Consider the following 72,089-nt stretch of genomic DNA (forward strand, 5'->3'; position numbering starts at 1 on the left):
GAGTCCGATCACAGAAAACATGTTAGGGCAGTTCTTGAGAAATTGCGCCAGCACAGACTATTTGCAAAGCTCGAAAAATGCGTTTTTCATACCACAGAAGTTGAGTTTCTCGGATTCATCCTGACACCTCAAGGAGTCCGAATGGATTCGCGAAAGGTGGACGCCATCCTCAAATGGCCATCTCCTAGCTCGGTGAAGGGAGTTCAGAGCATGCTCGGCTTTGCCAATTTCTATCGAAGATTCATCCCGGAATTTTCCCGAACAGTCCAACCCATCACAGCTCTCCTAAAGAAAAACAAACGCTTTGAATGTACTCTTGAGGCCGAACAAGCCTTTCAGGACCTGAAAACCAAATTCACCTCTGCACCTGTATTGAAGCATCCGTACCCAGATCTCACTTACATTGTGGAAACCGACGCATCCAGTTCGGCCATGGGAGCTGTCCTGTCGCAAAGAGACCCAGAAACAAACCAACTACACCCTGTGGCCTTTTGGTCCAGGAAATTTTCTCCTCCTGAAATCAACTACGCAATTACCGACAAAGAGTTACTGGCTATTAAATCTGCTTTCAAGGCTTGGCGTCACTACCTTCTCGGGGCAAGACACACCATCACCGTAATTACGGACCACAGAAATTTACAGTATTTAAAGACGGCCAAAGCTCAATCTTCACGACAACTCCGATGGGCTCTATTCTTTGCGGAATTTGATTTTGTAATTACCTATCGCCCTGGCTGCAAGAATGGTAAAGCGGACGCCTTATCCCGGATTGGCATGGAAGAACCCAATTCGAGTTTAGAACCTGTGCCAATCATACCTGAACAAAGAATCTTAGGCCTAACTTCATCGCAAACTATTGAGGACATCCAAACGCAAGTAAAATAACTTCTAGACTCCTCAGCCTTACTGGAATGTAGTCAAAAGGGTCCTCATTACACCGTTAAGGATGATTTACCCTACTTCCAGGAGCGGTTGTTTCTGCCAAGCAAAGAATTGCAAGAACTTGTTATTGCCCATCATCATGAATCATTAATGGAAGGACACCCTGGTATCGCTAAAACGGAGGAAAAAATCAAACGCCACTTCTGGTGGCCTTCTTGGAGAAAAGACATAAAGTCTTTTGTATTGTCTTGCGGAATTTGCGCCCAAAACAAGGGTCAAAAGAAAAGGCCAGCCGGCCTACTTCAACCCTTGGATATTCCACCTGCACCATGGCACACCTTGTCAATGGACTTTATAACTGACCTGCCTCCTTGTGCTGGTTACAACACTATCCTTGTAATTGTGGATCTATTCTCCAAAATGGCCCACTTTATCCCTTTAAAAGGCTTGCCTTCAGCTTCCACCTTGGCCAAGGAATTTCTGGAGAATATAGTTCGCATACATGGTTTCCCTTCCATATTAGTCTCTGATCGTGGAAGTCAATTTATCTCCCATTTTTGGAAGAAGTGTTGCCAACTAGCACAAATAGATGTGCGGTTATCCACTAGTCACCACCCCCAGACCGACGGACAAACCGAGAGAACCAATCAGACTCTCGAGCAATATCTTCGGTGCATGCTACACCAATCCGAGTTAAATTGGAAAGACATCCTTTGGATCGCAGAATATGCATACAACAATTCAGTGCATTCTGGAACCGGACAAACTCCTTTTTATACTTTGTATGGTCACCATCCTCGGACCTCTGACCTAGATCCACCTCTGACCCTGGAAATGCCCGCAGTAAATCATCTGCATTCCACAATATCCCAAGCCTTCAAAGAAGCTGCAACTCATTTACAGCAAGCCAAGAAAAAGTTTAAAGAAAACGCTGATTTGCACCGAAGTAAAACTCCTCCTTACCAAGTAGGAGACCTGGTATGGCTAGCAACGAAACATTTACCCCTCAAGGGCCCGCGAACCTTGAATCCCAGATTCATAGGACCTTATCCCATCAAGGCTATAATCAATCCCATGGCCTTTAAACTGGATTTACCGTCTAACATGCGTATTCATCCAGTTTTTCATGCATCACTTTTGAAGCCAGTACAACCAGGGACCCAACTGTCCAAGCCTCCAGACCCAGTTCAAATTGAAGGGAAATTAGAATTCGAAGTTAAAGACATTTTAGACTCCAAGGTGTTAAAGTCAAAACTCTTCTATCTTGTTGACTGGAAGGGAAATGGACCTCAGGAGAGATCGTGGGAGCCTAGTAACTATGTTCACGCACCTCGATTAATACAAAGGTTCCACCGGAGATTTCCGAACAAGGCAAAACCCCCGGATGGAACAACCTTGGGAGGGGCCTTGAGGGGGGGGTACTGTCATGATGCCTACCTCCAAGGAGCCAGGTCCGACCCAGCAACCCCAGAGGCAGGCATCATTCCCCACAGGGAAGTGCCAGCGGGCCCAAGCTGGGGCCCTTTGGACACAGTCCTGGCGCCTAAATCCTGGCGCCTTAGGCGCCAGGCTCATAAAGCTAGACATGTGTTCAAGTGTTTTAATGTGCACTTACCTGATGCAGACCATGCGGCTACATCCAGGCCCTCTTGAGGCCTGAATGGAACTACTTTACCTGTAGGACTACTTTCCATCTGGGTGTGGTCAGGGAAGGATACATACCTGATCGGTGGAAGGATACATACCTGGAACTTCTTCCAAAGCTATTTAAACCACGCCCGATCAGCAACTCACGCTTCGCGTTGTTCTGCTCCTCGCAGCTGGACGTTCACCGTGTCAGCTCCTGCATCTGGACTTCAGCCACGCCTATCAGCATCCTGGGTCTCCTGCAAAGGGAGATAAGAGAGAATTGGGGAGAAAGAAGACCTTACCAGCTAAAGCTGCATCACGGAGACATCACACCGACGATCCTGAAAGGGAAGACATCATTTTAAAAGCATTTCGCTTCGATCGCTGCAGCGCTGCATTTCACTCACCTTTCCTGAGCGCCTCCATCTTCAGCAGCGATCATCCGGATCCGCACCCACTTCTCTGAGCCTAGAGAAAAAGACAAGAAGACAAGGTGAGAGAAGGAAGGGAATAGGAAAGGCTCAGTTTCCTTCTAAGACTTACCTGTTGGGTCATTCCCATTTCATTTCGGGTCCTGCCGCTTCCTGGCATTCCGGACCCCGGCCCCTATGGCGAAGAAAGACAAAGACATTGAGTGAGCGAATGCAAAGACATTACCTTAACGCTCATCCAAAACTTACCTGTCATTTACTGGAACTGCACGTTTCATTTCGGGTCGGCGCCATATCTCTGGCATTCCCAACCCCGGCCCCAAAGGGGAAAAAGACATAAGCATTAGCGCTTGCTGCAATAAGACAATGAACATTATTATTAAGCTTGAACTTTTGAACTTGCAACAGAACTCTTACAGCGCCTCACCTGAATAGTCAAGCTTATTTTGAACTCCCATCAAACCTCAATCCAGTGAAGTAACTGGTTTTCTACGCGCCCCTGCATCAGAAGCAGGATGGAGAACTCATCCTTCCAGACCCTAAGGTAAGACTTCACGGGAAATCGTGGAAGGGTATCGTGGAGGGTTGGAAGGGAGTGGGAGGCTTGAGCATTATTCCGTCAGTAGGTAATACTCCCTTTTCACGCACAGGGAAATATTCCTGCGAGCCAGAAAAGCCAGAGTAGAAGGGCCCTTCCTGTCCATCTTCTGAGTCCTGCGCTTCACCATTGAAGAAGCATCAGCACTCGTAGCCAGACCTGCGCCTCCGTGGGAATCAGGTGAGCGTGACAGTAACTTCTTACTAAGTATACATTGTTTTACTCCCTGTAAATGTGTTATATTCTCCATCCAGGTTCCCGTTCTTTACCTTTATTCTTCAGATGGTTCCTGGGCTCTACCCTCACTGGTTTCTTCACTCAGTCGCAAGTTCTGTTTAGGATGACCTCTTTTCAACTGATTGCTATGAACCCATTTCTCTTCCATCTTTTCTCCTTTAGGGATGCAGATCTTATAGGCGACAGGTGTGATTTTTTTCGACAATATCAAAAGCACCAAGCCAGGTGGGGAGGAAATTCTGCTCTTTGGTCTGGTTCCTTTCTAAATTTTGCTGAGCGTAAGCAAAAGCGTGCTGAAGGTGATGGATTCTGAACATTGTGGAAAACTTCATCAACACCCGGAGATCCTCTTTCCCGATATAATCGGATTCGGTCTAAGCAAAATTCACGGGGTCTTCAATATGTTGATTACATTTCCCAATAATCAGGTCCTCTATTTGTGCCGTAAGCAAATCAGCATCTGGGATTTATTTACTCCAATGGGCAGTTGAGAGTTCATTTTAGGCATGTGTTTGGGACCTGGTGACAGCAGCGACCTCAATTTCCCCCGACTAGGATTCGGTTTCTGTGAGATCCCAGTGGATGGCTCTGGTTTTGGCCAACTGGTCAGCCAAGTAATTTCCAGTTTTGTCTGGTCCCTTTTTTCTGGCATGACCTCTGATCCTTTCCCAATAGATGGTGATCTCATTAGAGGTGACCAGATCATCAATTGCTTGGATTAATTTCCCATGCTTGAGCAGTAGGATATTCGCACACAGCATGCCTCCATTTTTCCATTTAATCAAGTGCTCCACAAACCCATTCCTGTCATAATCTGAATCAGTGATTATGACCAGTTCTTTTAGTGGGTGTTGCACGGCAGTGAAGATGGCTTGATTTACCGCCATCAACTCTGCCACCTGACTACTTTTTGTACCCAGCAGAGGACCCTGGAGCATCATTCACCCAGGCATTCCCGGTGCCAGCCACTAGTTCTTATTCCCTGTCATTATCAACCTGGTAGGAACACCCATCCACATAAACTGTGGGAATCCCCTGGCACATGTCTTCCTCATAGACTTTGGGCGGGGAAGTAAGGTCCGCCTCCATATTGCCTTTGGTCTTTAGACTTTTGTCCTCAAGACAGTTTTCTTGAGCACAGTCATGCAAGTCAGCCAAACCTTGCACTAGGGGACTCTTCTTGTTTTGCCCATATCTGACCTCCACAGGAAAGCCTTGCATGGACAGAATCCAGGAGGTAATTCTGGAATTACTCAGGTTCCCTGTTCGGATTCGGTCGGTTTCGAGATATTGCAAGGGCTGGTGAGGAGTCTCAACATTAATGTGTTCCCCTGAAATGAAAGGGCGGTAATTCTTCAACGCTCACACCATTGCCAGGAGTGCTTTTATGCAATCGTTGAATTTTTCCTCCACAGAGGACAAAGTCTTGCTCGCGTACAAGATTACTTTGTTGAGCTTGTCATGCTTTTGGTATACTACTGCTGTGAAGCAAGTATTTGAAAACCCAGTCTACAAGAAGAATTCCTTGTTCTTTATGGGAAAGGCTTCCCTTTAGTCGTTTTACTGCCTTGGATTGTGCTGGACCCCACTCCCACTTGACCCCCACCTTTAATAAATGGACCAATGGTCATGTGACCTCTGCGTAGTCTTCGATGAACTTTATACTATTATTCTTGAGTCCAAGAAGGCTTTGTAGTCCTTGCAGAGTAGCAGGGTCTTTTAATTTCAATAACGCTTCCACTTTTTAGGCCTGGAGACTGAGAACCTCAGGGGTGTTTTCATGCCCTAAGAAGTTCACACGGGTCTTACACCATTGTGCCTATGAAAGGACAGTTTGCTCCGGCTTTCTGCAACTGGATAAGAACATAGCCTATTTCAGCTATGTGTTCCAAAACAGTGTAGCTCTTGATTAAGACATCATCTACATAGTCTAGGTTTCCCCTTTCGCCCAAGTTGGGCATGGCCTTATGTAGGAAGATGTTAAATTAATTGCCAGACTTTATGCATCCAATGGGGGTTCATTTCCACATGTATTGGTGCCCCCCAAACGTAAAGGCAAGCTTGTACTGGTCTTCCCAACTCACAGGTGCTAATATATTCAGCGACTCTAGAAGTATCATCTTCGGGGCAGACACCTGTATTGGAATGGCGGTTGATGGCCACCTTTATTCTATTGACTTAGGTAATGAGATTGTCGGACCAATTCCAAATGACTGTTACAATTTTGACACCCCAAATTTCACCTTGGACCACAACTACTACTGGGTATGTGTTATTATGATTTACTTATTGTTGAAATTCACAAAATGATGGTCAATGGGTATTAAATTGTATAATTGCGTAACTATGTGGAATTATGGAATCAATAATAATAAGTAATTGACAGTGTCAATAGCCCTGACGATGGACGGAAGTCTGAAATGCATTGGCGAATAATGATGTGACACTGAGGAGTCAGGAATAAAGAATAATACTTGAAAAATCATGTATAGAATTGTCAATCCATGATTAAACAATAAAATATTGGAACAAAGTAAACCAATTGATTGAAACACCAGATAAACCCCGGAAAGGATTTTTTGAGCGAGCACACTCAGGAACGGAAGCTGTCCGGTCCTAAAACTCACATCTTGACATGTGGACCTGTTTATTTAACCCCCTAAGGTCTGCGCAAAGTCTCCATTGGCCATTGGGTTTAAGTATCCCCAGTACCAGGTTATTAAACGTACTATGGACTGGACGAATTATTTTAATAATTTTAATAATTTCGGTGAGTGAGCCCATAGATGCGAGAGGCAACCGGTATTGCTTCACAAATACGGGAGCCATCTCAGGGTCCGTAGGTATGGAGGTTGAATGTATCTCTATGCGCCCACAGTCGTACAAATCCATGGCAAAGATATCCAGAAAATCAAAAACACATGTTTCAGCTTCTGCTTTTGCTCCTCAGTCTCACAGGCATCAGCAAGATTGATTTGTTCTTCAACCATCTGCCTAAAGCCTGGAAATACCTCAGATTTGGCCATTTCGGCAGTATCCTCCAGTTGGGTGGAAAAATCTCTTCTTATGGTGTTGGCCTGGACATGAGGTTTCAAGGATGGGAGGTAGTCACTGTTGACTTGAAATACCACCTTATCCTGATGTCACAGGTCACCTCTTACCCACCATAAGGGCAGGAGGAGTACACCAAGAAATTCCCCCTTGCCGGGTAATAATCTTTTCCGGATGGGATTTCAGTGTCAAAATTGTAACAGTCATTTGGAATTGGTCCGACAATCTCAAGTCAATAGAATAAAGTTGGCCATCAACCGCCATTCCAATACAGGTGTCTACAACCAAGGTGATACTTCTAGAATCGCTGTTATCCACCAATATTCAAATGGTGTCATGTTCTAGGTCAAATAGGGGTGTTGGATGTAAATACAAAACTTGCTGTTGGAGGTGATAATTCAAATTTATATACCTAACCTTGTTTTTGAGGTTCTGTCCTCGCTTAATTTTTAGGGGAAGTGTAAAATGTCGTACCTGACCTGGGATGGTGACCTCTTCTCCCATTTGACCTTCAACCACATACGGCAGCAATTGAGCTGACTGAAATGTTTTCACAGTGTTGTCAAAGCCCATGGGGTTACCACCGAGTCAGGGCCAGGCTTTGTAGTTAATTAGGTCCAAATTAATTGTGAATCGATTGAGAATGTCACTGCCTAAGTAAAAGGTGGAGGGGACATCTCGCACAACCCAACAATTATGTTATGTGCTTTTCTTGCCAATGGAAATTGTTAGCAAGCACCTGTTAGGCAGGAGATGTTTGGAATTGGAGTTTCCAGGCTCATTTCCGACTTATCAATCAGCTTAAACGTGGGATGATCTGATCTTTTGGGAATTTCCTGAATAATGCTTTCCTGATGAAGCTTCTTCCGTTATACAGGCATACTCTGGCGAGAACAGCCCCCCTCCCTCATTTACCTGGATGGGGGAAAACAGCTGTTCACCCTTTCTCTGGATGTCAGTCAAACTTTGAGCTGGTCTTTCATCATCTTTTAGCATGGGATTTGGGTTTTCTTCAAATTGTGGATTGGTATAACATTTCACAGTATTTCCTTCCAGTGTGGAATGCCACTTAAAACTGGGAGGAAGGTTAATTTTCAAACATGGAGAAGAGTTCCCATCACCAGTTTGTTCTCCTACAGAGATGACAGTGATGTCTGGTACTTGATTGTTCCTAAAGAGAAATTTTACTTGGTTGGACCGTTGTTCAATCATGTGGCATGTGCCATTTAAGCTCACATAATTTGTACTTTGTTTTAATTTGATTGGCCAGTTAGTCTGAGTTCAGAGGACCTTTTTCACGTAGTCAATCAGGGGTGATAACCTCCAAATGAAGTCATTCCCCAGTAGACAAGGTGTGCCCTCTGGAGTGAAGACTATCACCGGGTGTTTCACCCTATGTCGCCCAATTTTGATCTCCAGATCCACAGTCCCTTCGATGGAAATATAATTTCTATCGAAGTTTTGGAGTTGTCCAGGAAGAGGTGTAATGGGTTTTTGGTGACTCTCCCACCTTCCTGAATTCATTTGGTCAAAGCCCTTTTTGTACTCTAGGGTGGCTTGGGATCCAGTATCCACCCACGCTGATAATGCACATTGACCCTGTACCCTGACAGGGGCATATAATTGTTGTTCTCTCTCTTCAAGGGGACAAAGAAAATGTGCATTTTGTGGCAGTTTGGCAATTTTTTTATTTTGAACTCCAACACTGTGTGATCATGGACATTTTTCTGTGTCGGAGTCCAGGAATCTGTAAAGAAAAGTTTGCACCCAGCCACAAACGGCCTGGAGAAGTCCCCTTTTTCCCTTGATTCTTTGTTGTCCCACTTTTCCTGGAGACAGTTGCCCAAACCTGTTTGGGGAAGGATCCTTCATTGCTTTCAGGGTCATCTGGGTGACATTGTTGGGGTTTAAGAATGTGTTGCTCTGGGTCAGTCTCCGTGCTTACCCAGTCTTAAACATGGTCTTTTGGGAACAATTTGTCCTTGGGAACGGTCGCTCCATCCCTGAAAGAGTTAATTTTCTCCAGGGATTCTTCCCCTTCAAAATGGATGATGCAGTCTTCCTCCACAAAATGGGTTCTCTTTGACTCTTGATTTCTCTGACGTACCCTCTGTTCCTTAGGTTCCAGCTTTTTGGGGGTAGAAGATTTGTGTACAGGTTCTGAGGTGTCCTGGTGTCTTGCTCTGGTGAGAAAGGAAGCTTCCTCTAGGGCTTTGCATTTCCCTTCCCCCAGGTGGCCCTACTCTGGAACCTGTTGGTTGTCGGGGGATTCTTCCTGTCATTGCTCCGGGGCACTAGATCAGGGTGTTGAGCTGTTCTGGGTAGCAATGTCCATTTGACATTGCTACCCAGAACTTGTGCTGAGCCCTAAGCATGCGACCCAGGACTTGTGTCAAATTTTGGACCTGGCGCTCCAGTTGAGACATCCTTTCTGGTTGGTAGAGGGCTCTAGATTCATACCTTTGCTGCTCCCGGAAAGGGTAGCTGCTCCTTCTACCAGAGTAGCTTGGGAATTGAGAGTTACCCTGAAAACCCTGCATCCTTGAGCTCTCTATCTATTTGGGAATCTATTGTCCTGAAAGCGGGGAGAGAGAGAGGATTGTTCGGGAAACTGGGTTTTGAAGGGCATCTGGGAAAGAAACTTTGTTTGGGGGTAAAGTATTTCTTCCCTCCTGAGGGAAGTTTTGTGGGAGGTTCCCTGGGAAAGTACTTACCTGATTGGACCCCCCTTGTGCCGGGGGAGTCCATATATACCCCAAGATGGGTCTGTTACCCTTGTATCTAGATCTTTTATAGGTGGCAGGGTCAGAGGGAGAGTTGGTCAGATAACCTGCCTGGCTACCACTCAATTGTGTTGGATCAGAGAGTCTCCTCTGCCTCTCATTCTGCTTCTTAGTATTAGCGTGAGGAGTATTTTTAGCCCCCCCATTTCCAAGTCCAACAGGGGGGTAAGTTTCACCTGCGCCACATTTGCAGCAGCAGGGTGTTTGATGGTTTGTAGTTTTTAGGGTTATTTTTGTTCTCCGAGGGCTTTTGTACTTCATGCATCTGGGTGCCCTGTTCTATCACCCAATCCAGAGTCCTATGCTCATGGAAGTCCCTTACCAGTTGGGTCATAATGTATTTCGGGAGTGCATTGAAATAAGTATTAATGAACTTCCGACTTTTTGTGTTCACCCGCCTAGAGGTTTGGGCAAATGCCTGATTCAGCTCTTGCACAAACTCTCTAGGTGCTTGTTCTTCTCCACACTGCAGACAGCCTTGCGGGGCCTCCTGGGGGTTCCTGTGAACATAGAAATGCCTTAAAACAGCCAACTTATGGGTGGACCATCTCTGGTAATCTTGATCCTCCAGCCCTGCAAAGAAACTGGAGTATTCCGGGGAGAAGGTCCATTTGATGAACTGCATGGAATTTTGTTCATTCTTGATACCAAATTAAGTCATCATCTGTCCATACAATTCTAGATGCTCCCATACTGAGTATTTGGCATTCTTGTGGCAGGGAGTCAAAAAGCTCTTTATGGCCTTTATTTGCCAAACTGGGTCTTTCAAAAAAAACTCTTCTGTTTGGCAGCCTTCCTTTTCTGCTGCACTAGAGTCCACTCAGCCTCTGACTCAGAGCTACTACTATTGGTGGTCCACACCCTGTCCTTTAGATGCTTCCTACCTCTATGAGACTGTGAATCCCTCTCAGAATGACAGGGTCTGGTCTCTTTTCCCCTGTGGTACTGTGGGCTCTCAGGGTCACTTCCCTTGTACTCCCCTTATCCCACAGGCAGGGAGTACTTATCTTCCTCATCCCTTCTTCCAGGTATGGTGGAGAATTCCCCCCACCTCTCTGAAAGTGTGAAGCTTTGTAAAATACTCTTGAGGCTTGGACTCTAGTTAATTTCTGTCTGCAAAGCGGACAAGGTGGTCTCTATGTAATTTTAGTTTATACCAGTCAAACTCCCTGATCTTCTCATCATAGGAGCCCTCCTGGTCAGAGATACGTGCTACTGTATTTTTAAATCTGGGTAGAGATGCATTCCCGTCAATGTTGGATAAGGACTGGCATTCCGGCTCAGTTGGACGAGGTCTGGTTGAGTCCAGCTGCCTCATGTTTCTCTGTTTTTGCAAACTGGCAGTCATGAAGATAGCAGCACCCCTTGCATATAATGTGGTGAGTTTGCTTGAGGTCCCTGGTGAGGAGGTCATCACTCGGTGATCGGAGGGTACCTTTCCATACTCTAACTGGTCGGGGTGCCTCAAAGCCTGTTTGTATTTGGCTATTTCCTTCTCCAATCTCTCAGATTTGTTTTTCTCAGCCCCTCTCTTCGCGATATACAGAGGCCTGACCGTTCAACTCTGGTGCTTGAGTAGCTTTGAATACTTTGTTTTTTGCCACTAATCGGTCACTGAATCCCTTGTTCTCCTCACAAAGGAACTTATGTTGCTTATGTGAGGACCGTATTGTCTGCGCATATTCAGAACTCTTCTTTTGAAGAAGACTAATCTCCTTCCTTTGTGCACTTTTGCCTGTGTTGCCTGCTTTACATCAACCTCTGCTTGCCTCACATGTTCCCTTAATTTTTCATTTACTATCCTCATGTCAGTCAGTTCCTGAGAATATAACTCACTTTTCTCCATGTCCGTCCTTAACTGACACACGGCACATTTTTCCTGAAACAATTTGCTAGTCTCTTCCTAGAGGTGTTCTCTGTTGTTTCAGAGCGTTCAGATTTTGGCGCATCTGATTGAATTCCGCCTGGGAATTGACATCCCTAGTGATCGAGTGGCTATTCTCATCTTTCAGTTACATTTGAAATGCAAAAATGTCCTCTATGCAGGCTCTATTGTGCACAACCTGCTCACTTAATTTTTGTTGCCTCGCTCTCAGATTTTCAACACCTTCTTCATACTTCTCTTTAAGTGCAGAAAATTGAGACTCACACTCTAAATTTGTTTGCTGCTGCATCACTACCTCCTCCTTTAGCTGCAGAATATTGTCTTTTAATTTCAACTCTGAATTTTGGCTATGTTGCAGTTTTTCCTCGAATTGTTTCAATCCTCTCTGTGCATGATCCAAAAGCTCAGATTGGTTTTGCACAGAGGCTACACTCTCCTGGTAGCGTTCGTCCATGATCATCATATGGAAGTACATGCATGCTATGAGCTGAGCCATTTTAATGTGATCATCTCTGGTGGTCTGTGTCATATAAAAGTCTGTCAGGGCCTGATGTAACAGCCCATTATCCTGCCACATATCCACATTCACAGAGGTAACCTCCCGAATCATTCTTGCTTGCCACAGTTCATGCTCCTGTTCCACCCATTCACCTTTAACAAACAATTTGGATAGAAGGTGCTTAGTGGCCATATTAATTTCTACGGTGCTCAATCTGAAATGTGTTCTTCACCTAATGTGCTCTGTATGCAAGGGCCAGATCTCAGCCCTGTTTCTGCTTAGTTTGTACTTACAATGACAATCAATGAATACTTGTATCTACACACACCGCCCTGAAACCCAGGGTACAGGTCTGAATGGCGCCTTCACAATGTAACACACCACCTAAATGAATAGGCTGCTGCTACTGCACTGTCAGGAGTGAAAACTCAATACCAATCTCGGCAGGAGCCCCCAGTTTTGTCACAGTTTATTACGCAATCACACTCAACTCATGGGAGTTCCTTTCCCCCAATGAATATGGCGCACAACAAATCACTATTAGTTTGTTACGGTTCACTTTGGTAAGGCCTCCAACCTGTCTCGCTCCTAACCCAAACAAGTACTCTGTGCCACAAAGGACTTGGAACCAGGCAGGTGTGTATTTAGAATATGGATATTTATTAATTTATTTAAAACAAATTTGACAAATAGGCATCAGCCACCAATGCTGTGGCAACACAAGAACAAAAATTACTTCCGTAAAGGCACCAACACAGAGATAATACTGAGATTTGCAATCACAATGGAATTTCAAAACACCCACTAATACAGAAAAAGAATAATTCAAGATAAACAGTGATTGCAGATTTGGGTTATAATACCTTTCTCCCAGCAACCCCCATCCTCCAAACCTCAATTAACTTGGCCCCTCTGAATTGAAGGTCAGTGGCAGAGAGGGGCAACACAATGGGAAAATCGTTTCAGGGTTTTGATAAAATGTACACTTTGGAAAAAGGGGATTCAAAGCGCAAAATCATTTTTCTTTCTACTTGTTACCACAGATGGAATATGAGGGACAGAAAAGCAATGGGAATTTTGTTTTGCCACACCTAAAAAGAACAGGCAGGGCTTTGTGATTGTGGCCAGAGCACAATGGGAACAAGGGGGCAATTTCGTTTTGCACCCTGCACATGCAAAGGCGTTACCATGCTTCACACTTCTGATTTAAAATGAAGGGGATCAATGGGGAATTTCGTTTTTACACCCTGCACACTCACATGGAAACTGGGTTTTGGGATTCATTCTTTTGGCAAATCTTTATGTCAAAACACCGGCTCAAAACACACTGGGAAGAGCTTGTTGGTTTAAAATGCCCACAAGACCCACCCCGTGATTTCTATAGGGGAATTAATTGATTTACTTTAATTAAATATGCTAAGGATATTTTGTTATGGGGAAATAAACAATACTTGAAAAATGCAGGGCCTATACAATCTATGGCTTTGGGGTAGTTTTACTTACAGGAGAGGCCTTGAAACGGGCAAAAGGGAACAGCAGGGCACCGCTAGGGCAGCAAGGGGGTCAGTCAAGGATATCCTCTGAATCCTCCAAGGAGTGCCAGTCAGCTTCTATGCCTCCTGGTTCCTGTCTCCAGTGCAAGATTTAGGCCTTTCTGCTGGGATGTTTCTCGCAAGAGTTCAGCAGGTTTTGGAGGTTAAGAAATGGCCGGCTCATGTACCCTGCAAATAAATGGCTTTTAAACACACCCAATTGCATTATACATGACATCTTATAAGGCTTTCAAAGTTTCAAAATACATGAGTATCACTTCTGGATTGTACATATGTATAGGGCAGTGATATGAGAAATCCATGTTCAAACTTTGAAAGTATAGTAAGCATTTTCTCTGCATAGTGTCATTTGGATGAGGGAAAAAACGAACAGGAACATCTTTTATTTCTTTTACATGCAAGGAGCTCTGTTTCACCTTAGCTGCTTGGAGCACACTCTGGTATTCCACTGAAGATACTGTACGCACTGCTGTATCTTTATGTGTGAGTGCAGCTCTCTATTGATTTGTCAGCCACATGTCTTTCTTTTCCTTCCTGAAAGGCATTGTGCATATCTTCACACTTTTGATTTTAGGCCCACTTTCTTTCCTTTAGATTTAGGTTCAAAAAGCCTTATGTCTGACATCATTCCTGTGTTGGCCTTATATTTCAGTGAGCATTCACAAATGATGCTGGACTCTTTATTTCTGGCCTTAAGTGGCTATTTTCCACCCCACAGCCAGGGTGAGGCCAGTAACTGTGAGGCACGCTATGAGGTAAGGCCTGCATCCTGAGCTCTCTGACTGGCTGAGAGGCCAATTCATGTCACCTGCCAGATCATAACACTTAATATTTAGGTTTGAACAAGGACAATACCTGAAAACATCCTATGGAGGAGTGTCTTGAGAATAGAAGTGTAATCTTTGGAAAATCTAGTTTGGGTGGTCATTTCTTGATCCATAAGTACATTTCAATTCACTAGCCCAAGACATCAACTTGTATGGCTCGGCCTGCCCATGGAACATATGCTCTTGCGCTCTAACTTTAGTCTTGCACTTTAGTCTGACAAAGGATATTCTGACTCCAGAAGAGACGGAGATGGGTCCACAGGGATGCATGTAGAAGAGGGAATGCATGGTTCATCCTCCATTAAAAGGGATGGGTGAGATGAACATTTCCCACAAAATGGATTTTGAATCCTACAGCAGACCCCACCAATCTTCCATTCTGCTACCTAAACGCCAAGAGGCCTTGCCAATGCTTGAAGCTGAGCAAATAATGTACATAACATAACCCCACCAAAGGCTTTGGAAACCTGAAATAGACCCCAGACAACGTTGTGGATTCATGGAACAAACTCAGAGAAAGGAGATGGATTTGTCGAAGACTTCCAAGCAGGCATTATGGACCCTTGAAAATGCTCTAGGTGGTGGATGAACAGGGGAGGAATATGGCGGCAACAACATGAAGCTTTGTTTGGGCTAAACATTTCTTACCGGAGCTGTGAGGAAATCGACCCTCCCTTCGGGGGCGTGTGCTTGCCTGGGCTTTTTTGATTTTTGAAATTAAAATGTATGATGGAATCAGCCTCTGAAAATGTGTGGGACCATTCCGCACACATTTTCCCTGCTCAAATCACAACAAACGCATAGTCGAGTGTACTCCGAGAGGGGACAGCCTACAGGTGCCGTCCTCCCCTGTCATGTTCAGCTGGAATGTGACAGCCACGGGTACATCAAAGCTTCTCAAGAAGGGGGAAGGCGACACCTTCCTCCGGCCATGGGCAGCCTAATTAAAATAGCAAAGGTTCCATGGATCCACTTCCTATTGTCTAAACTGCTGGGGGAGCGCATACTAATAGGAGTTAATTGGAACAGGCCTGCGTCAGGCTTGATTGCAGAATGGACAAGAGGAAGGCAGGACTAACACCTCTTGGACATGCAATGTGTCAACCTGAAGCTAGTTCCCACCCCTATGTATGAAGGACAGTAAATGGCATGTCTGGGTCCACTATTTACTGTAGGCAGCCCCTGCACAGACCCCTTTCAGAGGAACAAAGTATGTGATTTGAGGGAGACAAAAAACTCTCTCCTCAGCTATGGGCTGTCTGCCTTAAAGGACTACACAAGCCCTGCGAAGAAGCTAGGAGGAGTGCCACAACAAGCATCAACCAGCATCCATCTTTTAAGGACATTGTTGAAGCAGTTGAGCCCTGGAACCACGACCAGCTGCGCCACTGACTATTGTCACGCTGCAGTCACTAAAGCCAGCCGAGACCAGCGTTCCGGATCGACCAACCAGCACAGGGACACTTCTTGACCCCGAGCCACTGTGTAGGCCTGTCTGCAGCTGTCTGTCCAGCCTCGCTTGCCGAACTGCCTGCCGCCTGATACCCGCAGCTGTTTCCCATCTTGAACTCTGTCGCAGGAGCTGCAAAGCGTCCTGGAACTGACTTGATGCTGTCGAGCATCAAGATCATCTCAACCACCAGGTAGATTGTGGTTCTGTCCCCCTGGTCCTTCTCTGAAGGCCCAGAGTGACATTTATAACCCCTTGCTCCCTTGGTGACGAAGGCAAATAACCTTCAACAGTTAAGACGGATTGCTTTACCGACTACCTCCTGTCAGTATCCAGAGTGCATCCCTTTCCTTCGTGAACATGCCATTTACTGTCCTTCCTACAGAGGGGTGGGAACTAGCTTCAGTTCTCTGTGTTCCTTTACAGGTGGGTTGTATTTTTTAGTGTGGTAGAACTGTCTGTTGTAATAATAATAGAGTAGATTTGTGCACACAACCTTGACTAGACAGTCCCTTTTATCATTGGGTAATAATCGTATTTTCGCTGTGCTGCAACTAACCAATGCTCCACGAGCTTGCAGAGATAAGCCTCCAGTTCCATCCATGCTACCAAATTTGGACAAGGAGGTTTATAATTTGCTTGTGTTTCCAATCTCTTCAGATCCCTTCTAGTCTACTAGAAGTGTGGGGCTGATTGATGGTTTAGAAACGGATATTCATCCCTGGACCACTGGTGCCCCGGAAGTTGATTTGTCACAGGAGCACCGATCCGTGTAGAAACAAGACCCCACACACCCTAAATTGAGGAAGATCTCTGCCCCCGAATTCCGTGAATCACCTTAACGGTGTGTCTGTTGAGTCTACTGAACACTGTGTCTGTTCAGTAAATGGCTGCCTGCTTTGGGGCAGCAACTTCCTCAATTTGAGGTGGAGGAGTTTACAGCGCTTGTTGCATATCACTGCTCAGTTGCACTGCATAGAGAAAGTCATTTACTCAAGTGCCCAAACTTGACCAATGAAACCACTCAACTGCCTATGCTAAAACAGTGAAACCGTCCAAAGCTGTTTAAATGTTTCATGCTTTGAACACACATTTACTGTCAGGGTGACTATTTTGAAGATGAAATGAGCACCATACCAAGTGGGCATATCATGCTCAGAAAGAATGCACGTTTGAACTACTAACACAGACATGTTTGATAAATTGGTAGTCATTCTTATGTTCCCAAAATGCACTTTGTTTTTATGCAAAGCAGCCATGATCCTATATTCAGGGCAAGCACATCAGACACTTAGCCCCACCCCCAGCCCCGTCCACACCAGTGACAACTCCCTCTACCCACTAGCAGGAAGTGGGTGGGAATTGCACAGTACATGTTGGCCATTTCCAGCATGTTGGACGAATAAAACAGCCGTCTGCTCAGGGATGTCATTTCACCAAAATGCCAGGGGTAGCGGAAGTGACATCACATGACCCTTGACCCCCCTGATGACATCACAGGAAGTGATGTAATTTGACCCCTACCCGAAGTGATATCGCGGAAAGCTATGGAACACGACCTTTCACCCGTTGACAAAACAGGAAGTGGCATTACATAGCATTGTACACTACAAAAATATGGTACGATATCACTATAATGTGATGTACATTTCATACACGAATGGATTTCCATATGTATCATTAAGATCAGTGTGTATAGGCCCATATTACCAAGTTACTGTAAATGCAAGCAGACATCCAAGGCCAAATGATAATTATGTGTTACTATATAGCACTTATGCTTAAGCGCTTTATATAGAAAAAATATACACCTAATATCACCCAACCTGTGTTGGTACTCATTTATTGACTTCACAAGGATGAAAGGCTGAGTTGAGGTGTTTAAGAACAGACTAAATCAGTGATTCACCCCCTAAAGTGTGCCTGAAATAAACATTTAATGAGTCTAGCAATTATTGTATAGACTTCCAGAAAGACACATTATTTGGTATTCCTATTCTTTCTTATTTAGGGTCAGTGCTAAAAGTGTTAGACTTGTGGCACTCCTGTTCTTATTTTTCTTATTTTTTTTAGGGTCCTGAACAAGAAAGCCAGCCACTCATGTAAAGAGCCACATGGTGCAGGCCATAGCCCAGGAGTTTTTTTTTTCATAATTTTTTTAGAGGTCGCAAGGGAGATCACAGAGGTCGCAAGGGAGATCTCAGGGGTCGCAGTTGCAACGTCTGGCGACCCCTAAATGACGTCCCTGCATCTGCTGAGCGTGAATAGGCAATAGTCAGAACTGGTTATTGACAATGGACCTATAAAGGAGCCCCTAGCGGAGTTGCTGTGTTGATTAAACACCTCTAATTGCAGGTGGCGGATCCATGAGGCAGCTTCCAGCAGTGGCTCTATCGCCATGGTGCAGGCCCTGGAATAATCGGTGGATGCATTAAACAGACCAGAGCAAAGGCGTTGGATGCATGAGATAGTAAATTAACTGCAGTATAAATGGTATCATATGAATCAGTATCTGTAGTGTCTTTACTTCTATATATAGTAGTATACGCTAGGTTTACTGTCATTTCTGCTGTATTGGCCATTCTGCATGCCACTGCAGTATACGTTGTCCTACAAATTATAGTGCATTACCTACAGTATATTGGGGTAGTCCCACTCAGGAAGTAAATTGTATATCTGCCCCATCCCAAACCCCTCCCCCGCCCGCCCCCCCGCTCGTTTTTCTACTCCCCCGAACATTCCAGAATATGGGTGTGGAAGGACGCATGCATCAGCCTCCGTTAGAGGGGTGGCTTCATGCAGTCTGCAAGTTGCAGCTGTCCGTAGACTTGGGGGTTTCAGAACAGCATTCAGCTGGGAAGTCACATGAATTTGCTTTTGTAGTGAGTAGGCGGGACTAGAACCACCATCCCCTGTTTCTACAGCATCCTGTCTTCTCTGCTCCCTCGGCTTTTTTTTTTTACCTGCGTAGCTGAGGTGTATCCACCTCGTGTTCCCGTTACAGGGCGCTATTATTTAGACATACGCCTCTGACGCTCTCAGGAAAGCCCCTGCCAACACGAACGCCGCCAGCCCACCCCGCGCGCCATCACCACATTTTCGACGTATCGTCCCCGTCGCGAGGACCACTGGAATTGATGCGGCGGCCAGATGTCCAGGTTGACACTGTGCTGACGCCGGCGCTTGACTGACGTCGATCCAGGTCCCGCGGTGCCCGGGGACTCGGGAAAGGAACCTAGGCCTGAGGCGAGTGTGCTATATGAAACGTGTCCCGGGCGCGCGCCTGTGGAGATTTGCATGTGCGGAGGCTTTTAAATGGCCTCCATCTGTCGCCCAGCGTTGTTCCCGCCATTACAAAGCGTGAGCAAAATCTCTGATCCAGGCGCGCCGGCGTGGAGGGCAAGAGGCGGAATCGTCTGGGGGAACGAAGGGATTTGGGGGGCAGTAAGGGATGTTCTTTTGTTTGCAGGTATTGGGGTGAATTACCTTGAATGAAATGTGGAGAGCAGTGCTATTTCTTATGTACATTATACAACGTGTATTCCAATACAAGGGCTTCTGCTCACTATGTGTTATGTTAAAGGATCTTATACCGCGCAGTGTCACCACCTGCATGCTCCCTTGGGCCTCTGGCGGATCTGTAAAGCAAGAGGGTAAAGGGGGGTAAGTTTGTAGGCCTGAACGGGAGAAAAAAGCACGAGAGCTGTGATGTGCTGTTGGCAGCTTCAGTTCGGTTTACACCATTTGCAGCTTCAGTGTGATATTCGATTGGTAGCTGTCATGTGATCAACCACATTATATATTGATGTGTTCGTTTATGGATTTCTGGTATTTCGATAGCACACACCAAGGTGCAAAAGGAGGTGAAGCGTGTAACAACATATTCAACGTTTGCACAGCTTTTGGGGGTAACCCAGGGAGTCATGAATTGGTGGCATGGTACCAAATGTACGTTATATCGTGTGTGCTGGGTGGCACCATTTTTTGGAAAGCATGGGCAAAGAGAACGAGGGTATTGAGTAATGAGCTACTGCGAAGGGTGAAATGATATTTTCACAAGCCTTGATCTGCAGATTCATATACGTCCCAACATGTAGGGATGGAGCCAGCCGTAGCATTTTGTTGGGGAGGTTGTGGGCTGGAGGACAGTTTCAAAATGTGGGACAGGTTTTGGGCCACAAGTGATCGATCACCCAATACTCATTGTCCCTCTTAGTGCCTGCATACTCACTCTCAAGTTTGCTTTTGTTTTGTGCCCTCTAGCCTGAGTAACCCTCAGGCCTTAGTAACTCTCAGGCATAATCTGCCCCTTTGCTTCCAACTGGCCTGAAAAAACGTGAAGCAAAGGAGTCACTGCCGATTAGTCACTTGCGCTAGGGATCAAACAGTGAACTTGTGTGAGGTGACTGCAGGACTCAGCATGATAGGTCGCTTGTGCTAGGCATCAAACAGGGAACTTGTGTGAGGGTTCTGCAGGCCTCGGCATAGTAAGTAAATATGTATTAGTATCTCACCAGGAAATAGCTGTGTAGCATCCGGGTTACACGTAGAGCACGGCATTATGTGCATTAACTCGTCGGTTGTCCCCTTCATCCGAGACCAGGAAGCTGAAACTCTATAACACTATCCTTTGGCCCATAAGATTCATCTTTCACCCCAATTCTGAGGATATTTAGTTTCTCAGAGATGCTAATTACTGAAATTGTGAGCCATCTTAAAGCTGAGCAGCAGTTAAGTCTTTGTCTTCCATCATCACAAAGGGTATATTAATACCAACGGGGCAGTCTTACTCTGCCACTGTACATTTGTTGCTGCTGCCTGTTAATGATTGCTTAAACCTCAACACTCTGCCCTCAAAGGTGATAGTTTTGACAGGCGCCTACTGTAGAGCCACCCCTACCCTCCTCCCAGGCTGTGCATCACTGAAACATGCTACCTTCTGCCTGCAAATCTCTCAATTTGGAATTTCTTAAATTCTGCATTTATAATGGGGCACTCCAAGACTACAAGTCCCAGATGCAAAAGAAACAAATGCAGGACTAGACTACTATCTCCTAAATGGAATGTGCCATGTTGTCATATGAGGATTCACATGGGGTGGCCTTCCTACACATGTACTCTGAGGACAGGATAAGCAAAGAGATCATGAATGCCTCAATGGAGTATTGTGAATAGGTTGGGGGTGGGGGGGTATTGAGTCCAAGCCTAATGTTTATAAGCAATTGATTATACCAGGAATAATGTATGTCTTGGAGGTACTCCCGGAGAGATGAGTGTGCTGGTTGGAACAGTTGGAGGCAAAAATACTTTGCTCTTTGCTGGGCCTACCCTGTTCGGTTCCAGTTCAGGCAATAAGGCTTGAACTTGGATTACAGTCACTGAACTCACTGTGGAAGCTTGCTGTCTGTAGGTTGTGGGCTAAGATTACCTTGGAAGCCTCTCATGGGCCAAGTCTCCTGAACCTCACAGTGGGACACTCACAGAGGGTCACTAGGAGTACTTGGTTTAGTGAGATGGAAAAAACAGCACTGCTACATTTCTCGGACATTGGACTAAGTGAAGTCCCTAAGTCGGTGATCGAATTCCAACTAGCCAAAATAGAGGAAAAACGCAATATCAAGACTGTGCTTTGTCCACTGATCAATTGGCCCTACGACGAAGCTATGTGCAATATACCCATCAAGGTCTGCCTGGGGACAATTTTCGTAGTTACCTTACCAAATTGCGTTCTCCTGTGCTGATCCACGTTATACTCTACCCAAGGTTTGATATCCTTCCTGTCTTGGCTCACACCGGAGTTTGGGTAGGAATGCCTTGAGAGATGAGAATCTGTAGGCTAGGTGGAGAAGCAAATGAGACTGCATGACACATCTTAACCCAATGCACTAGATTACAATGTCTGTACGACAAGGGATATGTAAAGTTCAGAAATGTGAATTCAAACCAATTTTGGAGCCTACTCTACGGGAATATTTGCAACAGGCTCCCTTATCCACTGCTGCTGCTGAAAGAGAAATCCGGCCCCTCAAAAAAACCCACCACCCTCTCAAAGGCTCTCTCTGGTCCATCCGAGGCATCAACATGTGAAAGGGATACAGTTCACCCCCAGCTCCGCGGTATTTACGTTACTGAGTCAGAACATCATATTGTGGTCCCCTGAGCAGCTGTGGAAACCCAGGTGGCCTTTAAGGTATTTGACCCCTTCTTTAGCGAGAAACCAGTCGCAGGGAGGAATCACTAACTTGAAGCATATGGAGGGGGAAACATAAACCTGAAGCACCAAGATGGATCAATCTAAAATGACCTAGAGAGAACTATTAATGAATCAGAGGCCACAAATGGCCCACACAAAGACTGCTCCCAGGTGAGAGATAACCATTCAGATGCAAGGCAAAACCCGACCCAGGCGGCTCATCTAATTAAGGACATTGCACATTTGGCATTGCGCCTATGCAAGGAAATGAGCCCAAAGAGGGCAAAGCATCATAATGTGCAAACTAGAGAAGACTCAAACTGGGCAGACCTAATTCCAGCCAAAAACTACAGATTTATTGAGGTTGAGACTTCGCTAGGTGCATCAACGCCCTTTGAGTATAACACTCAACGAAGATCCACTACTTCCACCTGGAGTGGCAACAATGACACGCATGATCCTCCAGCGACGAATCGTCCTCGGACACAGAATTGCTAGGAGAACTCTCCCTTTATCGAGAGATCAGAGAGCGTACCTCTAAGAAACTATAGCTAAATTTAAAAAACTAGGGGCGTGCAAAGGAGGATGAAGGCTGTCTGCCTTCCTTGGCTGCTAATTTGCAATCCACCATTCTTTCAGCAGTTACAATCACCCTGCTGGCCCCCTACCTGAAACTGTACGAGAATCTGAGTGAAAACTATAAAGACCAAACTACCTACTCGCTCTGATGAACTCCAAACTGGTCTATGTCGAATTCTTCATAGACTCCATAAGGGGGAAAAGAGCGAAGGAAAAAGAAATGGAGGGGGAAATCCTCAAATCACTGATTGACCTGCTGCAAGATTCCAAGACAGACAAGCGGATTTTCCTGGATGGGGTCTGGGAAATTTCTTCTTAGTCTATAACCCAAAAGCAAAACGGGATTCACAACAAGCACCCCCAGAGGGTACTAAAAAGAGGGTTGAAGCATGTGCTAAAGGACCAATCCAACCTTCCACCCACCTCCATGTACTGGCGGGAGAGCTCCAGGGAGCATCTTGCACAGCAGACCCAACGCAAAAGACCCCGGAGCTCCAACAAGATTTGGCCCCTCCCCCTGGAGAACCACTTGGTATACCCATGTCCACAGGAGTAGATCTGATGAAGGAACAAACCCGGGGCGAACCTGTGAAAACTACAGTAGGGGGGGGGGCGGCCGCAAACAGTCTTCCTGTCTGACAGATCTGAAATACTCTACACTAGGAGAAACCCCTTCTCCATTTTTGAACAACAAAAAACCAATGGAGAAGACTCGACCCTAGCAAACAAAGGGGAACGAGTTAAGAAAACATGAGGAAACCAAAGATAATGAAACCCTGTGGGTTGCAAAGTTTTCTGAGAAATCTCAAGAATGTGTCCCCAAACTCCCTGAATAACACCGAGAAAGCAAGGGAGAAAACAGGTACCCCACAATCTAATTCTAGTGGTGACGGAGCTCAGCTGCAGAATATCCCTAAAGCTCCATCATTATCTAAAGACCCTCTGGAAATTGAGGAATGCAAGGCTCCCCTGCTGAATTTGTCAGTGTACGAGAACACAAATGTTTTGGTGGAGGCGATTAACTCGGCCCTGGCCATAAACGATCAAAGAGACCCTGATATGAGTAATTACCATCTTACAGAAACTGGTTCCTCTCCACCTTTTTGAACCCTGGCAGATAGACGATCCAAAGTAAGAAAAGAGAATGAACAGGCTTCTCTTGTTAGGGAGACTTCTCCAGAATGGCTAATTTCCCTTACCTGCTGAGTCCCTCAGCAGCTTTGCTGGATTTCTAGGATTTATTTTTTTCACCTGGTAAGAGTTTGAGCATTTTTTCCCACTCTTACATGTGTTTTGCTGTGTGTTGTACATGTTGTGATCATGTACTATGGAGTCTCAATCACCCACATAGGCATCATCCTTTTACTGTGTGTCACACATCACCTTTAGTGCAGTGACACAGGGTTGTCTTTTTAGACTTCCCACTTCAAACTCCATTTTCTGGGACAGACTACTGTTTCCCAGAACATGTAAAGTTGTGATTGACTTTATTAGTCTTTTTAAATGTACAGACCCAGTACAAACTATCTTCCATAGAGTACTGGAAGGGTCAATAGTTATGCTTTTTTGTCTGTTCTTATGGAACATTATTTTGTTCCCCTTTCTTTAAGATTTGGCTGGTGGCAGTGGTATCTACAATTTAGTATTCTACCGCAAGCTAGGAAAATAGCCTTGGTACTATTAGAGGCAATGGTGGTAGCCTCAAACTCTAACCCGCCTGACCCCACTGATTTTATTTTGGTTCTGGGGGTTTATTCGCCATTTCTTTTTGTAAAGGTATTTCTCATGTTTTACTCTGCGTGCCAAACCAGGTTTGGTTCCTTTGTTCGCCGTCCTTTATCGGGCTTCTGCACAGAAGTCCTCCTTAGGCGCCTGAGTGTCTGGGTGGACAGGATGTGAGGGAGGGGTTTTAGGCCCCCTGCACAGGGTCTCCTTAGAGACCCAAGTCACACTCTAGTTTGATTGGCTAGGTGCCTGTCCTGTCAGGACAGCCACCCTGCTGTGTGATTGACAGCCAGGCTGTGTGAATGGGGGAAAACTGCTTAAATGCAGGTCTCTGGGACTTGGAAGGCAAAGTCGCTACTGGAGTGAGAGAACCAATGGGGAGCTGAAGGAAGACGACTGCTGCAACTACTGGACATCCCAGTGAAGCCCTGCTGCAGGTCTGAATCGCCCGAAACTCTGACGACAGAGGAGATCCGCAAGGAGTCTTCTCCCCTTAACCCTGGTGGGACCAACCAGCTCACAAAGCCCCTGGATCTTCTCTTCAGCCTGGTCAAATTTGCTGTGCTACAGGAAACCGGATAGCTAGTGAGAGAGAGTCAATTTGTGCTTTTAAGGAGTACACCTTTTATTTGACGCTTTGCTCTGCTGCTGGCTTTTTCCCTGGGCAGTGCAGGACCCTCCAGTCTTCCTCCTTCTTGTCCCCACGACAGTCGCTTCAGGAACCGCGGGCCTGCAGGAAATGCCATGAACAACCGCCTCAGCTACAGCATACTTCTTCTGTTAAGGTACTGTTCAATCCAGTCGTTCGTTCCGTCCGACCGCGGTGAAAGTGTTTGAAATCTTTCGCCTCTCCGAAGGCTTTTCCTTCTTCTCTTTTGAATAACTTTTCCTCCGACCAACTTCGTTTTGAACTCTTGCCAAAGACTTAACCGCAAACTACTCTGAACTGTGTGATCCTCTGCAAAGACTCTGAACCATTAACATTGGCACAGGCCTATTGATTTGAATCCAAGTTTTAGTAAGCCTTTTCTAGATTGCTCTGCCTATCACTTGTTGGTGTTGTTGATGTTGGATAACCTTGTCTTTTCCTCCCTTTTAAATTGCTGGAGTGCCATTTTGCTCACACTTCATTTTGAGCCTAACTTGTCCAGAATTGATTGGGGGTTATTGTAGTGTATTAAGATTGTTATTTTCTGCTGCTTTATATTAGTGAACTGTTTTATAACTGATGGTGTAAATAAATGTATATTCTTTTACTCAGAAACCTTGAATCAATGTTTGCTTGAACCATAGTAATTGCTGTCCTTTGAGTAACTTCTGATACTGCTCACTTTACTCTTGAGATAAGTCTGGCTGCTCAGCCATTGCTACCACTTTACTCTGTAGTACAGGCTTGTACCAAAGGTGAATTTGTACTGTCACTTGTAGTCTTAATTGTGTGTGGTGTTCCCAAAGGGTACGGCATTTGATTCTGCCTAACACCTCTCCAGAGTCGGTCAACTGTGGGAGTGAGGGAACTTCATAGGGTTGTAGGAGCTTGAAGCCAGTCTGTGCATTGGAAGGTTATTGGTGCTCCTCTGCCTCCGGTTAAAGGGAGTTTTCACCACAGAGAAATGGAGGGAAAGGATCCAAAGAGACCTTACCCCAGTGGAGAGGGTTCTTGATGGACACACAGAGACGAAGGGTCTCATCACGCCACTCTATAGAGCCTTGCTAGAAACATCGGGGAGTGCAGTGGAGGATCCCCTGACAGCGGTGGGAATGAGACATAGGACTGGAATTGAACAACCACCTTTGGCAGTTTGTTTAGGAGGGCCTTCAAAACATCAATATCCTGTCAATACAAATGCCACGGCTTGAAGCTACTACACCGATGGCAATATGATCTGGTGTGGCTGTCTAAGATGTTCCCTACAGGGAACCCTCTGTGATGGCATGACTGTGGGGACATAGCTGACAACTGGCACATGTGGTGGAGTTGCACAAAGGTCCAGGTGTATTGGGCGGAGGTCTTGAGGTGGATCAAAGATTTTGGAGGGAGGGAATGGGTGATGTTAGTTCTGATTGGTCTGGTAAAACAAGAGGAGCAATGGCACACCCTGCCCCCCATGGATAATTTTCTTTTACTGGCAATAAGAGCGTGTTGCGCTAGATTTTGGAAGATATTGGAAGAGAAGGGGACCTCTGAGCCTATCTGACACCGTAAGGGACATCTACCTCATGGAAAAGATCACGGCAGCAATCCATGGGGGAAGCGCAGATGTGGAGGGGCAATGGCAGCAATTCTGCAAAACATTTGGGACAAGTAGACATGTGTACAACCTTGACATTTCTGTTTGTATCCGGTTGAGACAGGACCAGCCAGAGGACATCATTTGAGTTCAAGAAGAGCATACTCGACCACTATACGTTTGAGTTGTCTGCTTTGAAACTGAAAATGTACATATAAATTGAGATGTTTGTTGGGCGACTGGTGGGAAGGCCTCGGAAGGGGGGAATAGGAACACATGAAAGATTCAGTGTTGGAAGTATTTACATAGGGCATGCACCCTCCAGTTGGTTTGTACCTTTCAATGTTCTCTTGAAATATATTAAAATATAAATTACAAAAAAAACACACATCCCATCAATCACATCACTTTTCATTCATCCACCTGTCACTCACACCTTTTTACATCCACGCATTGCATTCTCTACACAGGCACATACCCACACACCCAGAACATTCAAAAACACAGATCCCATTACATCACAACACATCACTTCTCATTCACCCACAGTCCCTCACACCTTCTCTTACATCCACTAATTGCATTCTCTACAGAGGCACACACCCACCCACCCACACAGAACATTCAAAAACACACATCACACAACATCACTTCTCATTCACCCACCAGTCACTCATACCTTTGTTTACACCCGCTCATTGCATTCTCTACACAGGGACACACCCACACACCCAGAACATTCAAAAACACACATCACATTACATCACAACACATCACTTCTCATTCACCCACCAGTCACTCGCACCTTCTGTTACATCCACTCATTGCATTCTCTACACAGGCACACACCCACCCAACCAGAACATTAAAAAACACACATCACATCACTTCTCTTTCACCAACTATTCACATACATACATCTAACATGCAAACAACACATAATATTTAAAAAATAGAAGCATTCCTACATTTTCCTTGCAGCTTTCGTCTGTCCTTCAAGGCCACCCTTGGCTCCTCTCTGCTGCTCACAAACAGGAACCAGGAGGCTGCAAGAGCTTCCTGGTTCCTGTATGTGAGCTGCGAGGAAGCCAATGGAGAAGGGGTTGGAGCTGAATGTGGCATGTGAATATGTGCCACATGTCATGGTCAGCTCCAACACCTACTGAACGCCTCCCTGTCCCTGCCTTTACCCTGATGGGTGAGGACTGGGCTGGGTGTGCCAGGGACCCACCAGACCTGGTGTGGCGGGACCCCCAAATTGCGAGGCACCTGCTACACTAGGAGATTTTGTTTTTTAAAAAGTTGGGGTCACAAGGGAGTCCCCAGGGGTGGCAACTGTGGCTCCCAGGGGTCGCAATTGCGACCCCTGGTGATCCTCAAATGACTTATCTGACAGGACTGGATCTCAGAAAGTGAAGAGGAAAATGAGCCTGAGAAGGAAGACTGTTAGTAGGCCTTTACTTCTTTCATTGACACATCCCTGTCTCATGCAGTAGATAAGGCTCTAGGCAGTAGGAGGGCTTATCTTTAATTAGCACCCTGGAAGGGGGCACTGGCCAATTAGGATACTAGGAACACAAGCTTTATTGTACGGTACAAGCCCGTGTTTTGAGTAGCCTGGGTAGCCAGTGCCCCCTTCACTTGCCCTCCCCATTCTCCCTTGACCCTGATGTCTTGGCACCCATGTAGTTTCCTATTTAGGTGCTAATAGAGTGTTTTTTGTTATTTATTAAAAAAAAGAAAAGTACCTCTGCTGCGCGGCTCGGCACTGTGAAGTGCATTTGGCCCCAATATCCATTTCCATTCTTGATGATGAGAGTCTCGCAGTTCAGCAAATGTACGTTTCTCTTATTATTATTTTTTTTTTAAACTCCATTAACACCTGTGTAGAGATCTACACAGGTGCTAATGACGCTATGCCACTCAGAGTGTGGGACTGACCCTATTGATAACGGCGCCAGCACCATCGTTAAGGGACCCCCGTTTCGTTCTGGCCCTTGACTTGGGCTGTGGCAAATGCCGACAGGATCAGACCGCTGCTGAGGGGCATATCACCTCAATATACCAGAATGGTACTGTGTCCAATGCTTTGGCACCCAGACTACCTAGCAATCCAGAGTTAAAGGTACAGAGGATCATTATTGCCACGTGGGGTTTAAGCCCACTAGTAAAATTGTCTCTTCCAATAGGAGACACCAGGACCAGGGGATGGGCACTTGCAATTGTTTTCCCAAGCCCTGTAACCCCAGGGCAGGAACAATTTGGTTCCACCCATGACTGAACTGCTGCTGGAATGCACTATCCCCCTGGCCTTGAGGAAGGACATAAGAAGGCCAATATATCCAGCATGTATGTAGTTTTGGACCCATCACATATGGACAGCAATCCATGATTCTCTGCCTTCTTGCTGAGGATGATGTTGCAGGTTATCATTCCCCCTTGATTTGGACCCTACCTTTGACCCTGAAGATGAATGCATTGGGGTTACTAAATTCATTGGGCAACCCTATGTGTTGTCCTACAGCCATCACAGATGCAAACTGCCATGCATGGAATCTTATCCAGGTGTTTGGGCTTTATGCAGAGAGCTTCCTTAGTACTAAGTTAGAGACTTCCATCCAGAATAATATGAAGGGTGAATGGCAAAATCACTGACCATCCCTGTTACTGACTCTATGGTCTCACTTTTCTTTACCCCTTATCGGCGAAATGCCACCCAAGAGATAAAGGTGGCATGCCTCTCATGATAGGGTCTTGGACACTTCTGGCCCCATTATTAAGGTTCCGGGGGTGGTGAAAGAGGCTAAGTCAGCAGGGAATCAACTGGATCCTAAGTAAATCAGCAACTGGCCCAAAGTGCTTTCTCGTTATTGGGAGATTGCAAGGACCCAAATTAGGGCAACTAGTAGAGGCCCACTCTCCGGGATATTCAGATAGCCATCTGTTCAGGAATTAGTTCATCAAAGAATTAGGCAAACATGTGAATATCCTTGCCTTTCTTGATTGAGATCACACCTCACTCCACAGGATCTTTACCTCCCAGTTGGCCATAGCATGTGCTGTGGAGCTCATCTTAGACTCCTCAAGTCAGCAGCAAGGCAATTACCAGTATCCTCAGAAGTTCTCCAGATGTTCTTCAGAGGCATGGTCTTCAGGACTGCATTCGGATGAACAGGGTTCCAGCGGGTGATATTGGTGAGTCTGCTATTTAATCACACAGATGCCACTCTCAACGACTTTTAAATCGCCGGCATTTTGTCTAAATCAACAGATAACATTTGTCACGTTATACAACACATCACCGATGGCCGTTTAAATGATCCATCACGTTCCATTTTTGGCAATAGTCACTTTTTTTTTTTTAAACACAATCACGGTAGAAATCCTCCACCAACAACTTCTCTCTTCCATAATATCACAATTCGCATAGCACTTAATTATGCAGGCATCACCCAAATCACTTTGCCGCCTCAGTTCAAAACCTTACCTAACAGGTTTTTTCAATCCAAACAGTGCCTACATCATCTTGGTCACTAACGACCCTCCTTTTCCAGTTCTGACACCTGGACCTGAACATACCTTCATCCAAGGCATGCCCTCCTCTAAATTAACATTATACTGTGAATCAATTTTACATCAAGGTAATTCATTGTTACCCATTTTTTCCTGTAGACTCAGGCTACAGCGGCCCGCCTAGACAACAGCGCAGGCTTTCAAATTATCCAGTCTAACCGCTGATACTTCAAGGTAGGCCTTGATCACACAGGTCTTTTTTGTGGTCCCCCCTCTTCCAATACACTTTCTAAAGACTTTCTATCCTTTTTAGAAACTCCCCCTCTTTTTGAACCATGTCCTGATGAAAGTCCGGACCCTTCACCAAGCAACACTTCTACGTTCAAGTGAAGGCTGACTCCATCCCAGACTGGAAACATATTTCTTTGTCGACAACAAATACTACTATTTCTCAAAATAGTACTGAATTTCTCACACAATATGTTACTAACCTCCACCTATTTGAACTGTGGGATGTATTTACCCATGCATCCGAGCCCTACCTCAAAACTGTGCAGTACTGACATGGAAAACATCATGATGGCCAGAGCTTCCCAGAAAATGCACAGGGAAATGCATGAAGAATAGGCTGCCGCTCATTTTTGCCGATGTTATGGGCACAGAAGGACACTGCCTAAAACCACCATTGGACTACCCACACAGTAGTCTGAAACCATTGGGAATGGCAATGCTGATTGCCAAAAGCAAACCCATAACTGTTGGGAATTCATTTTCTTAAATCCCAAAAATGGGTGCAGTACCAGTACTCACCACTATCCAAAAGCCGGCATTTTAAAACAACACCAGATTTTACTTTTTGCAAAACTGAATAAATGAACCCAAAACAGGCCAAAGAAAGACTTACTGAGAGGTGAATCCAATGTAAAGTTATATTCTGAAGTGACTTGAAGGTTTATAACAAGACTGGCTGAGCTGGGGATTTCAGCAGTTTAAGTAAATTTGGACTGAAAGACATTAAAAATCTCAAGGTTTAAGAGAAATGAGTGACCTACTTTGAGTGTCACATAGGTTGCAATTGTTTAAATGTCATAGTTTTGAACTTAGAATCAGCATTCTAGCTGCATATGTAAAAAAATTGTCTTGACTTAAACTGGGAAACAAAAAGTGACATTTTATCTGAAACCTGGCTTAAGGAACTGAATTCTGCCTGGCAACTACCCCCATCAGGAGTGAAACTTGAGTCACAGCTGTGTTCCCAGGCCTAGCTGCCCTTTTGCTGCTCACACCAAAAGGGATATGACACTTCCCTGATTGAATTACCTGGGCTCTGCAGGAAATTGAACAAAGCCCTGTCCTGACTCAGGCAAATGTTTTATTGCAGATGTCGTAAAACAGCTTCCTATTGGCAGAAGCTGGGAGTGGCAGGGTCTCTGAGCTTGGCAGAAACTGGAAAGACTGGTTTCTGTACCATGTGACCTGAAAAGACACACCTCTATAGCCAGAATATGGTTTTAGAAAAAGATGAATAACTCATGGTACGGACTTGTGAAAATTATTTAAATGATACCATAATTCTTGTGATTTTTCTGCCCACATTTTAAGAGGTTTTTCGAACCGGTGGCATGTTCAGGGGGGTTTTAGCGGAAAAGAGGATATTACTCAAAATGTGTGCATGTGAAAAATCTGACACTTCATCAACTAATGTCCATACGCCTGGCACACATGTGTGTAAATTTGGGGTAATGTCCGGAATTGCAAACCAGTTAAAAAGTGCAAAATATTGCCATTTCTGGATGCAAGCTCCTAGAAACGCCAGAGTCAGAACAGGGGCTAACATCAGTAATGCCTCATGTGTGCATGTAATTTTAAACAAATGTTTACCTGTGCAAATATGTCTCTTTTTATCATATATAGATTGTGTGCAATTTGGCAGGGGAGTGTCCTCTCTGCAAGCCATAAAATGACATCGCTCTGACTCACAGTTCCTTCCCCAATCAAGTGAGAAATGGAAATTTGACCAATGGCAAGTGGAGAGGGGTAGGGGCTAGTGATGCTGCTCACACACACCCATTTTGAAAACACATAAAAGCAGACAGACAGGACAGATAGGAACCTTCAAATCCATTTGCAGCTGGAAGCTCTGCCGGGAAAATCCATACCTTGCCTCCATCAAACCTCCAGAGAGCCAAACTAGAGACTTCAATCTATCCAGAACCAGAGACCCAGACCAGACCAGCAGAGAGAGCTGACCCAGATCACTATTAGCAGAACCAGAGAGAGCTGACCCAGATCACTGTGAAGTGCAGAGACCAGAGGCGAGTTTAAAACCTGACCAGATCCGTGGCGAGGTCCATTTCACTCAAGAATATAGTGTGAGTACCTAGAAAACTGTGCAGAACCAATCTCCTAGCTAAATAATATAATTCAATCTAGTTTAATCTAAGTAGAACTGTCTCCTAACTGTCACCTGTCATTTGTAAAGCTGTCACTTGTCATTTTCTAGTTGCAAGCTGCACTTGTCTTTTTGAACTTTAAAATTTCAATCTGAAAAACGACCTTTATTTAATCGCTCATATCTCCGTGACCGTTTGTGCTAGAGACTTGCAGTAACTTTCATCTGGAAGCTGAGATCCTAGGCTTTCATAGGACCCCAAAACGATATTGATAGCCCTTGTAGTTCTTCTGTAATCGCACCAGACGCATTCGCGAATTTTACCGCGATTTGAAAATTTCTCCACTTGCAAAAAGATAGCTGCTTTTGCTTTCCTCTGAAAAAAATCGTTTGCCTCATAAAAACTATCCCTGCATCACTGCTAGAGTGAGCCTGAGCTAATAGTAACTTGATTTCACTCACCCTGAACCTCCTAGAGGGAATTAAAAGCATTTTAACATATTTTCACTCCATTGCCAGCACCTATCAAAGCATTTTGCCTGTGTTTTCAACTTCTGTTGTCTAAGCTTTCTGGGGTGAACTGAATCACATTTGATTGCATTTCTGAGAACTGTGTGTTTTCCTTCCATTTCCTTGCCTTGCATCAAGGGGGGGAGGGGATTGCCAGAGAAAAGTGATTACATTGTTTGTTGAAATCATATTGAGTATTTTCTATACTGCATTTCATTCATTCAACCTTGCATTTCCTTGAACCCTATAAAGCATTCTCTACCACATTATACTTCTGTACCTATTTACCAGTGTGCTACCTTATCCATTTCATCTCAACTCCTTAGTGATTATAAAGAAGTGTGCTAGTGCCAGATTCCCCGTTGTTAATATTTATCATATCAGATTAAGTGTGATATTCAATTATTAATTTATTATAAAGTATGATATATATATATATATATCTATTGTTTAAATTATCGAATAAACCTTTAAACTTGCAAAACAGAACTACTTCTTGGCTCAGTGGGGTCAGGGGGATTCCAAGGGAGGGGTGTTATATAGGGGTAGTCATCCAGAACGCATGAACTGGACATAAAGATATATCAATAAGGGTTTTCATTCAGTATTCTAGACTAGGCGTTGACTTGGCTGTAGTGCTGAATTGAATCCTCTTACAAATTGGGGGCTCGGGCCGGACGTTTGGGTTAGATTTACCATTTGTGCAGATTAATACAGCGTGCCAGCTGACCAGATACACATATCCGGTCGGATCACCACGCTGTGTTACGCTGTGAAGCATTCCTCAAAAGGGACACTCCAAGAAAAGTTTGGTTCTGCAAAAATAAAATACTAACTTCTGTAAGTCAGGACAGAGACCAATCTCTAGAATGACGACCTTGGTAGACATGAAAATAGCCAGAGAGCACTTCTTACATAAACTATTTGTGAGAGGTGATTGGGCTGAGCAGGGCCAGGATGCCTGGTTGCAGGCCATCACGCGACAGGTCACTGAAACAGGGTCAGACTTATGGAGAGATCAGGGTCCATTACATTTGGCCCTGAGTGAACTATATATGGCTCCTAAGGCCAAAGATGAACACGACAAGATCGTTAGGATAGCGGCATATTTATATTTATATATGGGAGCCATACAGAATAAATGTGCTGAAGGCCATGATCTGGCAAAAAGGCAACAGATGGCGTTAGAGAAGGCCCAATCTGATCTGGACTCTTCTGAGCAAAGGCTGCACAGAAGCCAGGAGTCAGAAAATGAGACCAGACAGTACATCACTAAAATAAAGGAGGATATGGATGTGCTGCAAAAGGAAAAGTCAGAATCAGGATACCAGATTTCGGGCCTTGCAGAAGGAACACCAAGAAGGTTTGGACTCCCTACTGCAAAGCCAGAAAAAGCTGGAGCAACAACTGGACTTCAACAGGGTATGTGCTGAGCAGGTAGTCACCCTGCAAGGCCACCTAGATAGGGAAAAGGCAGAAAGCAATAAACTGATTCTGAAAGACCTGGATACCCAGGCAGAGTTTGATGAAGAGCGCCGGAAAGCTGGTGCCCTTCAAAGGCAGAGGGACGACCTGGCAGCACAGATGCAGGCTCTCAGTCAGGAAAGAGACACTTTAGGCCAGAAAGTCTGCCACTTAAAAAAGGAAATTGAAGAAAATCACCTGGCCCTCCAGGGGCTGGGTGACCTCCAAAAAGAAAACCAGAACTTGGTAGAGCACACCAGAAGGGTGGAAGATGCTCTGGCAAGAAAGGAGCAGGCCGGTAGGGATGGGACTCAGGAGGTAAACCTCCTGCAGCAAAGACTGGCCCAGTTCTCCAGGACCAACCAGGAAGCACAGAGGGAAAATGAGGCCCTCTGTCAACACAATGATAGGCTCCAACAACAGGTAGCGATGCAGGAGAGACTGATAGAGTCTAGTAAGGCCTTGACTGAGGAACTGAAAGCACAAATGCAGGCTCTTGCATTGCAACAGGGAGCAGGGGCGGATAGAGATGAGGTCCGCTGGGAAAGAGAGACTCCTGACCATAACCGCAGGAGCCCTAACATCAGGGGCCTTCATCTCCCCCAGTCCCTTGACTCTACCACCCCCATGTCCCCTGGCGCACATGAGCACAGGGCCACAGGGATGGCAGATTACTATCCAGCTAAGAGTATGGGGCTCATAGGCCAGTACCACTCAGGAATGGAGGGGTGGGCATCCGGGTATGGGCACCCAAGTACAGTACAGTTCAATGGGAAACCCCAGGAGAGTAGGCCCATTAAGGGCATCCTGAAAACCTCTGCCCAGTTAGGTCAGTGGAGGGGGTACCCATCAAATCCTGGCAGCAAGGAGGAATCTGAAGACTCCTCTGAACTGCGCAGGACACAGGAGACCAGGTCCCCACATTCTGCCAGCCATTCCCAGGCTCGCAGAATCCGTGAAAACCTGTAAGAACAGACGGGAACCTCTGGGAGCAGTGCCTCTGAGTCCGAGGACGAATGGACAAGGGTTACCCGAACCAAAAAGGCCAATAAGGCAAAAAGGGCCTTGCTTAAGGACCCCTTAAAGCAGATTAAGGCGATCAGGAGCGTCATCACGCCTTACCATAAGAACGCTAAGTATTCTGTTTGGGAGCACTTAGAGTTGTTTGAACAAATGATGGAGACTTTCCATTTGAAGGACAGCCAAAGCTGTATTCAATATGTAAAGTGGACCTTCTCCCCGGAATACTGCAGTTTCTTTGCGGGGCTGGAGGACCGAAATCATTTAAGATGGTCCACCTATAAGGCGGCCATCTTGAAACATTTTTCTGTTCACAGAAATCCTCAAGAGGCTCGCAAGGCAGCCTACAATTTGCAATGTGGGGAGGATCAGGCCCCACAAGAATTTGTGCAGGAGTTAAAGCGTGCTTTTGCACAGACCACAAGAAGGGTGCGCACGGATAGCAGAGAATTTATAAATACGTTTTTCCATGCCTTGCCCAAATATATCATGACCCAGCTCGTGAGGGATTTTCACGAGAAAAGATCTTTAGACTGGGTCATTGAACAGGCTACCCGGATCTATGAGGTGCAGAAACCGATAGATAGCAAAAGTAATGCCCAGAAAAACCCCAAAGCCAACAGCACCCCTGCTGCTGCCAAGGTGGCAGAGGTAAAGGTCACCCCCGTTTTGGATTTGGAGATGGGGGGGCCTAAAAACCTACCTGCACCTAATAATGCTAGGCCCAGGAGGTCCTCGGGTCAGTCACAGACAGGGAGCCAAGGAGGCAGCCCCACAAATGGGGTCCCTCGCTCTCCTGATTATGTAAGTCCCCGTTACAAGGGAAATCGACCCATCCTGGGTTATGTGTGGACTCCTCCAGCCCAAGGGGGGGGATCCAGCCAAGCACCTAACCCAGGGAACTTCCCTCCAAACTTCCCACAGGAGGGCAGAAATTTACCAAACCCTGGGCAGAACTTTTTCCCCAGATATCCACCCGACTTTCAGCCCCAAAACCATCCATCCTTCTTTCCCCAATTCCCTGAGCCCAGACCACTGAATCCGGGAGAGGGGAGGCCAAGGGTGGAGGGGTACCCAAATCTTCCCAACCCGGGGTATTACCAGAGGAGGGACAGCTACCCTTCCCGGGATCAGCCCAGGGGAGAAAACAGGGCCCCGTATCAGCCTGAGCGGGTTTCCCAGTTAGAGCGCCAGGTTCAAAACATGGCGCGGGATCTGGGTCACATACTGAGGGCTCAGCAGAACCCTCAGATCGGCATGCCGGCGCAGAACGCACCCAACTCTGGACCTGGTGCTCCAGAACAATGACGGGGGCAGCACCCCGATAACTCACCGGTTCCCAGGGAGGAGGCACAAGGGGAAGGGGGGTGTAAAGCCTTGGAGGAAGCTTCCTTCCTCACTTGTAAACAGCCCCTGGAAACCCAGGAACCGGAAACAAAATCTCTTGCCCCTGAAAGTCTGCCTCCTAAGGAGCAGAGGGGGGGTAGGAGAAACAAAAGACCCAAACAGACTCAGTTTGAGGAGGAGGTACAGATATTCCAATTTGAGGGAGAGGGATCCTCAGAGGATCCTGGGAAAAGGATCTTCTCCTTCAGAGAGGGGGGAACCCCTCCCAAAGAAAAATGGGTCCCTAGGGATGCAAATCCAGACTGGGGAGATGTGGAGACTGAGCTACCGCCGCCCACCATCTCATCCCAGAACCAACCGCAAGAAAATCCCCTGGTTCAAACCCATCCTGGTGACTGCCTCCAAAAAGGGGGGGGCGGCCCAGAACCGGAGCCAGGGGAACCCACAATGGCTCTGATCTCCAGTTGCCAAATTTTTCTTTCAGATTCCCAAGGCTCTCCACAGAATTCTGCCCAAATCTCTTCGCTAGCGATGTCCAAAACCAGAAAATTAGCCCACCAGTTGTCCAAAAATGTACATTATCTGTGCCCCCTTGAGGAGAAGGAGGGAAGATATTATGCCCCGGTACAAGTACAGGGGCAGGGTACAATTTTGGCACTGGTGGACACTGGATCTCAAGCTACCCTTCTGTCCAGAAGGGCCTTTGATGAACTGAATGCAGGAAGGGGAGAGAATTACCAAATCCCTCTCACCTCTCTTCCTGGACAACTGCAGAACTTTGACGGGAAGGAAATTCCCGTCGAGGGGACGGCAGACTTGGACATTAAAATTGGGCGACACAAGTTGAAACACCCGGTCATAGTTGTGACCCCAGAGGGCACCCCTTGTTTACTAGGGAATGATCTCCTGAGAAGGTTGTCACCCCTAATAGATTGCGTAAACAAGGTCCTCTGGACCCAGACTAGTCGACCAATAAAATTAAAACAGAGTGTCAACCATGTTAGTTTAAACGGCACCTGCCACATGGTTGAACAAAAATCTGACCAAGTAGAATTTCACTTCCAGAATAGCCAAATTCCAGACGTGACAGTAATAGCAGTAGGACAACAGACGGGTGATGGGGGGTCCTCTCTATTTCTGAAAATCAACCTTCCTTCCAGTTTAAGGTGGTATTCCACGCTGGAAGGAAATACTCTGAAATTCTTTACTAATCCACAATCAGAAACTCCCACTCCTATAGTCCAGAAAGATGTGAAATCAGCTCAGAGCCTGGCTGATATTCAGCAAATTGGAGAGCAGTTGTTCATCCCTGTCCAATTAAATGATGGGAAGGACTCTGTTCTCGCTCGAGTGTGTGTGAACAACGGTAAGAGCTTCATCAGCGAAGCCATGTTCCGCCAACTCCCAAAAGATCCAGCCATTCCCACATTCAAACTGATAGACAAATGGGAAATGGACCTGGAAGCACCTAATTCCAAACATCAGGTGTATGCTCAAAATCTCCATTGGCAACAAGAGCATAGTCCATAATTGTTGGGTCGTGCGAGACGTCCCTGCCGCCTTTTACTTAGGCAGTGACATTCTCAATCGCTTTGCCATTAGTTTGGACCTAATAAACTTCAAAGCTTGGTCCCGATTAACGGATAATCCCATGGGCTTTGATGATCCAGAAAAAGCATTTAGGTCAGCTCAATTGCTACCTTATGCAGTTGAAATTCAGATCAAAGAGGAAGTCACCATCCCAGAAAGGACCCGACAATTCTCCCTGGAAGTGAAAGTTAAAAGAGGACAAGAGTTGAAAAACCCTGATGCTTACATACATCGAAATGCTTCTCTCCAACAGCAAGGTTTAGGGGTAAACCCAACTCCATTAGTCAACATAGAACATGACACCATTCCAATAGAGGTGGATAACAGCGACTTAAAGAGTATTACTCTAGCCGCAGGCACCATTATTGGAATGGCGGTTGATGACCGACATTTCTCCATTGATCTTGGAAATGAACTGTTAGGACCAATCCCCAAGGACTGTTTTGACAGTGACAGTGATGACAATACAACACCAGACAGGATTTTTACCCGGCATGGGGGGAACTTCCTGGTGTACACTTCTTGCCCTTATGGTAAGGAAGATGTGACTTGTGACTTCAGGAGGGATGAGGTGATTTTCCAGGTCCATGAGGGCTGCCTTTCCCACCTGAAGCCTCTGGTCCAAATCAGCACTCTGACCAGGGACTTCTCCACCCAGCTGGAGGAGGCCGCGGAGATAGCCAAACCAGAAGTCTTTCCAGGCTTCAGGCAGATGGTGGAAGAGAGAGTCAACCTAGCTGATGCCTGTGTGACTCTGGAACAAAAGCAAAAGTTGAAACAAGTTTTCTTGGATTTCCAAGATCTCTTTGCGGTAGACTCATATGACTGTGGTCGCACTGACATCCACACAACAACAATCCCCACGGACCCTGGCATGACTCCAGTGTTTGTGAAGCAATATCGCTTGCCTCTCGCATCAATGGAGTCCCTTAATGAAATAATTAAGAACCTTGAGTCCCGGGGAATAATCCGTCCAGTCCACAGCACATTCAATAATCCGGTGCTGGGAATATTGAAGCCAAACGGCCAGTGGAGACTCTGTGCTGACCTCAGGCAGCTCAACAAACGGGTCCATACTTCCCGATGGCCTCTGCCCTACATTGACCAAGGGCTGGCCCAGATCCAGGGGTCACAGGTATTCACGGCAATAGACCTGACCAATGGATACTGGACCGTGCCTGTCAGTAGGGAGGACCAATACAAACTGGCTTTTACCTTTGGGGGCCAGCAGTACACCTGGACCCGGACTCCCTTCGGATACCTCAACTCCGGCAATGAATTCAACATTTTCCTACATAAGGCCATGCCCGACCTGGGTGCGAGGGGTAACCTGGCTTATGTAGATGATGTCCTCATCAAAAGTTCATCTGTGGAGGAACACATAGCGGAGATCCGTTATGTTCTGACGCAGTTGAGGGCCGCCGGAGCAAAACTTTCCTTTCAGAAAGCACAGTGGTGTAGAACCTGTGTTAATTTCTTGGGGCATGAGATTACTCCTCAGGGTCTCTGTCCCCAGGAAAAGAAAGTGGAAGCACTTCAGAAACTGAAAGACCCCACAACTCTGCGAGAACTAAGGAGCCTCCTTGGACTGACTAATTACAGCAGAAAGTTCATTGAGGGCTACGCAGAGATTACCAGACCCCTGATTCATCTCCTGAAGGGGGGGGGTCAAGTGGGAATGGGGTCCAGAACAATCCGAGGCAGTAAGACGACTCAAAAGAAGCCTCTCACAAGCGCCCTGCCTAGCTTATCCTGTCAGAAACAAGGAGTTCTTCCTGGAGACGGGGTTCTCTAATACGGCAGTATTATACCAAAAGCATGACAGGGTCAATAAAGTAATCTCCTATGCGAGCAAAACTTTGTCCTCTGTGGAGGAAAAATTCAACGATTGTGAGAAGGCACTCCTGGCAACGGTGTGGGCATTGAAGAATTACCGCCCGTTTATCCAGGGGGAACACATCATAGTGGAGACTCCACACCAGCCTCTGCAATATCTCCAAAGTGACACAATCCGGGCCGGAAATGTGAGTAATTCCCGAATTACTTCCTGGATTCTGTCAATGCAAGGCTTTCCTGTGGAGGTCAGATATGGCCAAAACAAGAAGAGTCCCCTCGCGCAAGGTCTGGCTGACTTGCATGATTGTGCCAGAGAAAACTGTCTCGAGGACGAAAGTCTAAAAGTAAAGGACAACATGGAGGCATACCTTAATTCCCCACACAAAGTCTTTGAAGAAGACAAGTGTGAGGGAATGCCCACTGTGTATGTGGATGGATGCTCTTACCATGTTGACAACAACGGGGAGAAAGAACTGGTGGCCGGCGTAGGGAATGCATGGGTGAATGAGTCCCCAGAACCCTCTGCTGGATACAAAATTGGTCCCCGAAGTAGTCAGGTGGCAGAATTGATGGCTGTGCATCAGGCCATCCTCATTGCTGTCCAGCATCAACTCCACGAACTGGTCATAATCACAGATTCGGATTATGTACGGAACGGGTTCGTGGAGCACCTGGTTAATTGGAAAACCAGAGGCATGTTATGTGCTAACAACAAACCCTTGAAACATGGGAAGTTGATCCAAAACATTGATGATCTGGTCACATCGAATGGGATGACCATCTACTGGAAGAAGATCAAGGGTCATTCCAAAGTAGAGGGACCAGACAAAACTGGGAATGACTTAGCTGATCAGCTGGCCAAAACCGGGGCCATCCAAGGGGATCTAATTGAGATTGAGTCCCTGTTGGGGGAAATCCAGGTCACTGCTATCACTAGGTCCCAGACAAATGCTCACAACGACCTTTCAATTGCCCAATGGAGTAAGGAGACCCCTGATGCTGATTTGATTACCGCTCAGAAGGGGGATCCAATTATTGGTAAATTTTACCAGCACCTTGAGGACCCTGAGAACTTTCCCCTGACGGATACCGATTACACTGGGAAGGAGGACCTAAGAGTGTTGATGAAATGTCCAAAAATGTTCCGAATCCAAGACGGTTTGTTGGTAAGGAAATCCAAAGCTGGCCACGATCAGTGGGTGGTTCCTACCTCATTCCGAAGCCTGATGTTAAGTCACGCCCATGATGCGGCCACCGCCGGTCATAGGGGGTTTCACACAACACTGGAAATCTTAAGAGAGGTTGCATACTGGCCACACATGGGGCAGGACCTCAACCAATACTTGAAGGGGTGTCTTGTGTGTGCACAATTTCAGCCATCATCCCTCACGCACCGTGCGCCTCTCCAAAAGCGGGGGATGACACTGCCATGGTCAGATTTACAAATCGACTTTGTAGGCCCTGTGATTCGCTCGGCTAGGGGGAATAAGTACATGTTGACTGTGACATGCTTGTTTACCAAGTGGGTGGAATGTCTCCCAGCCCCAAATTGCAAGGCAGAAACCGCAGCCGCCTTGATGATTAACCACATCTTTTCCCGTTTTGGTCTACCTCAAAGGATTGAGTCTCTAAAATATTGTGATTTGCATGAAACTGTCTCTTAGTTATACTGTTTTTTTTTCAAAATAAGAATGTAATGTTTCGTTATGATGAAATGCACATGCTGCCCCACTATATCAACAGTGGTGGAAAAACGTCTATGAATAGGTATTGCCGCTCTTCCTTTGTCGTCCTAGGAGAAAGAAAACCTGGAGACGGGCCAAGGACGACGATCCGGAGACCGGGAGCAGAGACGCAACGGGCCCGGGGTACCGCCCAATATTCCCATCAGGACAGGCGAGGAGAACCGATCGATCCCACCGTATGGAGGAAAAGATGCTGAACTGTGCCATCTATTGGAAGAAGATGAGGAAACATCCCAGATCTTGCGAGTCCCATCAGTGAAACCGAATGGCCATCGCAAGAGGGGGGCTTGTGGGATGTATTTACCCATGCATCCGAGCCCTACCTCAAAACTGTGCAGTACTGACATGGAAAACATCATGATGGCCAGAGCTTCCCAGAAAATGCACAGGGAAATGCATGAAGAATAGGCTGCCACTCATTTTTGCCAATGTTATGGGCACAGAAGGACACTGCCTAAAACCACCATTGGACTACCCACACAGTAGTCTGAAACCATTGGGAATGGCAATGCTGATTGCCAAAAGCAAACCCATAACTGTTGGGAATTCATTTTCTTAAATCCCAAAAATGGGTACAGTACCAGTACTCACCACTATCCAAAAGCCGGCATTTTAAAACAACACCAGATTTTACTTTTTGCAAAACTGAATAAATGAACCCAAAACAGGCCAAAGAAAGACTTACTGAGAGGTGGATCCAATGTAAAGTTATATTCTGAAGTGACTTGAAGGTTTATAACAAGACTGGCTGAGCTGGGGATTTCAGCAGTTTAAGTAAATTTGGACTGAAAGACATTAAAAATCTCAAGGTTTAAGAGAAATGAGTGACCTACTTTGAGTGTCACATAGGTTGCAATTGTTTAAATGTCATAGTTTTGAACTTAGAATCAGCATTCTAGCTGCATATGTAAAAAAATTGTCTTGACTTAAACTGGGAAACAAAAAGTGACATTTTATCTGAAACCTGGCTTAAGGAACTGAATTCTGCCTGGCAACTACCCCCATCAGGAGTGAAACTTGAGTCACAGCTGTGTTCCCAGGCCTAGCTGCCCTTTTGCTGCTCACACCAAAAGGGATATGACACTTCCCTGATTGAATTACCTGGGCTCTGCAGGAAATTGAACAAAGCCCTGTCCTGACTCAGGCAAATGTTTTATTGCAGATGTCGTAAAACAGCTTCCTCTTGGCAGAAGCTGGGAGTGGCAGGGTCTCTGAGCTTGGCAGAAACTGGAAAGACTGGTTTCTGTACCATGTGACCTGAAAAGACACACCTCTATAGCCAGAATATGGTTTTAGAAAAAGATGAATAACTCATAGTACGGACTTGTGAAAATTATTTAAATGATACCATAATTCTTGTGATTTTTTTGCCCACATTTTAAGAGGTTTTTCGAACCGGTGGCATGTTCAGGGGGGTTTTAGCGGAAAAGAGGATATTACTCAAAATGTGTGCATGTGAAAAATCTGACACTTCATCAACTAATGTTCATACTCCTTGCGCACATGTATGTAAATTTGGGGTAATGTCCGGAATTGCAAACCAGTTAAAAAGTGCAAAATATTGCCATTTCTGGATGCAAGCTCCTAGAAACGCCAGAGTCAGAACAGGGGCTAACATCAGTAATGCCTCATTTGTGCATGTAATTTTAAACAAATGTTTACCTGTGCAAATATGTCTCTTTTTATCATATATAGATTGTGTGCAATTTGGCAGGGGAGTGTCCTCTCTGCAAGCCATAAAATGACATCGCTCTGACTCACAGTTCCTTCCCCAATCAAGTGAGAAATGGAAATTTGACCAATGGCAAGTGGAGAGGGGTAGGGGCTAGTGATGCTGCTCACACACACCCATTTTGAAAACACATAAAAGCAGACAGACAGGACAGATAGGAACCTTCAAATCCATTTGCAGCTGGAAGCTCTGCCGGGAAAATCCATACCTTGCCTCCATCAAACCTCCAGAGAGCCAAACTAGAGACTTCAATCTATCCAGAACCAGAGACCCAGACCAGACCAGCAGAGAGAGCTGACCCAGATCACTATTAGCAGAACCAGAGAGAGCTGACCCAGATCACTGTGAAGTGCAGAGACCAGAGGCGAGTTTAAAACCTGACCAGATCCGTGGCGAGGTCCATTTCACTCAAGAATATAGTGTGAGTACCTAGAAAACTGTGCAGAACCAATCTCCTAGTTAAATAATATAATTCAATCTAGTTTAATCTAAGTAGAACTGTCTCCTAACTGTCACCTGTCATTTGTAAAGCTGTCACTTGTCATTTTCTAGTTGCAAGCTGCACTTGTCTTTTTGAACTTTAAAATTTCAATCTGAAAAACGACCTTTATTTAATCGCTCATATCTCCGTGACCGTTTGTGCTAGAGACTTGCAGTAACTTTCATCTGGAAGCTGAGATCCTAGGCTTTCATAGGACCCCAAAACAATATTGATAGCCCTTGTAGTTCTTCTGTAATCGCACCAGACGCATTCGCGAATTTTACCGCGATTTGAAAATTTCTCCACTTGCAAAAAGATAGCTGCTTTTGCTTTCCTCTGAAAAAAATCGTTTGCCTCATAAAAACTATCCCTGCATCACTGCTAGAGTGAGCCTGAGCTAATAGTAACTTGATTTCACTCACCCTGAACCTCCTAGAGGGAATTAAAAGCATTTTAACATATTTTCACTCCATTGCCAGCACCTATCAAAGCATTTTGCCTGTGTTTTCAACTTCTGTTGTCTAAGCTTTCTGGGGTGAACTGAATCAAATTTGATTGCATTTCTGAGAACTGTGTGTTTTCCTTCCATTTCCTTGCCTTGCATCAAGGGGGGGAGGGGATTGCCAGAGAAAAGTGATTACATTGTTTGTTGAAATCATATTGAGTATTTTCTATACTGCATTTCATTCATTCAACCTTGCATTTCCTTGAACCCTATAAAGCATTCTCTACCACATTATACTTCTGTACCTATTTACCAGTGTGCTACCTTATCCATTTCATCTCAACTCCTTAGTGATTATAAAGAAGTGTGATAGTGCCAGATTCCCCGTTGTTAATATTTATCATATCAGATTAAGTGTGATATTCAATTATTAATTTATTATAAAGTGTGATATATATATATCTATTGTTTAAATTATCGAATAAACCTTTAAACTTGCAAAACAGAACTACTTCTTGGCTCAGTGGGGTCAGGGGGATTCCAAGGGAGGGGTGTTATATAGGGGTAGTCATCCAGAACGCATGAACTGGACATAAAGATATATCAATAAGGGTTTTCATTCAGTATTCTAGACTAGGCGTTGACTTGGCTGTAGTGCTGAATTGAATCCTCTTACAGAACTGTGATGTATAAAACAGCTTGAACTCTGTGTCGAGGTTTTGGCTCCAGCAAACTCTCAATAGGTTCTGTTTTAAACCTCTTTTTTGATGTGTGTAAAAATCTTTGAATAAATGTATTTACCTTTAAATATTTTCTTGTGACCCTGTATAGCCAGCATCTAAAAACCGGCTACCTGCCTCTCATAGCCCACCTCCTACACACGGTTAGAACAAGGGTAGCCTATGACTCTTCTCTTCCTACTATATGATGCCTTTTTGAGTCAGACCCCCTCTAACAAAAAAGAAGGCTCCCAATCCCTCCCTTTCTACCTTATTATTACAACAGACAGTTCCAGCACACTAAGAAATATAGTCCACCCTGTAAAGGAACACAGAGGATAGACAGTTTCACGAAGGAAAGGGATGCACTCTGGATACTGACAGGATGGTAGTCGGTAAAGCAATCAGTCTTAATTGTTGAAGGTTATTTGGTTTCAGCACCAAGGGAGCAAGGGGTGGTAAATGTCACTGGGGGCCTTCGAAGAAAGACCAACGGGATAGAACTACAATTTACCTGGTGGTTGAGATGATCATGATACTCGACTGCGTCGAGTCGGTTCCACGATGCTTGCTGCTCCTGCGACAGAGTTCAAGATGGGAGACAGCTGCTGGTATCAGGTGTCAGTCAGTTCGGCAAGAAAGGCTAGATGGATGGCTGCATTCTGGCCAACACAGCGGCTCAGGGTCAAGAATCATTGTCTCTTTGCTGGTTGGCAGATCTGGAATGCTGGTTGAGTCATCTCAAATGGCTTTTGTGACTGCAGCATGAAAACGGCCAGTGGTGCAGCCGGTCGCGGTTCGAGGGCTCCACTGCCTTGAAAATGTCCTTAAAGGATGGACGCTGCTTGATGATTATTGCGGCCCTCCTCCTAGCTTCTACGCCGGGCTTGTGTCGTACTTTAAGGTCTAGGGCCCAAAGCTGAGGAGAGTGTTTGCAGGCAACCGCCTTGTCATTTGTTAAGAGACTCTCTGGCACTTCCCACCTCAGAAGTTTGCTGGCAGAACCTAGCAGGGTATGCTGTGTGCTGGCTGGATACCGGTTCTGGAGCTGCTGGATGGGTCCTCTGAGTCCGGTATTCCACTATGTTCCCTGGGAGATGTTTAGGGGGGGGAAGCGCTAAAGATTAAGGCGCTATATAAATAACACATCATTATCATTATTATCATTATCTTGCTTCCCTGTTGGAAATCCTGTCCTTCCTTCACTGCCGGAAGCTGTAAAGCAGACGGTGTCTTCAGCCAAGGTCCAAATTATTCCATCTTCTTGCTCCTTTCGAAGTCCTTGGAGGATCTGCCAAAAGAGTTGCTCAACCCTCTATTAAAGACAAAATGGCCCCAGTGATTGGTGCAGGCTAAATCTACCTTAAGGAACCAATCCTGGGTTCCCACCAGCAATCCTGTTATGTGTGAGTTAATAACCAGAGTGCTTTGCACCAGGAAAGGTAAGGGGTGACATGTACTACTAAGTCCCACCCCTCTTCCTATATGTTGTGGATCAAAGTGTCTCTCTGGTTAATAGAGCACTCTGTGATTTCTTCTTCCCTCTGAAAGGTGGTCTCCCTTCAGGGGTTGCCTACTGTAAACAGTTATCCCAAACATGCCATTCATTGCCCTTCATACAGAGGTGTGGGAGCTAGCTTCAAGTTGACACATTGCATATCAAAGAGGTATCGGGTTTCCTGTCCCTTCTGTTCTATGAACAAGTCCCTTCACAGGCCTGCTTCAATTAACTCTCATCAGTATGCGCTGCCACCACATAGAACTACATATAACAGGTGGATCCATGGAGCCTTTGATATTTTAATTAGGCTGGCCATGGCCGGCTTAAGATGTTGCCTTCCCCCATGCTGAGATGCTTTCAAATACCCATGGCTGTCACATTCCAGCTAAATGTGACAGGGAGGACTGTGCCTGTAGCCTGTGTGTCCTCAGAGTACACTTGACTATGTGTTTGTTGTGCAGCGAGCATAGGAAAATGTGTGCAGATTAGCCCCACACATTTTTTAGGTTGACCTCCCATCATTCATTTTCATTTCTAAACTTCATAAAAGCCTAGGCGAGCGCACACTCCCTGTGTGGATGGTCGAAATTCTCAGTCATATCCACACCATTTCAGGTAAGGGTGGGGCATTATTCTTTTCCATAAAAAAAAAACACATGTTGTTCTCCCAGGTCCAAGGAAGTCAGGAATCCTTTGCAAAAGAAGGCAATAGAAAGTCTTGCTTATGTTCTCTGGAGTTTCTCAGCAATAAGTTCTTACTACGGAGGAATGACAGGTACCTACATCCAGCTATGTACCTTATGGAGATGAAACTGTGTATTCAAGGGGAGCACAACTAATTTTGGCAGAGGCCGAATGTACCTTACATGCTGCCTATAATGGGGCAAAAAGTAAATGTGGGAGGGGCAGGAGGCAGGCCGGGCAGGAGTCCTTTTCAACCCCCAATTTGTATTAGACACATGGAAAAAGAATACCTTTTTGGAGGTGTACCAGTCTTTATTTGTATTTCAAACTTACATTTTGTAGAACACATTTTCCATTCCACTTTTATCATTTCTTTCTTTCAAAGGACGTATTGGCATTAGAATAAATATGCAAATCATATAGGATGAAAAGACTGTGCGCAAACATTTCACAAGTTATGTTGGTTTAGATTTGGAAGGCACAATCTCTGCCATTTTTCACAGAAACTAGCACGGCTGTAAGTGAGCAATGAGCTATGAGCATTTGGGAGATGAACAGTGAACCAGACCTACTTGATCAGTGAGAAACATTGCAGCATTTCTCAGCTGTCAGTTTCTGGATCTCGGGCTCCAGTGATGTTGTTCCTACTCTCAGGATAGCATGGAGATGTTGGTCAGGGAGTCTTGTCCTTAGACTGGAATTATGTAGTTTTGTTTGCGAAAAAATGTGCTCACAAATGGAAGTACTGCCAGACATAGATACCACCTTTAATGCTTCCTGCGACCGATTGGGGAATTGAGCAGTGTTCATAGACTGATAAAAGACTAATAAAGGCATCTCTCTGTGCATATTTGTGAGGGCACTACAGCACTGAAGTTCAATCACTTCCAGTTGAAGTTCAGGTGACACATTGTCAACATCAGCAGAGGAAGGGTCTGCAAAAAGTTTAAAAGAGGCTTGCTGTGATTTGAATTGTGTGAAACGATTCTCAAAAACATGTTGCAGTTCATTCAGGACCTTCAAATGCCGATGCCATCCTACATACTTGTCATGGGGGAAAACCTCTGCACAGGTGGGGAAGTGTACCAGTTGGGCTGTCAAAAGTCTTAACTTTATTTCAAAGGCACAAACTGCCTCAAACAGATCAGATATTAGATTTTGGCTTCCTTGTAACTTTAAATTTAAATCATTCAAATGGCCTGTCACATCAGTCAGAAAAGCAAAGTCCGCTACCCAGTCAGTATCTTGCATGACGGAAGTGTCCATTCCCTTTTCATCAAGGAATACTTTTATTTTCTGCTGTAAAGCAAAGAATTGCTTCGGATCATTGCTACGACTAAACAATCGAACATCAGTGTGGTACAGGACATCACCATAATCCACCTTTGCCTCTTCTAAAAACGCCTGAAACAATCTGTGTTTTAAAGAGCATGCATGGATAAAATAAACAGTTTTCACAATGAAGTCCACGACTTCCATGAATTTCAAATGTTTTCAACCTAATGCCTCCTGATGTATGATGCAGTGATATTTTTTTTAAATGGACAGCCTTCTCGCCCAAGTAACTTTTCAAGCAGCCAATAAAACCATTTTGCTCCCCAACCATGGCTGGAGCCCCATCAGTGGTCACACCTACCAGAGTATCCCATGGCAAATTTAAATAATCAATGACTTTGTGAAAAGCATTAAAAATGTCAGCACCAGTAGTCCTGCCATGTAAAGATACCAGGGAAGCCAGTTCCTGAAAAACCTTGCATTAATTATTGACCCCCCGAATAAAAATTAAGAGTTGGGCTGTGTCACTTGCATCTGTGCTCTCATCAAGGGCAGCTGAAAAGAATTTGAAATCCTTACATTGCATTTTCAGTTGGCTGTGACATTTGTCAGCCATGTCTATAATGTGCCACTGGATATTCATTCGTGAATGGAGAACATTTGTAAAATCATCTTTTTTTTCATTACGCACTGCCTCGCAAATCTCCATCAAGCAGTTTTTTACAAAATCCCCATCTGTGAAAGGCCGTGCTGACCTTGCAATAAGCTCTGCAACCTTATAACTCGCAAAGGTGGAACATTCAGATTCTGTTTTTTCTGCGCAAAAACACACTGTTGCTTAGTCAGCTGTGTTTTTTGCTCCCCAGCTTTCTTAATTCTCGCTTCCTCCTGCAAATCCTTATATTGTCACTGTTTTGTTTCACAATGTACTGAGATGGAGTACAAACTGTAAAGGGCAGGTTCAATGGTGCTTCAGGGAAGATACAAACTCCACTGTTATGCTCTCACTACGACGGTCCAAGTCTAGAGTAAATACAAATTACATACTTTTTAGACATCCTAGAAGCGACAAAAGAACAAGATCAGATAAAGAACATAGTCTTGCCGGCATACCTTTGCATGCACTAATTGATAGATACTTCCTTTAAGAATAGCGGGCTGCATAGCATATCAAACTGCTATGTTTGAGATTAAGGTGGTGAATGCAGGGATTGGCTGACTCTACTACAATGGCCATTTGAAATTGTGGCAGAGCTGTGCTGTACAAGTCCCACTTTTGAAACAAACATTGAGCCAGAGCACAAAATGTAGAAACCGCCCCAAATGCACTGTCGGAAGCCTTAACTTTCGAGAAAAGTCATTTTTGCAAAACTACAACTGCCATAAGATGTGCATGCCCGAAGAATGTACATCGCTTAACTTTGCTTGTTTTAGCTTTATATTATTCAAAGAGCCACGCAGAGAACCAAAGCTACTGTAGTGTCACAAGAAACAGTTTTTACCTGGTCGGGAGTCTGAAATCTATGTTTGTTCCCAGTTTGTAGGCTGTCTGCATGAAGGTGTATCTGGGCACTTTCTTGATCATTCACCTTTCTGCTGCCTTGTCTAGCTGGAATTGGGAGATGAGATTGCAACATTACAAAACATCACCCAACATCACATGTCGGCTACCAACCTAAAAAGCACCTACGCTAAGTGACCGGTTTCTCTGAAATTATGCGGCCAACTGCAATTCACAGCTCTCTTGCTCTTCTCCCGCTCAGTCCTACTAACAAACCCTGCCACCCATCTTGCATTACAGATCTGCCAGAGTGCCAAGAGACCACACAGGTGGCAATAGTGTGTGGTAAAAGAACCTTTAACATAGCATAACGTAACATAACAATGCCATCTCAATGCCTCTTCACAGTGCAGTGCACACTCCTTGGAATATCTCCAATACATTTAATGAGGCAGTATGAGCACTTCTCAACAAGTCTGTAAAACCTCATTGTTATGGTACACACCCTTCTCAGGGTTGGCCTGCTTTCATTGGGATTGTAATTAGGCATATTTCTATATTATTTCTATATTAACACCCAATGCGTTATATATTCATGGCTAGCCTGGGGGTAATTTTGCACTGTTGTACTATTGCTGTTTGAGTTGCTACACTTGTCACCTATCAGCCCTCCTGAGACTATAGTCTGCCCTCAGCCCACATTACCAAATAAGCCTTTCGGCTATGTCCGTTTTGTCTTTATTTTAAGCACTGCTCATCCGTGTACTCTGACAGAGCAATAATTATTTTGTCAGAATGGGTCTTGTAAATTTTGAAAGAAAAATATGCAATGGCCTATAACAGCGTAAAAATTGAACGTGGTCCCTGCAAGATGGCCAAAGATAGCACTCCAATAAAATAAAAATTTTATTTGTTAAGGTTTCTGTGATTAGGGACTCTGTGGTAACCAGGCAGGCCAACCCTGTTTTAGCATCATGGTTATTACACCACTGCTCAGAACACAAAGATCATAGCGGCTCTAACAACAGACACAAGAGACATACATTTACAATGGCCTCACACACACAATCCCTATAAACGCATATCTAACCAGAGTTCTTACTGGCACATACTGCAGACAGAGTTGTGATTTTTCAGGTCACCTAAATCCAAAAGCTTAATTTAACCAACCTGCTTTTTCAAGGCGCAAAACCTGTGAATGTGTCTGTTTGTGAATGTGCCTGTCTGGCAGTTGAAACACAGGCAGTAGGCATGCAAAGCAGCAACAGCATCCTGTCAAATGGGCAGAGCAGAAAGGATGGGAGATTGAGCTATTTCAATCCCCACCTGAAAACCCATCTGTGCACGGGCTCACACGTTCACAGCCATGCCTATTTTAAAGTAGCAAAACAACCAATTGGGTATTTTGTTAATGTTAATGCATCTGTATGTCATAGTCAAATTATTGCACCCATCCTGGTTTGACACATGTTTTGGCCTGCCAAGGCCTTTTTCAAAAACCGGGCTGATTAATGTAGTAACAGGTTAAATTGATATTCAATTTTTGTATGAAGCTAGTCTTTAAATTGATTTTATAGTTTGCGTCATCGGTCATATATTAAAGGATACATCCCTGGTGCCTGCAGTCGGGAGACCACAAAGGTACCAAGGATTTATCCCTTAATATATGACCCAGGACACGAACTATAACATCAATTTGGCGCACACACTAAGAACACTACGTTATGGATTAACTTCTCTAAGGTGTGGGTATACCTTAGGTACTCAAACTGTGACATGCGTGCATTTGGACGCCACCACTGTTTGACTGTTTGTGGGGCAGAGTATTAGCTGGTGGTGCAGAGTGACAGAATTATCAGCCAGCGGCTCAGCACCGATTTGAAATCCTCTCCTTGCAAATATAGTTTACTCTGCAGCTGGCTCAGTCCATTCGACGTCGGCGTAGCCAAATGTAAACAGGGCTATTTTAAGAGTCCTCTTTACATTTGGCTTCTCACTGTCTCTGAGATTCCTAAACCAGGGGTTTTAGTGCCAGAGGTCACAGTTGGGTCACCAGGAGTAGCAGAAGCTACCTCCGATGACCCCCAAATGACGTCAATGGCGGGTATTGATGTCTCCTTTTTCAGTGCTCACTCTGCTAAAGATGCTATATGGCATCCAAGGCCTATTTGGCAGGCACCCACTTAGGAGACATTCTTAGGTCGGCCGATTGGTTTAATGAACAAACTGTTCACAAGTTCTTTTGCAAACCCCTCATGCACTCTTCTCTAGCTGTGGTTAATTGGCTTTGAATGTGCATAGTATAAGCATGGCACGGAGGCTTCTTACTATCTATTATGTCTAGCAAGTTACAATGGGATAATTAGAGAGTATTATCACGCCCTTTTTTGCCTTCCCTGACATATTGTGTCTGTTTCAACTATGGATATGCCAATACAGCCCGGATTGTATCATTTTCCTCTGTAGCCAGATGAATGTAGTCTCTCCTGGCATTAATTTTTTTCCCTGTAGATGGCATCATGAGGATCTGTGTGGTCATAGCAGGAAAGAGGACAGTGTGGGCCGCAAGGGAGCAGCTATAGGACATAGTGGATGCTGATTGGCTGTTGTGGGCCGGACACTGGGGTGAGATCATTGGAGTTATAGGTTCCTTATTTCTTTTGTTACTGCTATTTTTAATAAAGTGAAGTAAACTGAATAATACTTGCCTCTGTGTTGTTAATACAATTCTGACTCTGTGTTGCAACTTACTATAAATAATCGACAACCAGTGCATGTGGGGATGGGTATGTGCGGGAGTTTGAGGGGGTTCAAGCATGGAATAGTACTCATGGAGGTGGGCAGTGGATGGAAACATCCTAACGGAAAGGTTGCATGGAACGGTCTATAATGAAGCTGCTGGCATACCTGTGCAATGTGCAGCCACAGGTTCTAATCCCAGGAGGGTTATTTTAGCCCTTAACCTCCAGACATTAAGACATTGAAGCACTTTCAAATGGGTTTATAAGAACACCTGTTATTACAGTGCTTAGAAGTGGCAGAAATCTGTCCTTAAATACTTTTAAAGACATTCTGATGATGACGATGATGATAATGATGATGATGATGACGATGGTGATGATGATGATTCATGAAAAGGTCTCCAGAAGGAGGGGTTGTGCGAGAACAGCTTTGATCCGAAGTAGGGAAAGCCCGATTCGTCCTGATATGTGACTTTGCTCCGCGCAGCCCAACCAGATTATTTTTGGCAGTTGACATGTGAAGTAAACCCCATGATTCCCTTCAGGCCAGACGCCTCTGGATTGAGAACAGGCTTTGGCCCAGAATTCAGTTACAGAATGTGAAAACATTTAAAATCCATCAACAGTGTGCTCACTTTTGCAAGACGTTTGCTCCTTTTAAAGTGTGTTAAAATTCCAAAGCAGCTCGCTCCTCCAGGAGCCTGCCATAAAATGAACTGAAAGAGGATGAACAACTCTGCCTTCATAATAATCTTTAGCCATTAAAACCAGCACCAAATGGGCACAGCTTTTAGAGCAGCCGTGTTACACAAGCGATGCGGCGGAACCTATTAAAGTAATTAATAGAGACGTTTATTGCTAGAGATAAAGGTTAGGATTCTGAGAATTATTGGAGAAATATATTGCTTGAGTTATCTGCCTGAGAGTGAGAAGGGCTTCTGTAGGCAGTCCTTCTCGAGCCCTTAATTGCGAGCCGAAGCATCACTCATCATTGCAAACTTTATATACTCTTTTCCTACTTGGTCTTAAAGAGTCTTAAAGAGTGAAGTGATCCTAACTGCAGTTTCCTTTCCCATAATCACAAGGGCACAGCACCCCCGGGAGAGTAGGCAAGATGTCACTATAACGCTCAGGCGGGAAGTTTGGAGGATGAGAGGGCAACATGTGGGTGAATGTGTTCACAAAGGCACCCATCATGTTATGTATTATCTTTGCACCCCAAAAGTGAGGACCAAAACTAGTGCTTGAAAAGTTTCCAGTGGTGAAGGATGTCATGTTGTTTTAATAAGTGACATATGCATATGCATACGTCCTTGAGGCCAGTTTTGTAATCATAACATTGTTACATAAATATTTATAACCATACAGCAGTGTGCAAGGTGACCAAGTATACATTGTACATCATTATTTGTTGAACATTTACGTTGTGATGGTTTACAAGATTGTGTTTGATGAGTTCAAGTGTACATTTAAAAAAAAAAACATTTTTATTGGACAGACAATTTGCACCAATGGAATCAGAAAGGTAGAAGAAAAGGTAGAGTTAGATATGTTCGGTAGAATGGCTCCATCCCCCAAGAACCTTTTCCCTGGCAGCAGGATTCTTGTAACTTACCCTTGATCAGCGCAGTGATCTACTTGTTCTAGTACTCTGCTTACCTCCAGAATATGTCTTTTGCCATACTCACTGCATTAAGGGGATGTGAGGAAATTTCTGAGTGTCATGCCTTCAATCAATCTGTAGAAGAGCAGCTGCATGCCTCTGCAGGAAATCTCTCCGCCCTGCCTCCTATATGTTGGAAGTCGGAGACTGCACAATGTTGACACCAGCAGTTGTGCCAATACCACAGCGAGTATTTGAGGAAAGGTATCCACTGAGAGAACCCTGTAGAATGTATCCCCAAAGAGATAACAATCTGAGGAAGGAACTCCCTGAAGGAATATGAAAAAGAGTGAAAGAGGATAATGGCTGAATAGAATGTATGGATTTTACAGAAACTGAGGAATACGTTAGGAATTTAGTAAACTTTCATATGCAGAAAAGAAGATTGCACGTTTGCGAATTGCTACAGAAATGTTACCATTCAATTAATGTACAGACGCTGAAACGCAAGTAGACTAAGTGATCATAGGAGCTGGCTATACGTAGTGAATAGACTGCAGGCGTAGAAGCTGGCCATCAGTGTCATGAATTTTAGTAAGCTGAAACCCATGGAGAGGAAAGGTTAAGAATGATGTTGCAGCAAGAATAAGCTCAGGTCGTGGAAGAGCCTGGCAGGGCTGTCTGGCCTGGCACCAAAACAGAAGTATCCAAGGTCTGTTATCTATTCTTGAAAGCAATTAACATTAGAAGGATTAATTATCCCTTATTGAGGGGCAAAGAAAGAACACTTAAGAGTGCCAGGTTTTTATTCATATAAGACATTTAAATGCTGCAGAATAGACCTGAATCATGGTCTTTTGCTATGTGAACTAAGGACAGAAATAGAGTTGAGCTTGGAGTCCTAGAAGAACGATAGTGAAAGCCTGTACTCCCATATGTTCCCACAGACCAGGATACTTTGCATGGCCAAGTTCAAAGACAATCTGGATGGCAGAAGGCATGGGTGATGAGAGAAATTGGGCTAAATGGGTGGGGAGGTAAATTCTAGTCCACCTCCTGGCACCTGGGTATGAGCTTACGTGCTGCTACGTGAAACGAATGTTCCAGACATGGCACGAGTATGCCAACCAATTGTAAAGTTGCCATATAATGAAGGGTCGTATAGCTTGAGAGCCAATGATATATTGTGTCCTTAACAGTGTTGTAGATGACATGTTTTAGAGGTAGGCATAAATTGACCACCTGATAATAGGCAGCCAATCACAATCCCAGTCCTTATAGAAAGTAAACTTAGATGTTCCCCTTGAACCTATCACAGTCCCTCGTAGGATTTTTTCTTTGTAGCCACGTAGTATGACGTCACTGCTGACATATTTTTTGTAAGGATGTTGTTATGGGAAATATGTCGAGAACTGAGCAAACATCCATTGATGTCCGTTGTAACCTCCCTGTTGTAGATAGTTGTTAATAAAACAGCAACCTTTGCGATCTTCCTGAGTTGGTTTGATTATTTGGACTTAGATTTATTCTGCGAACCCAATCATTGCATGCACGATACTAACAAACGATAAGTTCACGTGGTAGCGATGCAGATGGTTGGAAAAGATCCAAACTAATTTTTTACCAGCCTTTCGGACGAACGAGTATCCTCTGCCATTAGCCAGAAGATTGCAGGATTTCCTGTGGAGAGCGGCCGATAAAAATAAACTTGCGAGACAGTGGGCAGGTCTCCCTTTCACAAAATCCCTGCCCGGTTTCCATGGGCGCTCTACGAACGGTAGGCAAAGTGGTCGGATTGGAGGAGGAATCGATACGGAAGGCCTCGAGTCAATTAAGGAAAAAATGGTGAGTAGACTAAGGGTAATGGCAAGTGAACATGATTGGGATTGTGATAATTCTTAAGTAACCAGAAATATTGTGTGAAGAAAAGGTAGCCCCTAGGAGTCCTGACTCAATGGAGTTTCAGAAGGAGACATTTCAAATCCCAACGGGGGTAGAGAAGAAACATATAACACGTACACAGGTTTACATAAGGTGACGTCTCAAATCCTGTATAGGTTATAAAGTAAAGGAGAGAGAAAACTAGGTGATCACGTGTAATTAATGTGTAATGTCGACTAGTCTGTATGTTGCTTGTTGAGTAAACATATCGAAGAGCGATAGAAGTTGTGAAGTAATTGAAAAAGTTGGGGAGCAATAGTGATTGAGCATAGCAAAGTGATAGGTACCAATCAAATGGTAGAGATTGCTAATTAAGAAATTGGAGGCTTGAGCAGCAATTGATGGTGCACTCTCATATTTGCTGTTTTAAAGGCGTTGAAAAAGTGGTGATTTAAGCAAAAGTATTAAGGTTATTTCATAAGTCTGGTAAATATTGACAGTCAATTGAGACTTGCCATTATGGGAGATGCTCCTCTGATGCGCTCATGTAAAACATTACCAAAGCATATGCCCAAGCTCAAACTGTATAGTGCGGAATGGGTGAAAGGCACGGCAGATAAAATGTTCATGCCATGGCCACAAGGGGGATCATTGTCAAAACAGGTATTGCAACACTTGACCACATACTTGCATGCTGTGTGCACGGGGAAGGAATTAGAGAAAAGATTTGTGATTTAAGAACTCTGGAAAATGTACCATGAGGAAAGGGAAGACCCTCCACCTGAGGAGTGGATGCTTAGTCAGCGAAAGGAGGAAAGTGTTGAGCCTTCAGCTACCCTTACCTCGCCCAAAGTAAAAGGTGCTAACACGGTTGAAATAGGGTTTATACCCTCTGAAGGAGTTGAAAGCGGCACCAGCGTATAGTAATCCGATTAATGAATCCCCAGCTTACAATAGTGATGATAGTCCAGAGGAAAATAAGAGAAAAGAAGAGATCTGTAATATCATACAAGACAAAGAAGAAAGGTGTGAGTGGTCAAAATTGTCTACAGAAATAGACAGGAAAATTAAGAGATGGAAAAGAGAGAAGGATAAAGCTGACAAGATAGCGCTTGTGCAGAATTAATTAATGGGAGGAGAGATTGAGAGATGATCACCCAAAAAGGAAAAGCAGAGAGTGATGAGAACAGATATATCATGAGGAGCAAGAGAGAAAAGAACAGGCAGAAGAACAAAGAAAGTATGATAACAGAGAGTGATAGAAGAGAAACAGGAAAGGAAGAAAGAGGAGGAAGTGCAAAGACTAACAGACTAAGGATTACAGAGATGAAGGGAAGAAGAGGAAAGAAGGGAAGGAATAGAATAAGGAGAGGGGAAGAATGGAGACAAAGGGAAGAAAGAATTAGGAGGAATGCTAGAAAGCAAAGAGAGATAGACAAAGAAATGGAACAAAAAAGGAGACAATGAGATTTGGATGCCAGTCTCATTCGTAAAGACCCAGTAGGGCCAAACCCACAAATACGATGGGATAGCATGGAAGAGTTCCTTCCGATAAAGGAAGCAATGCCAGGGGCATCTAGAGTTGCGTTAGATGAAGAAAGATTTGAAACGGAAAGCATCAGAGAAAGGATCGATAAGGTCTATCAACAGATGAGACAAAATAGCCAATGGTCAACGTGACGATAGGAGGCAAATCTTTTTTCTTTTCTAGTAGGCACTGAAGCTACTCGTTCATGTATATGAGAGGGAACATATCCAATGTCGGGAATTGCCATGAATGCTCAAGGGTTCCCTGGAGCTATGAGTTGAGTTCCTTTTACTAATTAATTACCAGTCCATGTAGGAGAGTGTGACATGTCTGTTCCTTTGTTATATTCATGACAGACACCGGTTAACATTTTGGGAAGAGATTTCTTTTTTTTTTTAATTTGAATTTAAGTCATTACAAAGCAATATTCAAGATCAAGCAAGATGATGTACTAACAATTAAAGCTTACAGCCCCAACAAAATATGTTCCAACTATGCAAAATACGTTTTCTCTCTCCTACCCTCACACTCCCCGGAACACTCTCACCTCACTCATTCCCTGGTGCACATATTCAAAAAAGACTTGAATGGTGCACAGTGAAACTTTTGTAGCAATTACACTAGGATTGGCCGCCTCTGTGCGGCATCCTCACAGCCGAAAAGTAGGTATTTTCCAGCCCGATAGTTTGAAATATTCTCATTGGGAGGGTAGATGGAACTGTCTGTTCTTAGTCCATGTTCTAGCACTTAATTCCTGGCATGTACTTACATACAAAGTCTTCCCAAAGCATGTCACATTGTTCAGATTTTGCATGCAGGGTTGAGGTAATTTTCTCCATAACACAGATGTTCAATGCTACATTAATCCATTCACCTTTACTTGGTACACTTTCAGATTTCCACTTAATGACTAGAGTGGCATGGGATGCTAGCAGGAGGTGGGCTGCAAGACCCCTAATTCTATTCCATTCATCATCACATTTTTCAAACCCAAAGAGGATAAGAAAAGGGTCCGCGGACCTCTGAATTCCATCGAGATCCTTGATCCACCCCAGGACTTCATCCCAATAAACCCTGATCCAGGGGCAGCCCCACCACATATGCCAATAATCGTCAATTTCACCACATTTACGCCAGCACAATGGGGTCAGTGACTGAAACATTCTGGAGAGCCTGAAAGGATCATACTGCCACCTGTGTAACAGTCTGATCGCATGAAGTTTATATTGGCTGGATATAGAAACCCAGGGGCGGCCCTGCACATCCTCCCCCACATGGTCGGATCGATTTCTTCGCCCAAATCTTTTTCCCATCTACCCTTCATGGGCAACGTGGAGCCCTTCTAGGCTTCAATCATTTCTCTATACTTGGCAGATATCAATCCTTTCATTTCTGTTCTGGAATTCAAAAGCTTTTCAAAAGGGGTAAGTTCTCCACTTGCATTATCTTTCCATTCAACCATTGTTAGAACACCTTTGGTCTGCAGAAAATGGAAGACAGACAGAGGGCCCAAATCCAGAGCATTGCCCAATTCTAATTCTGATTGTGATAAAGGAGCCATTTTTCCACAACTGACCCACCCTCTCCAGACCAGCTTCAAACCAGGGTTGGAATCTCTCCAAATTGGGAATGCTTTCTCTGATGCCGGGGGCCCATAGATGGCTCAGGGGGAAGGCCATGATGTAACTTTTCGCATGTCACTTGTCTCCCTCCATATTTCCCAAATAGTCCCCAGTATCAGGTGGTCCCTTAGTTTCGGTAACAACTTGTCTCTCGGGACCCATAACCATTCAGGGACTGTTGCAGGGGCCAGATAATGATTGTCCATTGCAACCCATTGAGGTTCTTTGTGATTTTGCAGGGTTGGAATCAGGATTCGTAGTTGGGCTGCTTGATAGTACTTCCTCAGGTCTGGTAGGTAGCGTCAGGTTGTCATACGCTACCCTCGCTCTCTTTCTCTGCCAAAGGAACCTCACAATAGACCTCTTAACCTCATCAAAGAAAGGTTTCGGCATTCAAATAGAAAGCATCTGATAGGGGTAAAGAAAACGGGGGAGGCATACCATTTTGAGCGCATTAAGCCTCTGCAGCTAAGATATCGTCAATGTTTCCCATTTGGCGGGATCAGCATGAAACATCAGGAGGAGGTGGGGGGGAAATTGGCCTCATAGAATTTTTGATATCCCTCATGACCTGTATGCCCAGATATTTCAGCTTAACATTTTCTACTATGAGTCCCAACGGGAAGATTCTATCCACATCTGCCTGAGTAGTGTTGTGCAGGGGGAATAAGATCGATTTGGCCTCATTAATTTTGAAACCTGAGAGATTTCCATATTCTTTGATTAGTTGAATTGCTTTAGGTATAGAGGATGTGGGGTTTGAAATGTGCAGAAGTAGATCATCTGCGTACAGGGACACCTTGTATTCTGTTGCTCCTAGTCGAATTCCCTCAACCCAATGATCATCCCTTAACCACTGGGCTAAGGGTTATAATGAGAGCGCAAAGAGTATCGCTGAGAGAGGGCATCCCTTTCGTGTTCCCCTGCCTAGTTTGAACCAGCGGGAGTATTCTCCATTTACAAAAACAGAGGCCTTGGAGGATGTATACACTGCCTGGATCCCTCCCCTAAATCTTGGGCCTATTCCCACTTTGTGGAGGAATGCCATCAAAAGGCCCCATTCAACCCTGTGAAAGGCATTCTTTGCATCGACTGACAGGAGAGCAGGGTCATTGATCATGTTTTGAGATGCGTTAAATAAGCTTAGGGTCTTCCCCATAGTATTGGCTCCTTGTCTACCCAATATAAAGCCAACCTGGTCAGCATGTATTAGACATGGCATGAATGTGTCTAGTTGGGCCAGAAGACTTCTGGTGTATATCATGGCATCCACATTTAATAAGGATATGGGGTGGTATAAACCACATTGCTTAGGGTTCCTCCCTTCTGTGGGGATTACCGAGACAAGGGCTCGAACAAAGGAGTCCGGTGCTCTCCCTGTATCAAGGATGTCATTGAAGAGCTCCACAATGAAGGGGAGGAGGAATGAGAGAAAGGTTTTATAGAATCCGGCGATGTAGCCATCTTCTCCAGGAGCTTTACCCAGTGTTAGCCTCTTAATCGCGTTTTTGACTTCTTCCTCAGTTATCGGGCCTTCTAAGACATGCAATTCGTCACATGAAAGTTTTGGCATTTCAACAGAGGACAAATAATCATCATTTGCCAACACGCCAGGCTGAACCTCCGATCTGTATAACGCCTCATAGAATGTGGCAAAGGCTTCGGGGATTTCTGCATTTGTTGCAGTGTGGGAATTCTCCCGGTTCTCTATTTTCAAAAGCTTCCTTTCGGCTTGTTGGTCACGTAATCTTGCTGACAACAGTGCGTCAGCCTTATCTCCCTTCTCATAGAACTTCCATCTCAAAAGCTGTAATATACAGACTATCAGTCCGTGTTTCAGGAGACAGAGCTCTTCCCTCTTCCTTTTTGCCTCCAAGATCTTATCTGCTCTCCCACTCGCGTCCCTCCTCGCCGCCTCATCTAAAAGACAGATCTCATTCCTGAGTCTACTTTCAATCAGATTCCTCTTTCTGTTCTTATTCCAGGCCTCTTTAATCAGGACTCTGTGCCAGGTAGCTTTCCCAACTTCCCATACTGTTAACTTGGAAACCTCCCCAGTGTTGTTTATCTTGAAATATTCAGTAATTTCACTTTCCATGTCTGTGTTAAAGACAGGATCTTTCCAGAGAGTTTCATTACATCGCCATCGGCCCCCTTTCATAGGTACGTTGTTCCAGTTAATGTCACTCGTGACCATATTGTGGTCAGACCAGGTGACCGGAACGATCTCTGATATCGTCCCAGTATTATATAACTACTCCGACAGATAAATATAATCAATTCTGGTGAACGTATTGTGGGGGGCAGAGTAAAAGGTGTACCCTTGTTCATCCGGGTGCAGTTGCTGCCATATGTCTCGTAATCTGTAAATACCAAACCTGTTTGCAACTTCGGTGCGGTCCCCCTCTGCTGGCTCTCTCCTGTCAGGATTGCCTGTTTTCCTATCCAGACTGGGGTCATCCCATAAATTAAAGTCCTCCATTCCCGGTTGGTGGCATCCGATCAGGATCAGTCAAAAGAGTCGATCCAATATCGGACCACCAGTGGTGACCGTTACCTTATGGTCCCATCTCAGAAAGCATTCTCAATAACGTTTGAGCCCCCATCCCATATCAAAACATAAACTCTTCAAAGAAATTTGAAAACACTTCTCTTACATAAATTTGCTGCCTGCATCGCATTTATCTTTTCCTCAACAGGGAGCGTCCGGGCAAACAGAGTATTTCCTGCGCCTGGACCAGACATGGTCTGGGTCACCAGGGATCCGTCGGACAATCCAAATTTGCATCAAACACTCCTGATGTCTCCATCATGGAAATATTTCTTCCTCACAGCATTTTAGGCAGGAGGGAGAATCCTATCTTTGCAGGCCCCCCACCAGCTTATATCCCTGGAAGATCAGATTTCACAAGAGCATTGGGTGACCCGATGACAAGTGGCAGTGAACTTTTGGAGATCTACCCAGACATCTGTCAGATTCAGATTCAGTTTTCCCCTTCAGGTGTAACATTGCCCCTCGTGAATTTCCTCGATCCCTTAACCCATTTTGTCCTTGGCCCTTGGAGTTGCCATTGTCTTCCACTTTGTCCTGCTTCCTCTTTGTCTCCACCGTCTCCATGTGTCTCCAAAAGTTCTGAGATACAGATGTGTATCTCTTTTTTTGATCTCAGCCGCAACTTCTTACCTTCCTGTTCGAAAGAGAGCGAGAAGAGGTAACCCCATCTGTATTGGGTTCCATGCTCCTTGAGCCATTTCGTGAGGGGACCGCACATTCGCCTCAAGGTCAGGGTCAGGGAAGACAGGTCTTGAAAGATAGTTATCCGTGCTCCTCCAAAGGTGATTAATCCACTAGGCTTAGCCTTTTCCAGGTTTCTGGACTTATCTTGGTATCTATGGAAATGGGCAAGGACTGATCTCGGACCCCATGTTGGGTCACCGGCTCTTTGTATCCACTCTGTTTTTGGTTCATCGATCTCCTCATCTGCGACAAGTAGTTTAAATACATCATGGATCATCTTCCTTAGGTCTCCTTCTGTTTCCCCTTCGTGTTCCGGGATGCCAAAGAAGCGCAGATTGTTCCGCCTCTTCCGGTTTTCCAAATCGTCCATTTTGAGATGAAACTCTTCCTCCCTCGGCTCTATTTCAGCTATTCGAAGGTCCATCTGAGCTTCGAGGGTGTCTATGGAGGCTTGGTTATTCTCAACACCTTCAAGTCTCTCTTCGATCTTATCCATTCTCTGTGTGATCTTATCTATCTTTTTGCCTATATTGGCACCCATATTCTTTATTTTCGCTCAGGAGAGCAGCAATGGTGGCTGCCAAGTCCATCCCAGAGGCCTCCATGATTGGGATACCTGCGCCATCAACGACAGAGGGGGTAGAGAGTGGGCAAACTTGGCAAGCTTCAATTTAATGTTCATATATACAGAGGCGGCTCTTCCCCCTCTTTCGTAGGCAGGCTGTTCAGTGGTGAGGGAGAACAAGTAAGTTTCAATTCAGTTTGTCGATTCTGTCATGCGAAATCCCACAGAGGAGGCACATGCCCAACCCTCTATCAGTGTGACCACTCGTGTTCCAATTTCTCTCAAATGTAGAATCTGCAAGTTAGGTTCCCCTTCATGATATACCAAGTTGTCTGCGGGAAGCACTTTCAGAGGGTGATTTGCACTCTGTTTTCATGCCAATTTGGTAATCTGTTCATACCGTCCAGGGAAGGGGACAGATCCCCCCTCCCTCAAGGCAGAGTCCGCAGAGGGTGTTACACCACCGCAACTGAGGAATATCGCAAGATTCTCTGGTGGTAAAGTTCGATCATTCAGGTTGAAATTGATTCCCTACCATGGGTAGGCTTCACCCAAGTCCGGATCGGTCATCTTCTGAATGGTTCCAGGAGGGCACCTTATGATCATGTGTTTCCGTGCACTCGAGCCCACATTTTCCCTTTGTAACTTCTCACCGTCTCCCATGGGGTTAAATCCTCCATGGAACCCTTGTACCGCGTTCTCTTCATTTGCGATATCAATTTCTAACTTAGGTCGTGGGCTGCTCCCCAGCGCTGGTCCGGGTCACACCTTGGTAACTATTGGATGTGGCCATTCAGGAGATTCCGTGGGGTGTAGGAGGGGCATTTATTTGTCACATTCTTATTGGGCTATGTACTTCACGAGATACGAGCTTGGAGTTCCTGGGTGGCATGCTCTGGGGCCCAGTTTCATGAAATATGAGTTTGGTAGCCCTTTTGTTGCAGACTTCAGTGTGGAGATCCACAGCCTCTCTGGCTTTGTGATATTGTAGCGGGTCTGATGCGAGTTCCCTGCAGCTCAGTCCCTGCCGTACCCTGCTAGGTTCTCTTTGGTGCGTTAATCCACTTCTGGTGTCAAGGGTGGTGGGAAGAGATTCTGTTAATGTGCTCCCATCTGCGCTGAGGGCTGGATGACTGAAGGCTTCAGAGTGATTCCAGAATTGCCTCTGTTTGTGCAGCCTGTGGTCGTTGATGTTGTAAGGTCAGTTACTGACTCAAGCTATCACTGTCATTGGATGTTTGTATAACAAAGTGTGCCAGCAATGTGTCATTCTCAGTACCAAGGCACTACATGTATTCTTATTCAGTTGTGGGCGTGTGTGTTGTCAGATTACCTGCAACTCCCCACAGAGTCAATGGGCATTGAGGGCGCCAATAGTTACTGGTGTAATTCAAAGTGCGAGGTGAGGTGAAGCACGTATCATGAGTTGATGTGTCTCACTGTTTGGATGCGTCGTAGTCCGTGTTCAGCTCCCTGGGTGTTCAGTGATCCACTGGTTATGAAGGCGGGTTGTTTTCCATATGAATGCCGCCACCGGTGTTAAATATAAATCAGCACCTGGACTGGGTGTTGTGTTTTATTCATAGCCCCTTCACATAAATTGTTATATTTTTCGCAGGTCGGCTCCTGCCACGTTTGGGTTGTGCTGTGCGTGGGCACGGCACACAAGAGTTTGTTTAGAGGGCCATGGGCTCCCTTGGTGAGTATGGGGGGCTCAATGCTGCGTGGCCACACACTCCAGTGCGCCAGACCTGCACACATGCCTTAGAATACAGGAAACCCCCCACAGATGTGCCACCGACATGGCTTGGACAGAGCGGAGGGATCGGCGCAACAGTCTGTCAGGGCTGGAGAGGCGTACCTTCTTCCTGGTAGCAGATTACCGACATTTCCTTGATCGAAAACATAGCAGTACGATCGGGACTCTTCTAGATGAGGTCTTGGGAATTATGGGACCAAGTAGTGTGTCAACCGCTTAGTCAGAAGCAGAATTTCTTCCGCTGACTTCAATGAGCCTGTAATTCCTCCAAAGTCAGTGCAGGGTCCTCTTCAGGAACTGCGTGTACAAAGATAATTTTGCTTTCACACTCTCCATCTCAGCAGGCCACCACCAGGGATCACCACCTCCATCGCTTTTATTTGAGCAAATTCTTAATCGTTTTGCACCAGGTTTCTTTCTTTAGTGGGGTACATATTCATGTGGCGATCGCACAACAATCTGCAGCGGGGGAGTCCACGTGGGGGCTCAAGCCACTTTCAGGAACTGTGGGGGCAGAGCTCACACAGAGGCTGTGATCATCCGTGTGCCCCCTGGTGGCCAGTCTCTTTGGGAAGAGATTTAATGACAAAACGTAACATGACGATTTCTTTTACTGATCAAGGGATAGTGTGTTCCACTCCAGGAATACACTATTTAACCATGGGAGAATTTATAATGACATTCTCAGGGCAAGTGGCTCTGGAAGGCGTTCCAGTTAATCCAGAGATGTTTCTGTATGGAGTGAGCATTCTACTGACATGGCTACCTGGTTTAGTGGGAAAAATTGTGAAGATACCTGACAAATTTTTATTTAGACCATAATTACCTATGGACGAAGAGGGGGGATAGAGTATCCCTATAGAATTGGATGGAAGCAGCCATAGTATGAAAGGAAATGGCAATGCTTGAAGGAGTAGAAGAAATGGGTAAACCCTGGAGAAAAGTAATAGCTCTCGAGGAAGGGTACAGATTGACTGACATTACTGATGATGTCATGTTCAGGAAAGACCAAACAAATGATAGAGTGGTGTTCTTTATGAGCATCACATACTGAATAGGAATAGAGAAAATGGAAGTACCACAGCAAATGGCGATAATACGGCAACATCCAGCATTTTTTCAGGAAGACTTGAAAAAAGGTGCCAAGTGTCCTTTGGACCACCGGCCGCTATGACATAGGTTTATTGAAGGGGATAGGGGAGGTTAAAATAAAGCTTAAGCCAGGCGCGATTTTTACCTCAAGCAAAACAGTACGCCATGTCTCAAGAAGCTGATGAGGGTATATTCCAGACTATCTCAGCACTGACGAAACACAGAATTCTGGTGCCATTGGAATCATTGTGTTATACCAATGTGTATCCGATTAAGAAATCTAAAGGATGGTCATGGAGATTATGCTAGATATGAGACTGACTAACCAGATTGTAGATGTAGAATTTCCTTTAGTTCCAAATCGGTGACAATACTATGTAGTATATTTTACAGTGATCAATTTGAAGAATGCCTTTTTCTCGATCCGGAGGCAGAAGGACTCACAAGAGTTGATGTCATTTACGTTCCATTAAACTCGACTGAAACATATTCGTTTGCCCCAAGGGTACTGTGAGTCCCCATTGATCTTTAACAGGGTCTTACAGATGTATTTAGGCAATATTGATTTTAAGAGTTCAGTGATACAATATGTAGATTACATTTTAATTTGTGGCACCACAGAAGATGAGTGGAGACAAGATTCTGTTGATTTGATGACTATTCTAGCAGACAAGGGATATAAGGTAAACAAGGAGAAATTGCAATATTGTCAAGAAGAAGTGTTATACATAGGTCAATTGATTTTGCATGAAGGAAAGAAAGTGACACCTGAAAGAGCCGAGGCGATTATGAAAACATCAAAACCAAACACAGTGAAACAGATGCAAAGGTTCTTGGGGTTATGCAAATATGTCAGAGCCTGTGTGTTTGATTATAGTACGTATACAAGACCACTTCTGAAAGCTTTAAAGAAAGCAGAGGTGGAAAAAGTAAAAAACAAATGGACTGAAGAAAAGGAGGAAGGGTTTGAGGAACTGAACAAAGCGATTTGTTCAGTCCCTGTTTTAGGAATTCCCAATTATGCTGAGGAATTCTATTTGTTTTCACACACAAATGGGACAGTCATGACTGCAGTGCTTACACAGATAACTACATTGGGGTACAAACCTTTAGCATATTACAGTGGGATTTTAGACCCAGTTATGAGAGGACACTTTCCTTGTGAACAGTAATTGGAGCTGCTATGTTCGCGACTGAGAAGTCTACAAGAATGTTCATGGGTTGCTCTATGACCGTTTACGCGGAGCATGCTCTGTTTGCTATTTTAGAGAAACCCAAGGGCACATTGACATCTCAAATGGCTTCAGCATATGAGGTAATGATTTTGAATCCAACTATTAAAATTGTAAGATGTAAAATAGTGAATCCTGCCACGTTAACATCTGAGCCAGTAGAACAAGGCAATCATGTGCATGACTGTGCTAATTTTCTTTATGATGATATACCCTGTTTGAAGGAGAATCCTTTATCAGGAGGGGAAATCCTCTTTTTTGATGGTTCTTCAAAAATTGATCAGACTAGTGGGGAAAGGCGTTCAGGCGTCACAGTAGTGAGACATAAATTATATGGAGAATTTGAAATTGTAGTAAATGCAATGCTACGGCCTCAATTTTCAGCGCAAGCAGCAGAATTGGTAGCGTTCATGGTCGCGCTCGAGAAACACAAAGGACAGGAAGTGACAGTGTACAGTGACTCTGCCTACGTGACGTCAACCATACACAGGGTTAGTACGTTGGAAAAGTAGGGGCTACCAGCGCACTGATGGCATTCCTGTGCTTATTAAGGCACTACAACTCTCAGTCACCATAGCAGTCGGTAAATGCGCAGCACACACTAAGCGAACAGATTTTATGTCTTGAGGGAATGAAGCCACAGACGAAGAAGCCAAAGGGGTTGCATGTTCTCCAGACATTTTGAGTTTTGATACTGAGAATGTTGAAGAAAAAGTAGTCACAACCATGGTAGTGCAAGAGGGGTTTAATAAACTATCGATAACCCAACTAATGGAAATTCAAGGAAGTGCACTGCAGGAAGAGCAGGAATTATGGAAGAGAAGGGTATGTTCTTTATCCCCCACAGAAGCATTATGGCGACAAGACAGCACTGGAAAGCCGGTGATGCCAGTAGCATTATTGAAGGTTGTGCTTGAACAGCTGCATTACCCTGTGCATGTAACTAGGATAAGTCTTGCTGCTACAATTGCAGAAGACTGGTTCATTCTGAATTTGTTGGAACATGTTGCATTATTTATGGTAAATTGCATCGTGTGTCAAAGGTTTACTGCTGGGCATACACTGAGGATGATTAGAGTGGCGATACCTCAACCGAGTGGTCAGTTTCAGCATTTACATATCGACTATTATTGGCATGCTCCAGATGTATAATGTATACAGGTATCTATTAGTGGTAGTGTTTCCCTTTTCCAGGTGGATCGAGGCAGGTCCGTGAGCACACCATGATGCCACTTGCGCAGCAAAGCTTTTAGTGTGCAGAGTCTTCCCGAGATGGGGTGGTTTTGAAGTGCTGAGATGCGGCAATGGGCCACATATTGTTAATGAGCTATTTCAACAGATAGGACTTCTATTGAACATTAAACATACTTTTACTTCTGCTTATCACATGCAAGTGAACGGAATATGTGAGAGACTCAAGGGCCTCCTTAAATAAAGGATTGCCAAGATTAAAATGACTTTGAAGAAGGGATGGCTATATTGCCTACCTTTAGCCTTATATTCCTTTCGGAACCAGCCAGGATCAGACCATCACCTCACCCCTCATGAAGTAGTGACATGGCTGCATATGAGAACGCCCCTTACAACTCCATCTAGTAGTAAAAGTGATGCCTAGAGTGTAGCTAAAAATTTAGGTGATGAAATGCATGATTATTTGACATGGATGACATCTAGCATCTCTCTCATTATAGATCAAGTAAAGGGCAAGGGGGGTTGGTCTCACAACACAGAAGACAATTCACCAACCAACCCAATTAAATTATTATCGGCACCTAAGTTTTATGTTGGAGACCTAGTCCTAATCAAGAATTTTACTAGAAGGTGGCATGAGCCACGTTTTAATGGTCCCTTTTGCATTGAGAATATAACTCCATCAGCTGTGAAAGTTAAAGGGAGACAAGCTTGGCTTCACCCAGGGGATGTAAAGGCGTAAAAAGGTGAGACACCCTCCAACTGTTGTCAATCCAGAAGCCAGCCAAGATGAAGAATTTCAGCATGTGCAGACTCGATTGATGATGAAGAAGGACGACAATAAAGCAACCAGGGGATAATACAGATTTGTCTTGGACTGAAATTCAAATGGACTCTCCTTATAGATATTTTAGCAGTAAAGACTTGCATCAAATTTCAGTAGGCTGAAAATGAACTTTAGAACTACATATTGAAGCATTCGAGTTATGCCTAAACATGAGTTCTTGATTAGAAATTGGAAACGAGAACTGTATCCAGATTCATTTTGCTGAGAATATTTGTTCTAAGCAGTTAACTATATAGTGCTTACCGATAGTGACGTTCATCGACTTTCGCTTGCTGTCTTTGTGTTTATACTTGAAGCTTACCCTGCTCTTGTGAGAAGAAATGTTGATGTTCACACTTTCTTACAGTATCCTAAAAATGGCCCAGTGATAAGGAGGCTCCTTATTGGCATTATTGAGCAGATTTTGCAGTTACAAGTATAAAAGCATTTTGATGATTGTATTACAAATTGTTATAGAGGAAAGTGGCAAGGTTTAAGGCAAAGAACAAATGCAACGAGCTGTAGGATGGCACAGAAGGTGGATGCCTATGTTCTTGTGCATAATATATGCTTGCATGATTGTTCTCTTTGTCTTTCCTTTTCTCATCTTTCACACTCTCTATCATGTTGTTACTTGTGCTGAGGGAGAGGTCCCTATGGCTCTCCCCACTACGAGATATATTTTGATTTGCTTCATGAGTATTACACAACTTTTGGGAGACACAGGAGAAATGCAGAGGAAGATAGTGAGGGGATTAATACCTATCTAGTTAATGCAGCACATTTGGGGAATAACATGTGGTATCAGCACATGGGAAAGGTGGGAGAAAGAACATCTAAGGAGAGTTGCAATGTCTGCCCTCTCAGACCCTATGCCATAAATACAGTACAAACTTTAATTACAAGAGAAGTTCCAGAACACAAAGCTTGGTGCGTCAGCCAACTTGCAGGATGCATGACCAGAGGACAATTTCAAGGCAGTTGGGCCACTTTGCGATGAAGATCAAAATGGTTCCTTCCATACCTGGATGACTACATCAAGACCACACAGATGGAAAAGGAGCCTGGATGGAAGAGCAAGATGTGTGTGTACCGTGCAACAGGACAGGATGAGGTGGTCATTGAAGAAATGAAGAACATGAATTGCCCTGATGTGACAGAAATAGCTGGATCGCCTGGATGCTGGGAGCAAACTCAAGTCTTAGTCTATGGATGAGTGAAATCCAAGAAGGGATGCAATGAAGGGCTGATGGCCTGTGGAGCTCATCTACTGAAGCCAGAGTATGTACAAGAGGTACAGAGAGTAAATGATGGGTGTTTTAAGTCGTTGGCAAGCATGCCAAACTGCTGACATGTGTAGAAGATAAATCAGGTCCCATGGCTGTATTCCCATTGACTAATGCAACATTGTGCTTCCGAAGATATGGAAAGAAGCATGTGAAAGAGAACAAGGACAGTATAACTATAGTAGACGTTTCCAGGTTGGGAGCAGGGACAGCCTGATGGATCGATATTGGGCTTGTGGGTCTAGAGCCTGCATGAAACTGCCCAAGGAGTGGGGAGGAAGATGTTCCTTGGTGCTCATTCATGTTAAAGCATTAGTGATTCCTCAGAGTGACCTGAACATTCGAGAATGTCCAAAAGCAGATGCCCATTTGAGAAAGGGAAGATCGCTTGAGTTTCTCAATCGGACCAAGAGAGAGAATTACTTCTCTGCCAAATAAATAGAAGCATATGATGCCATTCCTTTATGAATACAGGTTGTTCAGCAAGACTGCTTCAAATTCACAACTATTTTCATGACAGGGATACAAATGATGGCCAATGCCAAGTGGTTGCAGATCACAAGATGCGATCTCCTGCAGGCGATCAATGCCAGCGTACAGGGATTCAATGCTATAAAAGAAGAGCTGAGGGCCAATACGACTGATGACACTGCAAAATATATATGCCTTGACATGATCACAGCAATGGAAGGAGGAGTTTGCCCCAAACTCGGGGCTTCAGGTTGCACATTCCTACCTTCTCATGATGACGAGAATGGGACCCTGACAGAGGCCATAACATTAACAAACTTGCATAACAAGATGCAAGACGAGACTGAGGACATTACAGATGACAGTTGGTATGGCTCCATATTCTCATGGATTCAGCTGTGATTGGCAAACATATTTAACATCCTAGGAGCGATATTTGTCATGGTGATGTTTGGATTCTGTGTGATCAGGATAATATTTGCACAATGTAGTAAGACAGCAAAAAAGGCAGTATGAATGAAGATCATGATCGTTGTTGAAACAGGATTTGGACACAAGGAATTGACGAATAAAGATGTCAGAAAATACATAGAGGCTAGCATTGTAGGACCTCAAGGAATGGAGTTCCTCTATCCCAATAATCACAAGAAGTACGTGGGACGATGACTCTATTGTAATCAGAATGGACAGTGAAATTACATGACATGGAGTGTAGACGAACATGTGAAATCAGGCAGCACCCTGAG

The sequence above is a fragment of the Ambystoma mexicanum genome, chromosome 3p (assembly GCF_040938575.1).
Source record: "Ambystoma mexicanum isolate Mex_15411 chromosome 3p, UKY_AmexF1_1, whole genome shotgun sequence".
Classification (NCBI taxonomy): domain Eukaryota; kingdom Metazoa; phylum Chordata; class Amphibia; order Caudata; family Ambystomatidae; genus Ambystoma; species Ambystoma mexicanum.